Source organism: Bombus vancouverensis, chromosome 10, assembly GCF_051014615.1.
Source record: "Bombus vancouverensis nearcticus chromosome 10, iyBomVanc1_principal, whole genome shotgun sequence".
Taxonomy (NCBI): Eukaryota; Metazoa; Arthropoda; class Insecta; order Hymenoptera; family Apidae; genus Bombus; species Bombus vancouverensis.
In genome coordinates, this window is record NC_134920.1 from 896,106 (window position 1) to 968,194 (window position 72,089).

A 72,089-nucleotide genomic window follows, 5' to 3' on the forward strand; every position below is an offset into this window, starting at 1 on the left:
CAGTGCTAATGCAATGCACAACCATTTAAGCGTCGAAACAAGCAAAATATCTCGCAAATCGCGAAGATTTCGTCGATTTTGATGAAATATAGCCGTCATTTCCTTCCCGTTGGAGATATTTCGACGTTTAAGCGCTCGTTGAACTCCATTTCACAGTTCTAATGCAATGCACAACCATTTAAGCGTCGAAACAAGCAAAATATCTCGCAAATCGCGAAGATTTCGTCGATTTTGATGAAAAATATCCGTCATTTCCTTCCCGTTGGAGATATTTCGACGTTTAAGCGCTCGTTGAACTCCATTTCACAGTTCTAATGCAATGCACAACCATTTAAGCGTCGAAACAAGCAAAATATCTCGCAAATCGCGAAGATTTCGTCGATTTTGATGAAAAATAGCCGTCATTTCCTTCCCGTTGGAGATATTTCGACGTTTAGGCGCTCTTTGAACTCCATTTCACAGTGCTAATGCAATGCACAAACATTTAAGCGTCGAAACAAGCAAAATATCTCGCAAATCGCGAAGATTTCGTAGATTTTGATGAAAAATAGCCGTCATTTCCTTCCCGTTGGAGATATTTCGACGTTTAGGCGCTCTTTGAACTCCATTTCACAGTGCTAATGCAATGCACAACCATTTAAGCGTCGAAACAAGCAAAATATCTCGCAAATCGCGAAGATTTCGTCGATTTTGATGAAAAATAGCCGTCATTTCCTTCCCGTTGGAGATATTTCGACGTTTAGGCGCTCTTTGAAATCCATTTCACAGTGCTAATGCAATGCACAACCATTTAAGCGTCGAAACAAGCAAAATATCTCGCAAATCGCGAAGAATTCGTCGATTTTGATGAAAAATAGCCGTCATTTCCTTCCCGTTGGAGATATTTCGACGTTTAGGCGCTCTTTGAACTCCATTTCACAGTGCTAATGCAATGCACAACCATTTAAGCGTCGAAACAAGCAAAATATCTCGCAAATCGCGAAGATTTCGTCGATTTTGATTTAAAATAGCCGTCATTTCCTTCCCGTTGGAGATATTTCGACGTTTAAGCGCCCGTTGAACTCCATTTCACAGTGCTAATGCAATGCACAACGATTTAGGCGTCGAAACGAGCAAAATATCTCGCAAATCGCGAAGATTTCGTCGATTTTGATGAAAAATAGCCGTCATTTCCTTCCCGTTGGAGATAATTTGACGTTTAAGCGCTCGTTGAACTGCATTTCACAGTGCTAATGCAATGCACAACCATTTAAGCGTCGAAACGAGCAAAATATCTCGCAAATCGTGAAGATTTCGTCGATTTTGATGAAAAATATCCGTCATTTCCTTCCCGTTGGAGATATTTCGACGTTTAAGCGCTCGTTGAACTCCATTTCACAATGCTAATGCAATGCACAACCATTTAAGCGTCGAAACAAGCAAAATATCTCGCAAATCGCGAAGATTTCGTCGATTTTGATGAAAAATAGCCGTCATTTCCTTCCCGTTGGAGATATTTCGACGTTTAGGCGCTCTTTGAACTCCATTTCACAGTGCTAATGCAATGCACAACCATTTAAGCGTCGAAACAAGCAAAATATCTCGCAAATCGCGAAGATTTCGTCGATTTTGATGAAAAATAGCCGTCATTTCCTTCCCGTTGGAGATATTTCGACGTTTAAGCGCCCGTTGAACTCCATTTCACAGTGCTAATGCAATGCACAGCCATTTAACCGTCGAAACAAGCAAAATATCTCGCAAATCGCGAAGATTTCGTCGATTTTGATGAAAAATAGCCGTCATTTCCTTCCCGTTGGAGATATTTCGACGTTTAAGCGCTCGTTGAACTCCATTTCACAGTGCTAATGCAATGCACAACCATTTTAGCGTCGAAACAAGCAAAAAAACCTGCAAATCGTGAAGATTTCGTAGATTTTGATGAAAAATAGCCGTCATTTCCTTCTCGTTGGTGATATTTGGACGTTTAAGCGCTCTTTGAACTCCATTTCACAGTGCTAATGCAATGCACAACCATTTAAGCGTCGAAACATGCAAAATATCTTGCAAATCGTGAAGATTTCGTCGATATTGATGAAAAATATCCGTCATTTCCTTCCCGTTGGAGATATTTCGACGTTTAAGCGCTCGTTGAACAACATTTCACAGTGCTAATGCAATGTACAACCATTTAAGCGTCGAAACAAGCGAAATATCTCGCAAATCGCGAAGATTTCGTCGATTTTGATGAAAAATAGCCGTCATTTCCTTCCCGTTGGAGATATTTCGACGTTTAAGCGCTCGTTGAACTCCATTTCACAGTGCTAATGCAATGTACAACCATTTAAGCGTCGAAACAAGCAAAATGTCTCGCAAATCGCGAAGATTTCGTCGATTTTGACGAAGCATAGCCGTCATTTCCTTCCCGTTGGAGATACTTCGACGTTTAAGCGCTCGTTGAACTCCATTTCACAGTGCTAATGCAATGCACAACCATTTAAGCGTCGAAACAAGCAAAATATCTTGCAAATCGTGAAGATTTCGTCGATTTTGATGAAAGATAGCCGTCATTTCCTTCCCGTTGGAGATATTTCGACGTTTAAGCGCTCTTTGAACTCCATTTCACAGTGCTAATGCAATGCACAACCGTTTAGGCGTCGAAACAAGCAAAATATCTCGCAAATCGCGAAGATTTCGTCGATTTTGATGAAAAATAGCCGTCATTTCCTTCCCGTTGGAGATAATTTGACGTTTAAGCGCTCGTTGAACTGCATTTCACAGTGCTAATGCAATGCACAACCATTTAAGCGTCGAAACAAGCAAAATATCTCGCAAATCGCGAAGATTTCGTCGATTTTGATGAAAAATAGCCGTCATTTCCTTCCCGTTGGAGATATTTCGACGTTTAAGCGCCCGTTGAACTCCATTTCACAGTGCTAATGCAATGCACAGCCATTTAACCGTCGAAACAAGCAAAATATCTCGCAAATCGCGAAGATTTCGTCGATTTTGATGAAAAATAGCCGTCATTTCCTTCCCGTTGGAGATATTTCGACGTTTAAGCGCTCGTTGAACTCCATTTCACAGTGCTAATGCAATGCACAACCATTTTAGCCTCGAAACAAGCAAAAAAACCTGCAAATCGTGAAGATTTCGTAGATTTTGATGAAAAATAGCCGTCATTTCCTTCTCGTTGGAGATATTTGGACGTTTAAGCGCTCTTTGAACTCCATTTCACAGTGCTAATGCAATGCACAACCATTTAAGCGTCGAAACATGCAAAATATCTTGCAAATCGTGAAGATTTCGTCGATATTGATGAAAAATATCCGTCATTTCCTTCCCGTTGGAGATATTTCGACGTTTAAGCGCTCGTTGAACAACATTTCACAGTGCTAATGCAATGTACAACCATTTAAGCGTCGAAACAAGCGAAATATCTCGCAAATCGCGAAGATTTCGTCGATTTTGATGAAAAATAGCCGTCATTTCCTTCCCGTTGGAGATATTTCGACGTTTAGGCGCTCTTTGAACTCCATTTCACAGTGCTAATGCAATGCACAACCATTTAAGCGTCGAAACAAGCAAAATATCTCGCAAATCGCGAAGATTTCGTCGATTTTGATTTAAAATAGCCGTCATTTCCTTCCCGTTGGAGATATTTCGACGTTTAAGCGCCCGTTGAACTCCATTTCACAGTGCTAATGCAATGCACAACGATTTAGGCGTCGAAACGAGCAAAATATCTCGCAAATCGCGAAGATTTCGTCGATTTTGATGAAAAATAGCCGTCATTTCCTTCCCGTTGGAGATAATTTGACGTTTAAGCGCTCGTTGAACTGCATTTCACAGTGCTAATGCAATGCACAACCATTTAAGCGTCGAAACGAGCAAAATATCTCGCAAATCGTGAAGATTTCGTCGATTTTGATGAAAAATATCCGTCATTTCCTTCCCGTTGGAGATATTTCGACGTTTAAGCGCTCGTTGAACTCCATTTCACAATGCTAATGCAATGCACAACCATTTAAGCGTCGAAACAAGCAAAATATCTCGCAAATCGCGAAGATTTCGTCGATTTTGATGAAAAATAGCCGTCATTTCCTTCCCGTTGGAGATATTTCGAAGTTTTGGCGCTCTTTGAACTCCATTTCACAGTGCTAATGCAATGCACAACCATTTAAGCGCCGAAACATGCAAAATATCTCGCAAATCGCGAAGATTTCGTCGATTTTGATGAAAAATAGCCGTCATTTCCTTCCCGTTGGAGATATTTCGACGTTTAAGCGCTCTTTGAACTCCATTTCAGAGTGCTAATGCAATGCACAACCATTTAAGCGTCGAAACGAGCAAAATATCTCGCAAATCGCGAAGATTTCGTCGATTTTGATGAAAAATAGCCGTCATTTCTTTCCCGTTGGAGATATTTCGACGTTTAGGCGCTCTTTGAACTCCATTTCACAGTGCTAATGCAATGTACAACAATTTAAGCGTCGAAACAAGCAAAATATCTCGCAAATCGCGAAGATTTCGTCGATTTTGATGAAAAATAGCCGTCATTTCCTTCCCGTTGGAGATATTTCGACGTTTAAGCGCTCGTTGAACTCCATTTCACAGTTCTAATGCAATGCACAACCGTTTAAGCGTCGAAACAAGCAAAATATCTCGCAAATCGCGAAGATTTCGTCGATTTTGATGAAAAATAGCCGTCATTTCCTTCCCGTTGGAGATATTTCGACGTTTAAGCGCTCGTTGAACTCCATTTCACAGTTCTAATGCAATGCACAATCATTTAAGCGTCGAAACAAGCAAAATATCTCGCAAATCGCGAAGATTTCGTCGATTTTGATGAAATATAGCCGTCATTTCCTTCCCGTTGGAGATATTTCGATGTTTAAGCGCTCGTTGAAGTCCATTTCACAGTGCTAATGCAATGCACAACCATTTAAGCGTCGAAACGAGCAAAATATCTCGCAAATAGTGAAGATTTCGTCGATTTTGATGAAAAATATCCGTCATTTCCTTCCCGTTGGAGATATTTCGACGTTTAAGCACTCGTTGAACTCCATTTCACAGTGCTAATGCAATGCACAACCATTTAAGCGTCGAAACAAGCAAAATATCTCGCAAATCGCGAAGATTTCGTCGATTTTGATGAAAAATATCCGTCATTTCCTTCCCGTTGGAGATATTTCGATGTTTAAGCGCTCGTTGAACTCCATTTCACAGTGCTAATGCAATGCACAACCATTTTAGCGTCGAAACAAGCAAAATATCTTGCAAATCGTGAAGATTTCGTCGATTTTGATGAAAAATAGCCGTCATTTCCTTCTCGTTGGAGATATTTCGACGTTTAAGCGCTCTTTGAACTCCATTTCACAGTGCTAATGCAATACACAACCATTTAAGCGTCGAAACGAGCAAAGTATCTCGCAAATCGTGAAGATTTCGTCGATTTTGATGAAAAATATCCGTCATTTCCTTCCCGTTGGAGATATTTCGACGTTTAAGCGCTCGTTGAACTCCATTTCACAGTGCCAATGCAATGCACAACCGTTTAAGCGTCGAAACAAGCAAAATATCTCGCAAATCGCGAAGATTTCGTCGATTTTGATGAAAAATAGCCGTCATTTCCTTCCCGTTGGAGATATTTCGACGTTTAAGCGCTCGTTGAACTCCATTTCACAGTGCTAATGCAATGTACAACAATTTAAGCGTCGAAACAAGCAAAATATCTCGCAAATCGCGAAGATTTCGTCGATTTTGACGAAACATAGCCGTCATTTCCTTCCCGTTGGAGATACTTCGACGTTTAAGCGCTCGTTGAACTCCATTTCACAGTGCTAATGCAATGCACAACCATTTAAGCGTCGAAACAAGCAAAATATCTTGCAAATCGTGAAGATTTCGTCGATTTTGATGAAAAATAGCCGTCATTTCCTTCCCGTTGGAGATATTTCGACGTTTAAGCGCTCTTTGAACTCCATTTCACAGTGCTAATGCAATGCACAACCGTTTAGGCGTCGAAACAAGCAAAATATCTCGCAAATCGCGAAGATTTCGTCGATTTTGATGAAAATAGCCGTCATTTCCTTCCCGTTGGAGATATTTCGACGTTAAAGCGCTCGTTGAACTCCATTTCACAGTGCTAATGCAATGCACAACCATTTAAGCGTCGAAACAAGCAAAATATCTCGCAAATCGCGAAGATTTCGTCGATTTTGATGAAATATAGCCGTCATTTCCTTCCCGTTGGAGATATTTCGACGTTTAAGCGCTCGTTGAACTCCATTTCACAGTTCTAATGCAATGCACAACCATTTAAGCGTCGAAACAAGCAAAATATCTCGCAAATCGCGAAGATTTCGTCGATTTTGATGAAAAATATCCGTCATTTCCTTCCCGTTGGAGATATTTCGACGTTTAAGCGCTCGTTGAACTCCATTTCACAGTTCTAATGCAATGCACAACCATTTAAGCGTCGAAACAAGCAAAATATCTCGCAAATCGCGAAGATTTCGTCGATTTTGATGAAAAATAGCCGTCATTTCCTTCCCGTTGGAGATATTTCGACGTTTAGGCGCCCTTTGAACTCCATTTCACAGTGCTAATGCAATGCACAAACATTTAAGCGTCGAAACAAGCAAAATATCTCGCAAATCGCGAAGATTTCGTAGATTTTGATGAAAAATAGCCGTCATTTCCTTCCCGTTGGAGATATTTCGACGTTTAGGCGCTCTTTGAACTCCATTTCACAGTGCTAATGCAATGCACAACCATTTAAGCGTCGAAACAAGCAAAATATCTCGCAAATCGCGAAGATTTCGTCGATTTTGATGAAAAATAGCCGTCATTTCCTTCCCGTTGGAGATATTTCGACGTTTAGGCGCTCTTTGAACTCCATTTCACAGTGCTAATGCAATGCACAACCATTTAAGCGTCGAAACAAGCAAAATATCTCGCAAATCGCGAAGAATTCGTCGATTTTGATGTAAAATAGCCGTCATTTCCTTCCCGTTGGAGATATTTCGACGTTTAGGCGCTCTTTGAACTCCATTTCACAGTGCTAATGCAATGCACAACCATTTAAGCGTCGAAACAAGCAAAATATCTCGCAAATCGCGAAGATTTCGTCGATTTTGATTTAAAATAGCCGTCATTTCCTTCCCGTTGGAGATATTTCGACGTTTAAGCGCTCGTTGAACTCCATTTCACAGTGCTAATGCAATGCACAACCATTTAAGCGTCGAAACAAGCAAAATATCTCGCAAATCGCGAAGATTTCGTCGATTTTGATGAAATATAGCCGTCATTTCCTTCCCGTTGGAGATATTTCGACGTTTAAGCGCTCGTTGAACTCCATTTCACAGTTCTAATGCAATGCACAACCATTTAAGCGTCGAAACAAGCAAAATATCTCGCAAATCGCGAAGATTTCGTCGATTTTGATGAAAAATAGCCGTCATTTCCTTCCCGTTGGAGATATTTCGACGTTTAGGCGCTCTTTGAACTCCATTTCACAGTGCTAATGCAATGCACAAACATTTAAGCGTCGAAACAAGCAAAATATCTCGCAAATCGCGAAGATTTCGTAGATTTTGATGAAAAATAGCCGTCATTTCCTTCCCGTTGGAGATATTTCGACGTTTAGGCGCTCTTTGAACTCCATTTCACAGTGCTAATGCAATGCACAACCATTTAAGCGTCGAAACAAGCAAAATATCTCGCACATCGCGAAGATTTCGTCGATTTTGATGAAAAATAGCCGTCATTTCCTTCCCGTTGGAGATATTTCGACGTTTAGGCGCTCTTTGAACTCCATTTCACAGTGCTAATGCAATGCACAACCATTTAAGCGTCGAAACAAGCAAAATATCTCGCAAATCGCGAAGAATTCGTCGATTTTGATGAAAAATAGCCGTCATTTCCTTCCCGTTGGAGATATTTCGACGTTTAGGCGCTCTTTGAACTCCATTTCACAGTGCTAATGCAATGCACAACCATTTAAGCGTCGAAACAAGCAAAATATCTCGCAAATCGCGAAGATTTCGTCGATTTTGATTTAAAATAGCCGTCATTTCCTTCCCGTTGGAGATATTTCGACGTTTAAGCGCTCGTTGAACTCCATTTCACAGTGCTAATGCAATGCACAACCATTTAAGCGTCGAAACAAGCAAAATATCTCGCAAATCGCGAAGATTTCGTCGATTTTGATGAAATATAGCCGTCATTTCCTTCCCGTTGGAGATATTTCGACGTTTAAGCGCTCGTTGAACTCCATTTCACAGTTCTAATGCAATGCACAACCATTTAAGCGTCGAAACAAGCAAAATATCTCGCAAATCGCGAAGATTTCGTCGATTTTGATGAAAAATATCCGTCATTTCCTTCCCGTTGGAGATATTTCGACGTTTAAGCGCTCGTTGAACTCCATTTCACAGTTCTAATGCAATGCACAACCATTTAAGCGTCGAAACAAGCAAAATATCTCGCAAATCGCGAAGATTTCGTCGATTTTGATGAAAAATAGCCGTCATTTCCTTCCCGTTGGAGATATTTCGACGTTTAGGCGCTCTTTGAACTCCATTTCACAGTGCTAATGCAATGCACAAACATTTAAGCGTCGAAACAAGCAAAATATCTCGCAAATCGCGAAGATTTCGTAGATTTTGATGAAAAATAGCCGTCATTTCCTTCCCGTTGGAGATATTTCGACGTTTAGGCGCTCTTTGTACTCCATTTCACAGTGCTAATGCAATGCACAACCATTTAAGCGTCGAAACAAGCAAAATATCTCGCAAATCGCGAAGATTTCGTCGATTTTGATGAAAAATAGCCGTCATTTCCTTCCCGTTGGAGATATTTCGACGTTTAGGCGCTCTTTGAACTCCATTTCACAGTGCTAATGCAATGCACAACCATTTAAGCGTCGAAACAAGCAAAATATCTCGCAAATCGCGAAGAATTCGTCGATTTTGATGAAAAATAGCCGTCATTTCCTTCCCGTTGGAGATATTTCGACGTTTAGGCGCTCTTTGAACTCCATTTCACAGTGCTAATGCAATGCACAACCATTTAAGCGTCGAAACAAGCAAAATATCTCGCAAATCGCGAAGATTTCGTCGATTTTGATTTAAAATAGCCGTCATTTCCTTCCCGTTGGAGATATTTCGACGTTTAAGCGCCCGTTGAACTCCATTTCACAGTGCTAATGCAATGCACAACGATTTAGGCGTCGAAACGAGCAAAATATCTCGCAAATCGCGAAGATTTCGTCGATTTTGATGAAAAATAGCCGTCATTTCCATCCCGTTGGAGATAATTTGACGTTTAAGCGCTCGTTGAACTGCATTTCACAGTGCTAATGCAATGCACAACCATTTAAGCGTCGAAACGAGCAAAATATCTCGCAAATCGTGAAGATTTCGTCGATTTTGATGAAAAATATCCGTCATTTCCTTCCCGTTGGAGATACTTCGACGTTTAAGCGCTCGTTGAACTCCATTTCACAGTGCTAATGCAATGCACAACCATTTAAGCGTCGAAACAAGCAAAATATCTCGCAAATCGCGAAGATTTCGTCGATTTTGATGAAAAATAGCCGTCATTTCCTTCCCGTTGGAGATATTTCGACGTTTAGGCGCTCTTTGAACTCCATTTCACAGTGCTAATGCAATGCACAACCATTTAAGCGTCGAAACAAGCAAAATATCTCGCAAATCGCGAAGATTTCGTCGATTTTGATGAAAAATAGCCGTCATTTCCTTCCCGTTGGAGATATTTCGACGTTTAAGCGCCCGTTGAACTCCATTTCACAGTGCTAATGCAATGCACAGCCATTTAACCGTCGAAACAAGCAAAATATCTCGCAAATCGCGAAGATTTCGTCGATTTTGATGAAAAATAGCCGTCATTTCCTTCCCGTTGGAGATATTTCGACGTTTAAGCGCTCGTTGAACTCCATTTCACAGTGCTAATGCAATGCACAACCATTTTAGCGTCGAAACAAGCAAAAAAACCTGCAAATCGTGAAGATTTCGTAGATTTTGATGAAAAATAGCCGTCATTTCCTTCTCGTTGGAGATATTTGGACGTTTAAGCGCTCTCTGAACTCCATTTCACAGTGCTAATGCAATGCACAACCATTTAAGCGTCGAAACATGCAAAATATCTTGCAAATCGTGAAGATTTCGTCGATATTGATGAAAAATATCCGTCATTTCCTTCCCGTTGGAGATATTTCGACGTTTAAGCGCTCGTTGAACAACATTTCACAGTGCTAATGCAATGTACAAACATTTAAGCGTCGAAACAAGCGAAATATCTCGCAAATCGCGAAGATTTCGTCGATTTTGATGAAAAATAGCCGTCATTTCCTTCCCGTTGGAGATATTTCGACGTTTAAGCGCTCGTTGAACTCCATTTCACAGTGCTAATGCAATGTACAACCATTTAAGCGTCGAAACAAGCAAAATGTCTCGCAAATCGCGAAGATTTCGTCGATTTTGACGAAGCATAGCCGTCATTTCCTTCCCGTTGGAGATACTTCGACGTTTAAGCGCTCGTTGAACTCCATTTCACAGTGCTAATGCAATGCACAACCATTTAAGCGTCGAAACAAGCAAAATATCTCGCAAATCGCGAAGATTTCGTCGATTTTGATGAAAAATAGCCGTCATTTCCTTCCCGTTGGAGATATTTCGACGTTTAGGCGCTCTTTGAACTCCATTTCACAGTGCTAATGCAATGCACAACCATTTAAGCGTCGAAACAAGCAAAATATCTCGCAAATCGCGAAGATTTCGTCGATTTTGATGAAAAATAGCCGTCATTTCCTTCCCGTTGGAGATATTTCGACGTTTAAGCGCCCGTTGAACTCCATTTCACAGTGCTAATGCAATGCACAGCCATTTAACCGTCGAAACAAGCAAAATATCTCGCAAATCGCGAAGATTTCGTCGATTTTGATGAAAAATAGCCGTCATTTCCTTCCCGTTGGAGATATTTCGACGTTTAAGCGCTCGTTGAACTCCATTTCACAGTGCTAATGCAATGCACAACCATTTTAGCGTCGAAACAAGCAAAAAAACCTGCAAATCGTGAAGATTTCGTAGATTTTGATGAAAAATAGCCGTCATTTCCTTCTCGTTGGAGATATTTGGACGTTTAAGCGCTCTTTGAACTCCATTTCACAGTGCTAATGCAATGCACAACCATTTAAGCGTCGAAACATGCAAAATATCTTGCAAATCGTGAAGATTTCGTCGATATTGATGAAAAATATCCGTCATTTCCTTCCCGTTGGAGATATTTCGACGTTTAAGCGCTCGTTGAACAACATTTCACAGTGCTAATGCAATGTACAACCATTTAAGCGTCGAAACAAGCGAAATATCTCGCAAATCGCGAAGATTTCGTCGATTTTGATGAAAAATAGCCGTCATTTCCTTCCCGTTGGAGATATTTCGACGTTTAAGCGCTCGTTGAACTCCATTTCACAGTGCTAATGCAATGTACAACCATTTAAGCGTCGAAACAAGCAAAATGTCTCGCAAATCGCGAAGATTTCGTCAATTTTGACGAAGCATAGCCGTCATTTCCTTCCCGTTGGAGATACTTCGACGTTTAAGCGCTCGTTGAACTCCATTTCACAGTGCTAATGCAATGCACAACCATTTAAGCGTCGAAACAAGCAAAATATCTCGCAAATCGTGAAGATTTCGTCGATTTTGATGAAAGATAGCCGTCATTTCCTTCCCGTTGGAGATATTTCGACGTTTAAGCGCTCTTTGAACTCCATTTCACAGTGCTAATGCAATGCACAACCATTTAAGCGTCGAAACATGCAAAATATCTTGCAAATCGTGAAGATTTCGTCGATATTGATCAAAAATATCCGTCATTTCCTTCCCGTTGGAGATATTTCGACGTTTAAGCGCTCGTTGAACAACATTTCACAGCGCTAATGCAATGTACAACCATTTAAGCGTCGAAACAAGCGAAATATCTCGCAAATCGCGAAGATTTCGTCGATTTTGATGAAAAATAGCCGTCATTTCCTTCCCGTTGGAGATATTTCGACGTTTAAGCGCTCGTTGAACTCCATTTCACAGTGCTAATGCAATGCACAACCATTTAAGCGTCGAAACAAGCAAAATATCTCGCAAATCGCGAAGATTTCGTCGATTTTGATGGAAAATAGCCGTCATTTCCTTCCCGTTTTAGATATTTCGACGTTTAAGCGCTCGTTGAACTCCATTTCACAGTGCTAATGCAATGCACAACCATTTAAGCGTCGAAACGAGCAAAATATCTCGCACATCGTGAAGATTTCGTCGATTTTGATGAAAAATATCCGTCATATCCTTCCCGTTGTAGATATGTCGACGTTTAGGCGCTCTTTGAACTCCATTTCACAGTGCTAATGCAATGCACAACCATTTAAGCGTCGAAACAAGCAAAATATCTCGCAAATCGTGAAGATTTCGTCGATTTTGATGAAAGATAGCCGTCATTTCCTTCCCGTTGGAGATATTTCGACGTTTAAGCGCTCGTTGAACTCCATTTCACAGTGCTAATGCAATGTACAACCATTTAAGCGTCGAAACAAGCAAAATATCTCGCATATCGCGAGGATTTCGTCGATTTTGATGAAAAATAGCCGTCATTTCCTTCCCGTTGGAGATATTTCGACGTTTAGGCGCTCTTTGAACTCCATTTCACAGTGCTAATGCAATGCACAACCATTTAAGCGTCGAAACAAGCAAAATATATCGCAAATCGCGAAGATTTCGTCGATTTTGATGAAAAATAGCCGTCATTTCCTTCCCGTTGGAGATATTTCGACGTTTAGGCGCCCTGTGAACTCCATTTCACAGTGCTAATGCAATGCACAACCGTTTAAGCGTCGAAACAAGCAAAATATCTCGCAAATCGCGAAGATTTCGTCGATTTTGATGAAAGATAGCCGTCATTTCCTTCCCGTTGGAGATATTTCGACGTTTAAGCGCTCGTTGAACTCCATTTCACAGTGCTAATGCAATGTACAACCATTTCAGCGTCGAAACAAGCAAAATATCTCGCAAATCGCGAAGATTTCGTCGATTTTGATGAAAAATAGCCGTCATTTCCTTCCCGTTGGAGATATTTCGACGTTTAAGCGCTCGTTGAACTCCATTTCACAGTGCTAATGCAATGTACAACCATTTAAGCGTCGAAACAAGCAAAATATCTCGCAAATCGCGAAGATTTCGTCGATTTTGATGAAAAATAGCCGTCATTTCCTTCCCGTTGAAGATATTTCGACGTTTAGGCGCTCTTTGAACTCCATTTCACAGTGCTAATGCAATGCACTACCATTTAAGCGTCGAAACAAGCAAAATATCTCGCAAATCGCGAAGATTTCGTCGATTTTGATGAAAAATAGCCGTCATTTCCTTCCCGTTGGCGATATTTCGACGTTTAAGCGCTCGTTGAACTCCATTTCACAGTGCTAAAGCAATGCACAACCATTTCAGCGTCGAAACAAGCAAAATATCTCGCAAATCGCGAAGAATTCGTCGATTTTGATGAAAAATAGCCGTCATTTCCTTCTCGTTGGAGATATTTCGACGTTTAAGCGCTCGTTGAACTCCATTTCACAGTGCTAATGCAATGTACAACCATTTAAGCGTCGAAACAAGCAAAATATCTCGCAAATCGCGAAGATTTCGTCGATTTTGATGAAAAATAGCCGTCATTTCCTTCCCGTTGGAGATATTTCGACGTTTAGGCGCACTTTGAACTCCATTTCACAGTGCTAATGCAATGCACAACCGTTTAAGCGTCGAAACAAGCAAAATATCTCGCAAATCGCGAATATTTCGTCGATTTTGATGAAAGATAGCCGTCATTTCCTTCCCGTTGGAGATATTTCGACGTTTAAGCGCTCGTTGAACTCCATTTCACAGTGCTAGTGCAATGTACAACCATTTCAGCGTCGAAACAAGCAAAATATCTCGCAAATCGCGAAGATTTCGTCGATTTTGATGAAAAATAGCCGTCATTTCCTTCCCGTTGGAGATATTTCGACGTTTAAGCGCTCGTTGAACTCCATTTCACAGTGCTAATGCAATGTACAACCATTTAAGCGTCGAAACAAGCAAAATATCTCGCAAATCGCGAAGATTTCGTCGATTTTGATGAAAAATAGCCGTCATTTCCTTCCCGTTGAAGATATTTCGACGTTTAGGCGCTCTTTGAACTCCATTTCACAGTGCTAATGCAATGCACTACCATTTAAGCGTCGAAACAAGCAAAATATCTCGCAAATCGCGAAGATTTCGTCGATTTTGATGAAAAATAGCCGTCATTTCCTTCCCGTTGGCGATATTTCGACGTTTAAGCGCTCGTTGAACTCCATTTCACAGTGCTAAAGCAATGCACAACCATTTCAGCGTCGAAACAAGCAAAATATCTCGCAAATCGCGAAGAATTCGTCGATTTTGATGAAAAATAGCCGTCATTTCCTTCTCGTTGGAGATATTTCGACGTTTAAGCGCTCGTTGAACTCCATTTCACAGTGCTAATGCAATGTACAACCATTTAAGCGTCGAAACAAGCAAAATATCTCGCAAATCGCGAAGATTTCGTCGATTTTGATGAAAAATAGCCGTCATTTCCTTCCCGTTGGAGATATTTCGACGTTTAGGCGCACTTTGAACTCCATTTCACAGTGCTAATGCAATGCACAACCATTTAAGCGTCGAAACAAGCAAAATATCTCGCAAATCGCGAAGATTTCGTCGATTTTGATGAAATATAGCCGTCATTTCCTTCCCGTTGGAGATATTTCGACGTTTAAGCGCTCGTTGAACTCCATTTCACAGTGCTAATGCAATGCGCAACTATTTAAGCGTCGAAACGAGCAAAATATCTCGCACATCGTGAAGATTTCGTCGGTTTTGATGAAAAATATCCGTCATTTCCTTCCCGTTGTAGATATTTCGACCTTTAAGCGCTCGTTGAACTCCATTTCACAGTGCTAATGCAATGTACAACCATTTAACCGTCGAAACAAGCAAAATATCTCGCAAATCGCGAAGATTTCGTCGATTTTGACGAAACATAGCCGTCATTTCCTTCCCGTTGGAGATACTTCGACGTTTAAGCGCTCGTTGAACTCCATTTCACAGTGCTAATGCAATGCACAACCATTTAAGCGTCGAAACAAGCAAAATATCTCGCAAATCGCGAAGATTTCGTCGATTTTGATGAAAAATAGCCGTCATTTCCTTCCCGTTGGAGATATTTCGACGTTTAAGCGCTCGTTGAACTCCATTTCACAGTTCTAATGCAATGCACAACCATTTAAGTGTCGAAACAAGCAAAATATCTCGCAAATCGCGAAGATTTCGTCGATTTTGATGAAAAATAGCCGTCATTTCCTTCCCGTTGGAGATATTTCGACGTTTAAGCGCTTGTTGAACTCCATTTCACAGTGCTAATGCAATGCACAACCATTTAAGCGTCGAAACGAGCAAAATATCTCGCACATCGTGAAGATTTCGTCGATTTTGATGATAAATATCCGTCATTTCCTTCCCGTTGTAGATATTTCGACGTTTAGGCGCTCTTTGAACTCCATTTCACAGTGCTAATGCAATGCACAACCATTTAAGCGTCGAAACGAGCAAAATATCTCGCACATCGTGAAGATTTCGTCGATTCTGATGAAAAATATCCGTCATTTCCTTCCCGTTGTTGATATTTCGACGTTTAGGTGCTCTTTGAACTCCATTTCACAGTGCTAATGCAATGCACAACCATTTAAGCGCCGAAACAAGCAAAATATCTCGCAAATCGCGAAGATTTCGTCGATTTTGATGATATATAGCCGTCATTTCCTTCCCGTTGGAGATATTTCGACGTTTAAGCGCTCGTTGAACTCCATTTCACTGTGCTAATGCAATGCACAACCATTTAAGTGTCGAAACAAGCAAAATATCTCGCAAATCGCGAAGATTTCGTCGATTTTGATGATATATAGCCGTCATTTCCTTCCCGTTGGAGATATTTCGACGTTTAAGCGCTCTTTGAACTCCATTTCACAGTGCTAATGCAATGCACAACCATTTCAGCGTCGAAACAAGCAAAATATCTCGCAAATCGCGAAGATTTCGTCGATTTTGATGAAAAATAGCCGTCATTTCCTTCCCGTTGGAGATATTTCGACGTTTAAGCGCTCGTTGAACTCCATTTCACAGTGCTAATGCAATGTACAACCATTTAAGCGTCGAAACAAGCAAAATATCTCGCAAATCGCGAAGATTTCGTCGATTTTGATGATATATAGCCGTCATTTCCTTCCCGTTGGAGATATTTCGACGTTTAAGCGCTCTTTGAACTCCATTTCACAGTGCTAAAGCAATGCACAACCATTTCAGCGTCGAAACAAGCGAAATATCTCGCAAATCGCGAAGATTTCGTCGATTTTGATGAAAAATAGCCGTCATTTCCTTCCCGTTGGAGATATTTCGACGTTTAAGCGCTCGTTGAACTCCATTTCACAGTGCTAATGCAATGTACAACCATTTAAGCGTCGAAACAAGCAAAATATCTCGCAAATCGCGAAGATTTCGTCGATTTTGATGATATATAGCCGTCATTTCCTTCCCGTTGGAGATATTTCGACGTTTAAGCGCTCTTTGAACTCCATTTCACAGTGCTAAAGCAATGCACAACCATTTAAGCGTCGAAACGAGCAAAATATCTCGCACATCGTGAAGATTTCGTCGATTTTGATGATAAATATCCGTCATTTCCTTCCCGTTGGAGATATTTCGACGTTTAAGCGCTCGTTGAACTCCATTTCACAGTTCTAATGCAATGCACAACCATTTAAGTGTCGAAACAAGCAAAATATCTCGCAAATCGCGAAGATTTCGTCGATTTTGATGAAAAATAGCCGTCATTTCCTTCCCGTTGGAGATATTTCGACGTTTAAGCGCTCGTTGAACTCCATTTCACAGTGCTAATGCAATGCACAACCATTTAAGTGTCGAAACAAGCAAAATATCTCGCAAATCGCGAAGATTTCGTCGATTTTGATGAAAAATAGCCGTCATTTCCTTCCCGTTGGAGATATTTCGACGTTTAGGCGCACTTTGAACTCCATTTCACAGTGCTAATGCAATGCACAACAATTTAAGCGTCGAAACAAGCAAAATATCTCGCAAATCGCGAAGATTTCGTCGATTTTGATGAAAAATAGCCGTCATTTCCTTCCCGTTGGAGATATTTCGACGTTTAGGCGCTCGTTGAACTCCATTTCACAGTGCTAATGCAATGCACAACCATTTAAGCGTCGAAACAAGCAAAATATCTCGCAAATCGCGAAGATTTCGTCGATTTTGATGAAAAATAGCCGTCATTTCCTTCCCGTTGGAGATATTTCGACGTTTAAGCGCTCGTTGAACTCCATTTCACAGTGCTAATGCAATGCACAACCATTTAAGCGTCGAAACGAGCAAAATATCTCGCACATCGTGAAGATTTCGTCGATTTTGATGATAAATATCCGTCATTTCCTTCCCGTTGTAGATATTTCGACGTTTAGGCGCTCTTTGAACTCCATTTCACAGTGCTAATGCAATGCACAACCATTTAAGCGTCGAAACAAGCAAAATATCTCGCAAATCGCGAAGATTTCGTCGATTTTGATGATATATAGCCGTCATTTCCTTCCCGTTGGAGATATTTCGACGTTTAAGCGCTCGTTGAACTCCATTTCACAGTGCTAAAGCAATGAACAACCATTTCAGCGTCGAAACAAGCAAAATATCTCGCAAATCGCGAAGAATTCGTCGATTTTGATGAAAAATAGCCGTCATTTCCTTCTCGTTGGAGATATTTCGACGTTTAAGCGCTCGTTGAACTCCATTTCACAGTGCTAATGCAATGTACAACCATTTAAGCGTCGAAACAAGCAAAATATCTCGCAAATCGCGAAGATTTCGTCGATTTTGATGAAAAATAGCCGTCATTTCCTTCCCGTTGGAGATATTTCGACGTTTAGGCGCACTTTGAACTCCATTTCACAGTGCTAATGCAATGCACAACAATTTAAGCGTCGAAACAAGCAAAATATCTCGCAAATCGCGAAGATTTCGTCGATTTTGATGAAAAATAGCCGTCATTTCCTTCCCGTTGGAGATATTTCGACGTTTAGGCGCTCGTTGAACTCCATTTCACAGTGCTAATGCAATGCACAACCATTTAAGCGTCGAAACAAGCAAAATATCTCGCAAATCGCGAAGATTTCGTCGATTTTGATGAAAAATAGCCGTCATTTCCTTCCCGTTGGAGATATTTCGACGTTTAAGCGCTCGTTGAACTCCATTTCACAGTGCTAATGCAATGCACAACTATTTAAGCGTCGAAACGAGCAAAATATCTCGCACATCGTGAAGATTTCGTCGGTTTTGATGAAAAATATCCGTCATTTCCTTCCCGTTGTAGATATTTCGACCTTTAAGCGCTCGTTGAACTCCATTTCACAGTGCTAATGCAATGTACAACCATTTAACCGTCGAAACAAGCAAAATATCTCGCAAATCGCGAAGATTTCGTCGATTTTGACGAAACATAGCCGTCATTTCCTTCCCGTTGGAGATACTTCGACGTTTAAGCGCTCGTTGAACTCCATTTCACAGTGCTAATGCAATGCACAACCATTTAAGCGTCGAAACAAGCAAAATATCTCGCAAATCGCGAAGATTTCGTCGATTTTGATGAAAAATAGCCGTCATTTCCTTCCCGTTGGAGATATTTCGACGTTTAAGCGCTCGTTGAACTCCATTTCACAGTTCTAATGCAATGCACAACCATTTAAGTGTCGAAACAAGCAAAATATCTCGCAAATCGCGAAGATTTCGTCGATTTTGATGAAAAATAGCCGTCATTTCCTTCCCGTTGGAGATATTTCGACGTTTAAGCGCTCGTTGAACTCCATTTCACAGTGCTAATGCAATGCACAACCATTTAAGCGTCGAAACGAGCAAAATATCTCGCACATCGTGAAGATTTCGTCGATTTTGATGATAAATATCCGTCATTTCCTTCCCGTTGTAGATATTTCGACGTTTAGGCGCTCTTTGAACTCCATTTCACAGTGCTAATGCAATGCACAACCATTTAAGCGTCGAAACGAGCAAAATATCTCGCACATCGTGAAGATTTCGTCGATTCTGATGAAAAATATCCGTCATTTCCTTCCCGTTGTTGATATTTCGACGTTTAGGTGCTCTTTGAACTCCATTTCACAGTGCTAATGCAATGCACAACCATTTAAGCGCCGAAACAAGCAAAATATCTCGCAAATCGCGAAGATTTCGTCGATTTTGATGATATATAGCCGTCATTTCCTTCCCGTTGGAGATATTTCGACGTTTAAGCGCTCGTTGAACTCCATTTCACTGTGCTAATGCAATGCACAACCATTTAAGTGTCGAAACAAGCAAAATATCTCGCAAATCGCGAAGATTTCGTCGATTTTGATGATATATAGCCGTCATTTCCTTCCCGTTGGAGATATTTCGACGTTTAAGCGCTCTTTGAACTCCATTTCACAGTGCTAATGCAATGCACAACCATTTCAGCGTCGAAACAAGCAAAATATCTCGCAAATCGCGAAGATTTCGTCGATTTTGATGAAAAATAGCCGTCATTTCCTTCCCGTTGGAGATATTTCGACGTTTAGGCGCTCTTTGAACTCCATTTCACAGTGCTAATGCAATGCACAACCATTTCAGCGTCGAAACAAGCAAAATATCTCGCAAATCGCGAAGATTTCGTCGATTTTGATGAAAAATAGCCGTCATTTCCTTCCCGTTGGAGATATTTCGACGTTTAAGCGCTCGTTGAACTCCATTTCACAGTGCTAATGCAATGTACAACCATTTAAGCGTCGAAACAAGCAAAATATCTCGCAAATCGCGAAGATTTCGTCGATTTTGATGAAAGATAGCCGTCATTTCCTTCCCGTTGGAGATATTTCGACGTTTAAGCGCTCTTTGAACTCCATTTCACAGTGCTAATGCAATGCACAACCATTTAAGCGTCGAAACAAGCAAAATATCTCGCAAATCGCGAAGATTTCGTCGATTTTGATGAAAAATAGCCGTCATTTCCTTCCCGTTGGAGATATTTCGACGTTTAGGCGCTCGTTGAACTCCATTTCACAGTGCTAATGCAATGCACAACCATTTAAGCGTCGAAACAAGCAAAATATCTCGCAAATTGCGAAGATTTCGTCGATTTTGATGAAAAATAGCCGTCATTTCCTTCCCGTTGGAGATATTTCGACGTTTAAGCGCTCCTTGAACTCCATTTCACAGTGCTAATGCAATGCACAACTATTTAAGCGTCGAAACGAGCAAAATATCTCGCACATCGTGAAGATTTCGTCGATTTTGATGAAAAATAGCCGTCATTTCCTTCCCGTTGGAGATATTTCGACCTTTAGGCGCTCGTTGAAATCCATTTCACAGTGCTAATGCAATGCACAACCATTTAAGCGTCGAAACAAGCAAAATATCTCGCAAATCGCGAAGATTTTGTCGATTTTGATGATATATAGCCGTCATTTCCTTCCCGTTGGAGATATTTCGACGTTTAAGCGCTCTTTGAACTCCATTTCACAGTGCTAAAGCAATGCACAACCATTTCAGCGTCGAAACAAGCAAAATATCTCGCAAATCGCGAAGATTTCGTCGATTTTGATGAAAAATAGCCGTCATTTCCTTCCCGTTGGAGATATTTCGACGTTTAAGCGCTCGTTGACCTCCATTTCACAGTGCTAATGCAATGTACAACCATTTAAGCGTCGAAACAAGCAAAATATCTCGCAAATCGCGAAGATTTCGTCGATTTTGATGATATATAGCCGTCATTTCCTTCCCGTTGGAGATATTTCGACGTTTAAGCGCTCTCTGAACTCCATTTCACAGTGCTAAAGCAATGCACAACCATTTCAGCGTCGAAACAAGCAAAATATCTCGCAAATCGCGAAGATTTCGTCGATTTTGATGAAAAATAGCCGTCATTTCCTTCCCGTTGGAGATATTTCGACGTTTAAGCGCTCGTTGAACTCCATTTCACAGTGCTAATGCAATGTACAACCATTTAAGCGTCGAAACAAGCAAAATATCTCGCAAATCGCGAAGATTTCGTCGATTTTGATGATATATAGCCGTCATTTCCTTACCGTTGGAGATATTTCGACGTTTAAGCGCTCTTTGAACTCCATTTCACAGTGCTAAAGCAATGCACAACCATTTCAGCGTCGAAACAAGCAAAATATCTCGCAAATCGCGAAGATTTCGTCGATTTTGATGAAAAATAGCCGTCATTTCCTTCCCGTTGGAGATATTTCGACGTTTAAGCGCTCGTTGAACTCCATTTCACAGTGCTAATGCAATGCACAACCATTTAAGCGTCGAAACAAGCAAAATATCTCGCAAATCGCGAAGATTTCGTCGATTTTGATGATATATAGCCGTCATTTCCTTCCCGTTGGAGATATTTCGACGTTTAAGCGCTCTTTGAACTCCATTTCACAGTGCTAAAGCAATGCACAACCATTTCAGCGTCGAAACAAGCAAAATATCTCGCAAATCGCGAAGATTTCGTCGATTTTGATGAAAAATATCCGTCATTTCCTTCCCGTTGTTGATATTTCGACGTTTAATCGCTCTTTGAACTCCATTTCACAGTGCTAATGCAATGCACAACCGTTTAAGCGTCGAAACAAGCAAAATATCTCGCAAATCGCGAAGATTTCGTCGATTTTGATGAAAAATAGCCGTCATTTCCTTCCCGTTGGAGATATTTCGACGTTTAAGCGTTCGTTGAACTCCATTTCACAGTGCTAATGCAATGTACAACCATTTAAGCGTCGAAACAAGCAAAATATCTCGCAAATCGCAAAGATTTCGTCGATTTTGATGAAAAATAGCCGTCATTTCCTTCCCGTTGGAGATATTTCGACGTTTAGGCGCTCTTTGAACTCCATTTCACAGTGCTAATGCAATGCACAACCATTTCAGCGTCGAAACAAGCAAAATATCTCGCAAATCGCGAAGATTTCGTCGATTTTGATGAAAAATAGCCGTCATTTCCTTCCCGTTGGAGATATTTCGACGTTTAAGCGCTCGTTGAACTCCATTTCACAGTGCTAATGCAATGTACAACCATTTAAGCGTCGAAACAAGCAAAATATCTCGCAAATCGCGAAGATTTCTTCGATTTTGATGATATATAGCCGTCATTTCCTTCCCGTTGGAGATATTTCGACGTTTAAGCGCTCTCTGAACTCCATTTCACAGTGCTAAAGCAATGCACAACCATTTCAGCGTCAAAACAAGCAAAATATCTCGCAAATCGCGAAGATTTCGTCGATTTTGATGAAAAATAGCCGTCATTTCCTTCCCGTTGGAGATATTTCGAAGTTTAAGCGCTCTTTGAACTCCATTTCACAGTGCTAAAGCAATGCACAACCATTTCAGCGTCGAAACAAGCAAAATATCTCGCAAATCGCGAAGATTTCGTCGATTTTGATGAAAAATAGCCGTCATTTCCTTCCCGTTGGAGATATTTCGACGTTTAAGCGCTCTTTGAACTCCATTTCACAGTGCTAAAGCAATGCACAACCATTTCAGCGTCGAAACGAGCAAAATATCTCGCAAATCGCGAAGATTTCGTCGATTTTGATGAAAAATAGCCGTCATTTCCTTCCCGTTGGAGATAATTTGACGTTTAAGCGCTCGTTGAACTCCATTTCACAGTGCTAATGCAATGTACAACCATTTAAGCGTCGAAACAAGCAAAATATCTCGCAAATCGTGAAGATTTCGTCGATTTTGATGAAAAATAGCCGTCATTTCCTTCCCGTTGGAGATATTTCGACGTTTAAGCGCTCGTTGAACTCCATTTCACAATGCTAATGCAATGCACAACCATTTAAGCGTCGAAACAAGCAAAATATCTCGCAAATCGCGAAGATTTCGTCGATTTTGACGAAAAATAGCCGTCATTTCCTTCCCGTTGGAGATATTTCGACGTTTAGGCGCTCTTTGAACTCCATTTCACAGTGCTAATGCAATGCACAACCATTTAAGCGTCGAAACAAGCAAAATATCTCGCAAATCGCGATGATTTCGTCGATTTTGATGAAAAATAGCCGTCATTTCCTTCCCGTTGGAGATATTTCGTCGTTTAAGCGCCCGTTGAACTCCATTTCACAGTGCTAATGCAATGCACAACCATTTAGGTGTCGAAACGAGCAAAATATCTCGCAAATCGCGAAGATTTCGTCGATTTTGACGAAAAATAGCCGTCATTTCCTTCCCGTTGGAGATATTTCGACGTTTAGGCGCTCTTTGAACTCCATTTCACAGTGCTAATGCAATGCACAACCATTTAAGCGTCGAAACAAGCAAAATATCTCGCAAATCGCGAAGATTTCGTCGATTTTGATGAAAAATAGCCGTCATTTCCTTCCCGTTGGAGATATTTCGTCGTTTAAGCGCCCGTTGAACTCCATTTCACAGTGCTAATGCAATGCACAACCATTTAGGTGTCGAAACGAGCAAAATATCTCGCAAATCGCGAAGATTTCGTCGATTTTGATGAAAAATAGCCGTCATTTCCTTCCCGTTGGAGATATTTCGACGTTTAAGCGCTCGTTGAACTCCATTTCACAGTGCTAATGCAATGTACAACAATTTAAGCGTCGAAACAAGCAAAATATCTCGCAAATCGCGATGATTTCGTCGATTTTGATGAAAAATAGCCGTCATTTCCTTCCCGTTGGAGATATTTCGACGTTTAGGCGCTCTTTGAACTCCATTTCACAGTGCTAATGCAATGCACAACAATTTAAGCGTCGAAACAAGCAAAATATCTCGCAAATCGCGAAGATTTCGTCGATTTTGATGAAAAATAGCCGTCATTTCCTTCCCGTTGCAGATATTTCGACGTTTAGGCGCTCTTTGAACTCCATTTCACAGTGCTAATGCAATGCACAACCATTTAAGCGTCGAAACAAGCAAAATATCTCGCAAATCGCGAAGATTTCGTCGATTTTGATGAAAAATAGCCGTCATTTACTTCCCGTTGACGATATTTCGACGTTTAAGCGCTCGTTGAACTCCATTTCACAGTGCTAATGCAATGCACAACTATTTAAGCGTCGAAACGAGCAAAATATCTCGCACATCGTGAAGATTTCGTCGATTTTGATGAAAAATAGCCGTCATTTCCTTCCCGTTGGAGATATTTCGACGTTTAGGCGCTCGTTGAACTCCATTTCACAGTGCTAATGCAATGCACAACCATTTAAGCGTCGAAACAAGCAAAATATCTCGCAAATCGCGAAGATTTCGTCGATTTTGATGATATATAGCCGTCATTTCCTTCCCGTTGGAGATATTTCGACGTTTAAGCGCTCTCTGAACTCCATTTCACAGTGCTAAAGCAATGCACAACCATTTCAGCGTCGAAACAAGCAAAATATCTCGCAAATCGCGAAGATTTCGTCGATTTTGACGAAAAATAGCCGTCATTTCCTTCCCGTTGGAGATATTTCGACGTTTAAGCGCTCGTTGAACTCCATTTCACAGTGCTAATGCAATGTACAACCATTTAAGCGTCGAAACAAGCAAAATATCTCGCAAATCGCGAAGATTTCGTCGATTTTGATGATATATAGCCGTCATTTCCTTACCGTTGGAGATATTTCGACGTTTAAGCGCTCTTTGAACTCCATTTCACAGTGCTAAAGCAATGCACAACCATTTCAGCGTCGAAACAAGCAAAATATCTCGCAAATCGCGAAGATTTCGTCGATTTTGATGAAAAATAGCCGTCATTTCCTTCCCGTTGGAGATATTTCGACGTTTAAGCGCTCGCTGAACTCCATTTCACAGTGCTAATGCAATGTACAACCATTTAAGCGTCGAAACAAGCAAAATATCTCGCAAATCGCGAAGATTTCGTCGATTTTGATGAAAAATAGCCGTCATTTCCTTCCCGTTGGAGATATTTCGACGTTTAGGCTCTCCTTGAACTCCATTTCACAGTGCTAATGCAATGCACAACCATTTAAGCGTCGAAACAAGCAAAATATCTCGCAAATCGCGAAGATTTCGTCGATTTTGATGATATATAGCCGTCATTTCCTTACCGTTGGAGATATTTCGACGTTTAAGCGCTCTTTGAACTCCATTTCACAGTGCTAAAGCAATGCACAACCATTTCAGCGTCGAAACAAGCAAAATATCTCGCAAATCGCGAAGATTTCGTCGATTTTGATGAAAAATAGCCGTCATTTCCTTCCCGTTGGAGATATTTCGACGTTTAAGCGCTCGTTGAACTCCATTTCACAGTGCTAATGCAATGCACAACCATTTAAGCGTCGAAACAAGCAAAATATCTCGCAAATCGCGAAGATTTCGTCGATTTTGATGATATATAGCCGTCATTTCCTTCCCGTTGGAGATATTTCGACGTTTAAGCGCTCTTTGAACTCCAATTCACAGTGCTAAAGCAATGCACAACCATTTCAGCGTCGAAACAAGCAAAATATCTCGCAAATCGCGAAGATTTCGTCGATTTTGATGAAAAATAGCCGTCATTTCCTTCCCGTTGGAGATATTTCGACGTTTAAGCGCTCCTTGAACTCCATTTCACAGTGCTAATGCAATGTACAACCATTTAAGCGTCGAAACAAGCAAAATATCTCGCAAATCGCGAAGATTTCGTCGATTTTGATGAAAAATATCCGTCATTTCCTTCCCGTTGTTGATATTTCGACGTTCAATCGCTCTTTGAACTCCATTTCACAGTGCTAATGCAATGCACAACCGTTTAAGCGTCGAAACAAGCAAAATATCTCGCAAATCGCGAAGATTTCGTCGATTTTGATGAAAAATAGCCGTCATTTCCTTCCCGTTGGAGATATTTCGACGTTTAAGCGCTCGTTGAACTCCATTTCACAGTGCTAATGCAATGTACAACCATTTAAGCGTCGAAACAAGCAAAATATCTCGCAAATCGCGAAGATTTCGTCGATTTTGATGAAAAATAGCCGTCATTTCCTTCCCGTTGGAGATATTTCGACGTTTAGGCGCTCTTTGAACTCCATTTCACAGTACTAATGCAATGCACAACCATTTCAGCGTCGAAACAAGCAAAATATCTCGCAAATCGCGAAGATTTCGTCGATTTTGATGAAAAATAGCCGTCATTTCCTTCCCGTTGTAGATATTTCGACGTTTAAGCGCTCGTTGAACTCCATTTCACAGTGCTAATGCAATGTACAACCATTTAAGCGTCGAAACAAGCAAAATATCTCGCAAATCGCGAAGATTTCGTGGATTTTGATGATATATAGCCGTCATTTCCTTCCCGTTGGAGATATTTCGACGTTTAAGCGCTCTCTGAACTCCATTTCACAGTGCTAAAGCAATGCACAACCATTTCAGCGTCGAAACAAGCAAAATATCTCGCAAATCGCGAAGATTTCGTCGATTTTGATGAAAAATAGCCGTCATTTCCTTCCCGTTGGAGATATTTCGACGTTTAAGCGCTCGTTGAACTCCATTTCACAGTGCTAATGCAATGTACAACCATTTAAGCGTCGAAACAAGCAAAATATCTCGCAAATCGCGAAGATTTCGTCGATTTTGATGAAAAATAGCCGTCATTTCCTTCCCGTTGGAGATATTTCGACGTTTAAGCGCTCGTTGAACTCCATTTCACAGTGTTAATGCAATGTACAACCATTTCAGCGTCGAAACAAGCAAAATATCTCGCAAATCGCGAAGATTTCGTCGATTTTGATGAAAAATAGCCGTCATTTCCTTCCCGTTGGAGATATTTCGACGTTTAGGCGCTCTTTGAACTCCATTTCACAGTGCTAATGCAATGCACAACCATTTAAGCGTCGAAACAAGCAAAATATCTCGCAAATCGCGAAGTTTTCGTCGATTTTGATGGAAAATAGCCGTCATTTCCTTCCCGTTGGAGATATTTCGACGTTTAAGCGCCCGTTGAACTCCATTTCACAGTGCTAATGCAATGCACAACGATTTAGGCGTCGAAACGAGCAAAATATCTCGCAAATCGCGAAGATTTCGTCGATTTTGATGAAAAATAGCCGTCATTTCCTTCCCGTTGGAGATATTTCGACGTTTAGGCGCTCTTTGAACTCCATTTCACAGTGCTAATGCAATGCACAACCATTTCAGCGTCGAAACAAGCAAAATATCTCGCAAATCGCGAAGATTTCGTCGATTTTGATGATATATAGCCGTCATTTCCTTCCCGTTGGAGATATTTCGACGTTTAAGCGCTCTCTGAACTCCATTTCACAGTGCTAAAGCAATGCACAACCATTTCAGCGTCGAAACAAGCAAAATATCTCGCAAATCGCGAAGATTTCGTCGATTTTGATGAAAAATAGCCGTCATTTCCTTCCCGTTGGAGATATTTCGACGTTTAAGCGCCCGTTGAACTCCATTTCACAGTGCTAATGCAATGCACAACGATTTAGGCGTCGAAACGAGCAAAATATCTCGCAAATCGCGAAGATTTCGTCGATTTTGATGAAAAATAGCCGTCATTTCCTTCCCGTTGGAGATAATTTGACGTTTAAGCGCTCGTTGAACTCCATTTCACAGTGCTAATGCAATGCACAACCATTTAAGCGTCGAAACGAGCAAAATATCTCGCAAATCGCGAAGATTTCGTCGATTTTGATGATATATAGCCGTCATTCCCTTCCCGTTGGAGATATTTCGACGTTTAAGCGCTCTTTGAACTCCATTTCACAGTGCTAAAGCAATGCACAACCATTTCAGCGTCGAAACAAGCAAAATATCTCGCAAATCGAGAAGATTTCGTCGATTTTGATGAAAAATAGCCGTCATTTCCTTCCCGTTGGAGATATTTCGACGTTTAAGCGCTCGTTGAACTCCATTTCACAGTGCTAATGCAATGTACAACCATTTAAGCGTCGAAACAAGCAAAATATCTCGCAAATCGCGAAGATTTCGTCGATTTTGATGAAAAATAGCCGTCATTTCCTTCCCGTTGGAGATATTTCGACGTTTAGGCGCTCTTTGAACTCCATTTCACAGTGCTAATGCAATGCACAACCATTTAAGCGTCGAAACAAGCAAAATATCTCGCAAATCGCGAAGATTTCGTCGATTTTGATGAAAAATAGCCGTCATTTCCTTCCCGTTGGAGATATTTCGACGTTTAGGCGCTCGTTGAACTCCATTTCACAGTGATAATGCAATGCACAACCATTTAAGCGTCGAAACAAGCAAAATATCTCGCAAATCGCGAAGATTTCGTCGATTTTGATGAAAAATAGCCGTCATTTCCTTCCCGTTGGAGATATTTCGACGTTTAAGCGCTCGTTGAACTCCATTTCACAGTGCTAATGCAATGCACAACTATTTAAGCGTCGAAACGAGCAAAATATCTCGCACATCGTGAAGATTTCGTCGATTTTGATGAAAAATATCCGTCATTTCCTTCCCGTTGTAGATATTTCGACGTTTAAGCGCACGTTGAACTCCATTTCACAGTGCTAATGCAATGTACAACCATTTAACCGTCGAAACAAGCAAAATATCTCGCAAATCGCGAAGATTTCGTCGATTTTGACGAAACATAGCCGTCATTTCCTTCCCGTTGGAGATACTTCGACGTTTAAGCGCTCGTTGAACTCCATTTCACAGTGCTAATGCAATGCACAACCATTTAAGCGCCGAAACAAGCAAAATATCTCGCAAATCGCGAAGATTTCGTCGATTTTGATGATATATAGCCGTCATTTCCTTCCCGTTGGAGATATTTCGACGTTTAAGCGCTCGTTGAACTCCATTTCACTGTGCTAATGCAATGCACAACCATTTAAGCGTCGAAACAAGCAAAATATCTCGCAAATCGCGAAGATTTCGTCGATTTTGATGATATATAGCCGTCATTTCCTTCCCGTTGGAGATATTTCGACGTTTAAGCGCTCTTTGAACTCCATTTCACAGTGCTAAAGCAATGCACAACCATTTCAGCGTCGAAACAAGCAAAATATCTCGCAAATCGCGAAGATTTCGTCGATTTTGATGAAAAATAGCCGTCATTTCCTTCCCGTTGGAGATATTTCGACGTTTAAGCGCTCGTTGAACTCCATTTCACAGTGCTAATGCAATGCACAACTATTTAAGCGTCGAAACGAGCAAAATATCTCGCACATCGTGAAGATTTCGTCGATTTTGATGAAAAATATCCGTCATTTCCTTCCCGTTGTAGATGTTTCGACGTTTAAGCGCACGTTGAACTCCATTTCACAGTGCTAATGCAATGTACAACCATTTAACCGTCGAAACAAGCAAAATATCTCGCAAATCGCGAAGATTTCGTCGATTTTGACGAAACATAGCCGTCATTTCCTTCCCGTTGGAGATACTTCGACGTTTAAGCGCTCGTTGAACTCCATTTCACAGTGCTAATGCAATGCACAACCATTTAAGCGTCGAAACAAGCAAAATATCTCGCAAATCGCGAAGATTTCGTCGATTTTGATGATATATAGCCGTCATTTCCTTCCCGTTGGAGATATTTCGAAGTTTAAGCGCTCGTTGAACTCCATTTCACTGTGCTAATGCAATGCACAACCATTTAAGCGTCGAAACAAGCAAAATATCTCGCAAATCGCGAAGATTTCGTCGATTTTGATGATATATAGCCGTCATTTCCTTCCCGTTGGAGATATTTCGACGTTTAAGCGCTCTTTGAACTCCATTTCACAGTGCTAAAGCAATGCACAACCATTTCAGCGTCGAAACAAGCAAAATATCTCGCAAATCGCGAAGATTTCGTCGATTTTGATGAAAAATAGCCGTCATTTCCTTCCCGTTGGAGATATTTCGACGTTTAAGCGCTCGTTGAACTCCATTTCACAGTGCTAAAGCAATGCACAACCATTTCAGCGTCGAAACAAGCAAAATATCTCGCAAATCGCGAAGATTTCGTCGATTTTGATGAAAAATAGCCGTCATTTCCTTCCCGTTGGAGATATTTCGACGTTTAAGCGCTCGTTGAACTCCATTTCACAGTGCTAATGCAATGCACAACTATTTAAGCGTCGAAACGAGCAAAATATCTCGCACATCGTGAAGATTTCGTCGATTTTGATGAAAAATATCCGTCATTTCCTTCCCGTTGTAAATATTTCGACGTTTAAGCGCACGTTGAACTCCATTTCACAGTGCTAATGCAATGTACAACCATTTAACCGTCGAAACAAGCAAAATATCTCGCAAATCGCGAAGATTTCGTCGATTTTGACGAAACATAGCCGTCATTTCCTTCCCGTTGGAGATACTTCGACGTTTAAGCGCTCGTTGAACTCCATTTCACAGTGCTAATGCAATGCACAACCATTTAAGCGTCGAAACAAGCAAAATATCTCGCAAATCGCGAAGATTTCGTCGATTTTGATGATATATAGCCGTCATTTCCTTCCCGTTGGAGATATTTCGACGTTTAAGCGCTCGTTGAACTCCATTTCACTGCGCTAATGCAATGCACAACCATTTAAGCGTCGAAACAAGCAAAATATCTCGCAAATCGCGAAGATTTCGTCGATTTTGATGATATATAGCCGTCATTTCCTTCCCGTTGGAGATATTTCGACGTTTAAGCGCTCTTTGAACTCCATTTCACAGTGCTAAAGCAATGCACAACCATTTCAGCGTCGAAACAAGCAAAATATCTCGCAAATCGCGAAGATTTCGTCGATTTTGATGAAAAATAGCCGTCATTTCCTTCCCGTTGGAGATATTTCGACGTTTAAGCGCTCGTTGAACTCCATTTCACAGTGCTAATGCAATGTACAACCATTTAAGCGTCGAAACAAGCAAAATATCTCGCAAATCGCGAAGATTTCGTCGATTTTGATGAAAAATAGCCGTCATTTCCTTCCCGTTGGAGATATTTCGACGTTTAGGCGCTCTTTGAACTCCATTTTACAGTGCTAATGCAATGCACAACCATTTCAGCGTCGAAACAAGCAAAATATCTCGCAAATCGCGAAGATTTCGTCGATTTTGATGAAAAATAGCCGTCATTTCCTTCCCGTTGGAGATATTTCGACGTTTAAGCGCTCGTTGAACTCCATTTCACAGTGCTAATGCAATGTACAACCATTTAAGCGTCGAAACAAGCAAAATATCTCGCAAATCGCGAAGATTTCGTCGATTTTGATGAAAAATATCCGTCATTTCCTTCCCGTTGGAGATATTTCGAAGTTTTGGCGCTCTTTGAACTCCATTTCACAGTGCTAATGCAATGCACAACCATTTAAGCGCCGAAACATGCAAAATATCTCGCAAATCGCGAAGATTTCGTCGATTTTGATGAAAAATAGCCGTCATTTCCTTCCCGTTGGAGATATTTCGACGTTTAGGCGCTCTTTGAACTCCATTTCACAGTGCTAATGCAATGCACAACCATTTAAGCGTCGAAACAAGCAAAATATCTCGCAAATCGCGAAGATTTCGTCGATTTTGATGATATATAGCCGTCATTTCCTTCCCGTTGGAGATATTTCGATGTTTAAGCGCCCTTTGAACTCCATTTCACAGTGCTAAAGCAATGCACAACCATTTCAGCGTCGAAACAAGCAAAATATCTCGCAAATCGCGCAGATTTCGTCGATTTTGATGAAAAATAGCCGTCATTTCCTTCCCGTTGGAGATATTTCGACGTTTAAGCGCTCGTTGAACTCCATTTCACAGTGCTAATGCAATGTACAACCATTTAAGCGTCGAAACAAGCAAAATATCTCGCAAATCGCGAAGATTTCATCGATTTTGATGAAAAATAGCCGTCATTTCCTTCCCGTTGGAGATATTTCGATGTTTAAGCGCTCGTTGAACTCCATTTCACAGTGCTAATGCAATGCACAACCATTTAAGCGTCGAAACGAGCAAAATATCTCGCAAATCGTGAAGATTTCGTCGATTTTGATGAAAAATATCCGTCATTTCCTTCCCGTTGGAGATATTTCGACGTTTAAGCGCTCTTTGAACTCCATTTCACAGTGCTAAAGCAATGCACAACCATTTCAGCGTCGAAACAAGCAAAATATCTCGCAAATCGCGAAGATTTCGTCGATTTTGATGAAAAATAGCCGTCATTTCCTTCCCGTTGGAGATATTTCGACGTTTAAGCGCTCGTTGAACTCCATTTCACAGTGCTAAAGCAATGCACAACCATTTCAGCGTCGAAACAAGCAAAATATCTCGCAAATCGCGAAGATTTCGTCGATTTTGATGAAAAATAGCCGTCATTTCCTTCCCGTTGGAGATATTTCGACGTTTAAGCGCTCGTTGAACTCCATTTCACAGTGCTAATGCAATGCACAACTATTTAAGCGTCGAAACGAGCAAAATATCTCGCACATCGTGAAGATTTCGTCGATTTTGATGAAAAATATCCGTCATTTCCTTCCCGTTGTAGATATTTCGACGTTTAAGCGCACGTTGAACTCCATTTCACAGTGCTAATGCAATGTACAACCATTTAACCGTCGAAACAAGCAAAATATCTCGCAAATCGCGAAGATTTCGTCGATTTTGACGAAACATAGCCGTCATTTCCTTCCCGTTGGAGATACTTCGACGTTTAAGCGCTCGTTGAACTCCATTTCACAGTGCTAATGCAATGCACAACCATTTAAGCGTCGAAACAAGCAAAATATCTCGCAAATCGCGAAGATTTCGTCGATTTTGATGATATATAGCCGTCATTTCCTTCCCGTTGGAGATATTTCGACGTTTAAGCGCTCGTTGAACTCCATTTCACAGTGCTAAAGCAATGCACAACCATTTCAGCGTCGAAACAAGCAAAATATCTCGCAAATCGCGAAGATTTCGTCGATTTTGATGAAAAATAGCCGTCATTTCCTTCCCGTTGGAGATATTTCGACGTTTAAGCGCTCGTTGAACTCCATTTCACAGTGCTAATGCAATGTACAACCATTTAAGCGTCGAAACAAGCAAAATATCTCGCAAATCGCGAAGATTTCGTCGATTTTGATGAAAAATAGCCGTCATTTCCTTCCCGTTGGAGATATTTCGACGTTTAGGCGCTCTTTGAACTCCATTTCACAGTGCTAATGCAATGCACAACCATTTCAGCGTCGAAACAAGCAAAATATCTCGCAAATCGCGAAGATTTCGTCGATTTTGATGAAAAATAGCCGTCATTTCCTTCCCGTTGGAGATATTTCGACGTTTAAGCGCTCGTTGAACTCCATTTCACAGTGCTAATGCAATGTACAACCATTTAAGCGTCGAAACAAGCAAAATATCTCGCAAATCGCGAAGATTTCGTCGATTTTGATGAAAAATATCCGTCATTTCCTTCCCGTTGGAGATATTTCGAAGTTTTGGCGCTCTTTGAACTCCATTTCACAGTGCTAATGCAATGCACGACCATTTAAGCGCCGAAACATGCAAAATATGTCGCAAATCGCGAAGATTTCGTCGATTTTGATGAAAAATAGCCGTCATTTCCTTCCCGTTGGAGATATTTCGACGTTTAGGCGCTCTTTGAACTCCATTTCACAGTGCTAATGCAATGTACAACAATTTAAGCGTCGAAACAAGCAAAATATCTCGCAAGTCGCGAAGATTTCGTCGATTTTGATGAAAAATAGCCGTCATTTCCTTCCCGTTGGAGATATTTCGACGCTTAGGCGCTCTTTGAACTCCATTTCACAGTGCTAATGCAATGCACAAACATTTAAGCGTCGAAACAAGCAAAGTATCTCGCAAATCGCGAAGATTTCGTCGATTTTGATGAAAAATAGCCGTCATTTCCTTCCCGTTGGAGATATTTCGACGTTTAAGCGCCCGTTGAACTCCATTTCACAGTGCTAATGCAATGCACAACGATTTAGGCGTCGAAACGAGCAAAATATCTCGCAAATCGCGAAGATTTCGTCGATTTTGATGAAAAATAGCCGTCATTTCCTTCCCGTTGGAGATATTTCGACGTTTAGGCGCTCTTTGAACTCCATTTCACAGTGCTAATGCAATGCACAACCATTTAAGCGTCGAAACAAGCAAAATATCTCGCAAATCGCGAAGATTTCGTCGATTTTGATGAAAAATAGCCGTCATTTCCTTCCCGTTGGAGATATTTCGACGTTTAGGCGCTCTTTGAACTCCATTTCACAGTGTTAATGCAATGCACAACCATTTAAGCGTCGAAACAAGCAAAATATCTCGCAAATCGCGAAGATTTCGTCGATTTTGATGGAAAATAGCCGTCATTTCCTTCCCGTGGGAGATATTTCGACGTTTAAGCGCCCGTTGAACTCCATTTCACAGTGCTAATGCAATGCACAACGATTTAGGCGTCGAAACGAGCAAAATATCTCGCAAATCGCGAAGATTTCGTCGATTTTGATGAAAAATAGCCGTCATTTCCTTCCCGTTGGAGATAATTTGACGTTTAAGCGCTCGTTGAACTCCATTTCACAGTGCTAATGCAATGCACAACCATTTAAGCGTCGAAACGAGCAAAATATCTCGCAAATCGTGAAGATTTCGTCGATTTTGATGAAAAACATCCGTCATTTCCTTCCCGTTGGAGATATTTCGACGTTTAAGCGCTCGTTGAAGTCCATTTCACAATGCTAATGCAATGCACAACCATTTAAGCGTCGAAACAAGCAAAATATCTCGCAAATCGCGAAGATTTCGTCGATTTTGATGAAAAATAGCCGTCATTTCCTTCCCGTTGGAGATATTTCGACGTTTAGGCGCTCTTTGAACTCCATTTCACAGTGCTAATGCAATGCACAACCATTTAAGCGTCGGAACAAGCAAAATATCTCGCAAATCGCGAAGATTTCGTCGATTTTGATGAAAAATAGCCGTCATTTCCTTCCCGTTGGAGATATTTCGACGTTTAAGCGCCCGTTGAACTCCATTTCACAGTGCTAATGCAATGCACAATCATTTAGGTGTCGAAACGAGCAAAATATCTCGCAAATCGCGAAGATTTCGTCGATTTTGATGAAAAATAGCCGTCATTTCCTTCCTGTTGGAGATAATTTGACGTTTAAGCGCTCGTTGAACTCCATTTCACAGTGCTAATGCAATGCACAACCATTTAAGCGTCGAAACGAGCAAAATATCTCGCAAATCGTGAAGATTTCGTCGATTTTGATGAAAAATATCCGTCATTTCCTTCCCGTTGGAGATATTTCGACGTTTAAGCGCTCGTTGAACTCCATTTCACAGTGCTAATGCAATGCACAACCATTTTAGCGTCGAAACAAGCAAAATATCTTGCAAATCGTGAAGATTTCGTCGATTTTGATGAAAAATAGCCGTCATTTCCTTCTCGTTGGAGATATTTCGACGTTTAAGCGCTCTTTGAACTCCATTTCACAGTGCTAATGCAATGCACAACCTTTTAAGCGTCGAAACAAGCAAAATATCTTGCAAATCGTGAAGATTTCGTCGATATTGATGAAAAATATCCGTCATTTCCTTCCCGTTGGAGATATTTCGACGTTTAAGCGCTCGTTGAACTCCATTTTACAGTGCTAATGCAATGTACAACAATTTAAGCGTCGAAACAAGCAAAATATCTCGCAAATCGCGAAGATTTCGTCGATTTTGATGAAAAATAGCCGTCATTTCCTTCCCGTTGGAGATATTTCGACGTTTAAGCGCTCGTTGAACTCCATTTCACAGTGCTAATGCAATGCACAACCATTTATGCGTCGAAACGAGCAAAATATCTCACACATCGTGAAGATTTCGTCGATTTTGATGAAAAATATCCGTCATATCCTTCCCGTTGTAGATATTTCGACGTTTAGGCGCTCTTTGAACTCCATTTCACGGTGCTAATGCAATGCACAACCATTTAAGCGTCGAAACAAGCAAAATATCTCGCAAATCGTGAAGATTTCGTCGATTTTGATGAAAGATAGCCGTCATTTCCTTCCCGTTGGAGATATTTCGACGTTTAGGCGCTCTTTGAACTCCATTTCACAGTGCTAATGCAATGCACAACCATTTCAGCGTCGAAACAAGCAAAATATCTCGCAAATCGCGAAGATTTCGTCGATTTTGATGAAAAATAGCCGTCATTTCCTTCCCGTTGGAGATATTTCGACGTTTAAGCGCTCGTTGAACTCCATTTCACAGTGCTAATGCAATGTACAACAATTTAGGCGTCGAAACAAGCAAAATATCTCGCAAATCGCGAAGATTTCGTCGATTTTGATGAAAAATAGCCGTCATTTCCTTCCCGTTGGAGATATTTCGACGTTTAGGCGCTCTTTGAACTCCATTTCACAGTGCTAATGCAATGCACAACAATTTTAGCGTCGAAACAAGCAAAATATCTCGCAAATCGCGAAGATTTCGTCGATTTTGATGAAAAATAGCCGTCATTTCCTTCCCGTTGGAGATACTTCGACGTTTAAGCGCTCGTTGAACACCATTTTACAGTGCTAATGCAATGTACAACAATTTAAGCGTCGAAACAAGCAAAATATCTCGCAAATCGCGAAGATTTCGTCGATTTTGATGAAAAATAGCCGTCATTTCCTTCCCGTTGGAGATATTTCGACGTTTAAGCGCTCGTTGAACTCCATTTCACAGTGCTAATGCAATGCACAACCATTTATGCGTCGAAACGAGCAAAATATCTCACACATCGTGAAGATTTCGTCGATTTTGATGAAAAATATCCGTCATATCCTTCCCGTTGTAGATATTTCGACGTTTAGGCGCTCTTTGAACTCCATTTCACAGTGCTAATGCAATGCACAACCATTTAAGCGTCGAAACAAGCAAAATATCTCGCAAATCGCGAAGATTTCGTCGATTTTGATGAAAGATAGCAGTCATTTCCTTCCCGTTGGAGATATTTCGACGTTTAGGCGCTCTTTGAACTCCATTTCACAGTGCTAATGCAATGCACAACCATTTAAGCGTCGAAACAAGCAAAATATCTCGCAAATCGTGAAGATTTCGTCGATTTTGATGAAAAATAGCCGTCATTTCCTTCCCGTTGGATATATTTCGACGTTTAGGCGCTCTTTGAACTCCATTTCACAGTGCTAATGCAATGCACAACCATTTAAGCGTCGAAACAAGCAAAATATCTCGCAAATCGCGAAGATTTCGTCGATTTTGATGAAAAATAGCCGTCATTTCCTTCCCGTTGGAGATATTTCGACGTTTAGGCGCTCTTTGAACTCCATTTCACAGTGCTAATGCAATGCACACCTATTTAAGCGTCGAAACAAGCAAAATATCTCGCAAATCGCGAAGATTTCGTCGAATTTGATGAAAAATAGCCGTCATTTCCTTCCCGTTGGAGATATTTCGACGTTTAGGGGCTCTTTGAACTCCATTTCACAGTGCTAATGCAATGCACAACCATTTAAGCGTCCAAACAAGCAAAATATCTCGCAAATCGCGAAGATTTCGTCGATTTTGATGAAAAATAGCCGTCATTTCCTTCCCGTTGGAGATATTTCGACGTTTAGGCGCTCGTTGAACTCCATTTCACAGTGCTAATGCAATGTACAACAATTTAAGCGTCGAAACAAGCAAAATATCTCGCAAATCGCGAAGATTTCGTCGATTTTGATGAAAAATAGCCGTCATTTCCTTCCCGTTGGAGATATTTCGACGTTTAGGCGCTCTTTGAACTCCATTTCACAGTGCTAATGTAATGCACAAACATTTAAGCGTCGAAACAAGCAAAATATCTCGCAAATTGCGAAGATTTCGTCGATTTTGATGAAAAATAGCCGTCATTTCCTTTCCGTTGGAGATATTTCGACGTTTAGGCGCTCGTTGAACTCCATTTCACAGTGCTAATGCAATGTACAACAATTTAAGCGTCGAAACAAGCAAAATATCTCGCAAATCGCGATGAATTCGTCGATTTTGATGAAAAATAGCCGTCATTTCCTTCCCGTTGGAGATATTTCGACGTTTAGGGGCTCTTTGAACTCCATTTCACAGTGCTAATGCAATGCACAACCATTTAAGCGTCGAAACAAGCAAAATATCTCGCAAATCGCGAAGATTTCGTCGATTTTGATGAAAAATAGCCGTCATTTCCTTCCCGTTGGAGATATTTCGACGTTTAGGCGCTCGTTGAACTCCATTTCACAGTGCTAATGCAATGTACAACAATTTAAGCGTCGAAACAAGCAAAATATCTCGCAAATCGCGAAGATTTCGTCGATTTTGATGAAAAATAGCCGTCATTTCCTTCCCGTTGGAGATATTTCGACGTTTAGGCGCTCTTTGAACTCCATTTCACAGTGCTAATGCAATGCACAAACATTTAAGCGTCGAAACAAGCAAAATATCTCGCAAATCGCGAAGATTTCGTCGATTTTGATGAAAAATAGCCGTCATTTCCTTCCCGTTGGAGATATTTCGACGTTTAGGCGCTCGTTGAACTCCATTTCACAGTGCTAATGCAATGTACAACAATTTAAGCGTCGAAACAAGCAAAATATCTCGCAAATCGCGATGATTTCGTCGATTTTGATGAAAAATAGCCGTCATTTCCTTCCCGTTGGAGATATTTCGACGTTTAGGCTCTCTTTGAACTCCATTTCACAGTGCTAATGCAATGCACAACCATTTAAGCGTCGAAACAAGCAAAATATCTCGCAAATCGCGAAGATTTCGTCGATTTTGATGAAAAATAGCCGTCATTTCCTTCCCGTTGCAGATATTTCGACGTTTAGGCGCTCTTTGAACTCCATTTCACAGTGCTAATGCAATGCACAACCATTTAAGCGTCGAAACAAGCAAAGTATCTCGCAAATCGCGAAGATTTCGTCGATTTTGATGATATATAGCCGTCATTTCCTTCCCGTTGGAGATATTTCGACGTTTAAGCGCTCTTTGAACTCCATTTCACAGTGCTAAAGCAATGCACAACCATTTCAGCGTCGAAACAAGCAACATATCTCGCAAATCGCGAAGATTTCGTCGATTTTGATGAAAAATAGCCGTCATTTCCTTCCCGTTGAAGATATTTCGACGTTTAGGCGCTCTTTGAACTCCATTTCACAGTGCTAATGCAATGCACAACGATTTAGGCGTCGAAACGAGCAAAATATCTCGCAAATCGCGAAGATTTCGTCGAATTTGATGAAAAATAGCCGTCATTTCCTTCCCGTTGGAGATAATTTGACGTTTAAGCGTTCGTTGAACTCCATTTCACAGTGCTAATGCAATGCACAACCATTTAAGCGTCGAAACGAGCAAAATATCTCGCAAATCGTGAAGATTTCGTCGATTTTGATGAAAAATATCCGTCATTTCCTTCCCGTTGGAGATATTTCGACGTTTAAGCGCTCGTTGAACTCCATTTCACAATGCTAATGCAATGCACAACCATTTAAGCGTCGAAACAAGCAAAATATCTCGCAAATCGCGAAGATTTCGTCGATTTTGACGAAAAATAGCCGTCATTTCCTTCCCGTTGGAGATATTTCAACGTTTAGGCGCTCTTTGAACTCCATTTCACAGTGCTAATGCAATGCACAACCATTTAAGCGTCGAAACAAGCAAAATATCTCGCAAATCGCGAAGATTTCGTCGATTTTGATGAAAAATAGCCGTCATTTCCTTCCCGTTGGAGATATTTCGTCGTTTAAGCGCCCGTTGAACTCCATTTCACAGTGCTAATGCAATGCACAACCATTTAGGTGTCGAAACGAGCAAAATATCTCGCAAATCGCGAAGATTTCGTCGATTTTGATGAAAAATAGCCGTCATTTCCTTCCCGTTGGAGATAATATGACGTTTAAGGGCTCGTTGAACTCCATTTCACAGTGCTAATGCAATGCACAACCATTTAAGCGTCGAAACGAGCAAAATATCTCGCAAATCGTGAAGATTTCGTCGATTTTGATGAAAAATATCCGTCATTTCCTTCCCGTTGGAGATATTTCGACGTTTAAGCGCTCGTTGAACTCCATTTCACAGTGCTAATGCAATGCACAACCATTTTAGCGTCGAAACAAGCAAAATATCTTGCAAATCGTGAAGATTTCGTCGATTTTGATGAAAAATAGCCGTCATTTCCTTCTCGTTGGAGATATTTCGACGTTTAAGCGCTCTTTGAACTCCATTTCACAGTGCTAATTCAATGCACAACCATTTAAGCGTCGAAACAAGCAAAATATCTTGCAAATCGTGAAGATTTCGTCGATATTGATGAAAAATATCCGTCATTTCCTTCCCGTTGGAGATATTTCGACGTGTAAGCGCTCGTTGAACAACATTTCACAGTGCTAATGCAATGTACAACCATTTAAGCGTCGAAACAAGCAAAATATCTCGCAAATCGCGAAGATTTCGTCGATTTTGATGAAAAATAGCCGTCATTTTCTTCCCGTTGGAGATATTTCGACGTTTAGGCGCTCTTTGAACTCCATTTCACAGTGCTAATGCAATGCACAACCATTTAAGCGTCGAAACAAGAAAATATCTCGCAAATCGCGAAGATTTCGTCGATTTTGATGAAAAATAGCCGTCATTTCCTTCCCGTTGGAGATATTTCGACGTTTAAGCGCTCGTTGAACTCCATTTCACAGTGCTAATGCAATGCACAACCATTTAAGCGTCGAAACGAGCAAAATATCTCGCACATCGTGAAGATTTCGTCGATTTTGATGAAAAATATCCGTCATATCCTTCCCGTTGTAGATATTTCGACGTTTAGGCGCTCTTTGAACTCCATTTCACAGTGCTAATGCAATGCACAACCATTTAAGCGTCGAAACAAGCAAAATATCTCGCAAATCGTGAAGATTTCGTCGATTTTGATGAAAGATAGCCGTCATTTCCTTCCCGTTGGAGATATTTCGACGTTTAGGCGCTCTTTGAACTCCATTTCACAGTGCTAATGCAACGCACAACCATTTCAGCGTCGAAACAAGCAAAATATCTCGCAAATCGCGAAGATTTCGTAATTTTGATGAAAAATAGCCGTCATTTCCTTCCCGTTGGAGATATTTCGACGCTTAAGCGCTCGTTGAACTCCATTTCACAGTGCTAATGCAATGTACAACAATTTAAGCGTCGAAACAAGCAAAATATCTCGCAAATCGCGAAGATTTCGTCGATTTTGATGAAAAATAGCCGTCATTTCCATCCCGTTGGAGATATTTCGACGTTTAGGCGCTCTTTGAACTCCATTTCACAGTGCTAATGCAATGCACAACCATTTAGGTGTCGAAACGAGCAAAATATCTCGCAAATCGCGAAGATTTCGTCGATTTTGATGAAAAATAGCCGTCATTTCCTTCCCGTTGGAGATAATTTGACGTTTAAGGGCTCGTTGAACTCCATTTCACAGTGCTAATGCAATGCACTACCATTTAAGCGTCGAAACGAGCAAAATATCTCGCAAATCGTGAAGATTTCGTCGATTTTGATGAAAAATATCCGTCATTACCTTCCCGTTGGAGATATTTCGACGTTTAAGCGCTCGTTGAACTCCATTTCACAGTGCTAATGCAATGTACAACAATTTAAGCGTCGAAACAAGCAAAATATCTCGCAAATCGCGATGATTTCGTCGATTTTGATGAAAAATAGCCGTCATTTCCTTCCCGTTGGAGATATTTCGACGTTTAGGCGCTCTTTGAACTCCATTTCACAGTGCTAATGCAATGCACAACCATTCAAGCGTCGAAACAAGCAAAATATCTCGCAAATCGCGAAGATTTCGTCGATTTTGATGAAAAATAGCCGTCATTTCCTTCCCGTTGGAGATATTTCGACGTTTAGGCGCTCTTTGAACTCCATTTCACAGTGCTAATGCAATGCACAACCATTTAAGCGTCGAAACAAGCAAAATATCTCGCAAATCGCGAAGATTTCGTCGATTTTGATGAAAAATAGCCGTCATTTCCTTCCCGTTGAAGATATTTCGACGTTTAGGCGCTCTTTGAATTCCATTTCACAGTGCTAATGCAATGCACAACGATTTAGGCGTCGAAACGAGCAAAATATCTCGCAAATCGCGAAGATTTCGTCGATTTTGATGAAAAATAGCCGTCATTTCCTTCCCGTTGGAGATAATTTGACGTTTAAGCGCTCGTTGAACTCCATTTCACAGTGCTAATGCAATGCACAACCATTTAAGCGTCGAAACGAGCAAAATGTCTCGCAAATCGTGAAGATTGCGTCGATTTTGATGAAAAATATCCGTCATTTCCTTCCCGTTGGAGATATTTCGACGTTTAAGCGCTCGTTGAACTCCATTTCACAATGCTAATGCAATGCACAACCATTTAAGCGTCGAAACAAGCAAAATATCTCGCAAATCGCGGAGATTTCGTCGATTTTGACGAAAAATAGCCGTCACTTTCTTCCCGTTGGAGATATTTCGACGTTTAGGCGCTCTTTGAACTCCATTTCACAGTGCTAATGCAATGCACAACCATTTAAGCGTCGAAACAAGCAAAATATCTCGCAAATAGCGAAGATTTCGTCGATTTTGATGAAAAATAGCCGTCATTTCCTTCCCGTTGCAGATATTTCGACGTTTAAGCGCCCGTTGAACTCCATTTCACAGTGCTAATGCAATGCACAACCATTTAGGTGTCGAAACGAGCAAAATATCTCGCAAATCGCGAAGATTTCGTCGATTTTGATGAAAAATAGCCGTCATTTCCTTCCCGTTGGAGATAATTTGACGTTTAAGGGCTCGTTGAACTCCATTTCACAGTGCTAATGCAATGCACAACCATTTAAGCGTCGAAACGAGCAAAATATCTCGCAAGTCGTGAAGATTTCGTCGATTTTGATGAAAAATATCCGTCATTTCCTTCCCGTTGGAGATATTTCGTCGTTTAAGCGCCCGTTGAACTCCATTTCACAGTGCTAATGCAATGCACAACCATTTAGGTGTCGAAACGAGCAAAATATCTCGCAAATCGCGAAGATTTCGTCGATTTTGATGAAAAATAGCCGTCATTTCCTTCCCGTTGGAGATAATATGACGTTTAAGGGCTCGTTGAACTCCATTTCACAGTGCTAATGCAATGCACAACCATTTAAGCGTCGAAACGAGCAAAATATCTCGCAAATCGTGAATATTTCGTCGATTTTGATGAAAAATATCCGTCATTTCCTTCCCGTTGGAGATATTTCGACGTTTAAGCGCTCGTTGAACTCCATTTCACAATGCTAATGCAATGCACAACCATTTAAGCGTCGAAACAAGCAAAATATCTTGCAAATCGTGAAGATTTCGTCGATTTTGATGAAAAATAGCCGTCATTTCCTTCTCGCTGGAGATATTTCGACGTTTAAGCGCTCTTTGAACTCCATTTCACAGTGCTAATGCAATGCACAACCATTTAAGCGTCGAAACAAGCAAAATATCTTGCAAATCGTGAAGATTTCGTCGATATTGATGAAAAATATCCGTCATTTCCTTCCCGTTGGAGATATTTCGACGTTTAAGCGCTCGTTGAACAACATTTCACAGTGCTAATGCAATGTACAACCATTTAAGCGTCGAAACAAGCAAAATATCTCGCAAATCGCGAAGATTTCGTCGATTTTGATGAAAAATAGCCGTCATTTTCTTTCCGTTGGAGATATTTCGACGTTTAGGCGCTCTTTGAACTCCATTTCACAGTGCTAATGCAATGCACAACCATTTAAGCGTCGAAACAAGCAAAATATCTCGCAAATCGCGAAGATTTCGTCGATTTTGATGAAAAATAGCCGTCATTTCCTTCCCGTTGGAGATATTTCGACGTTTAAGCGCTCGTTGAACTCCATTTCACAGTGCTAATGCAATGCACAACCATTTAAGCGTCGAAACAAGCAAAATATCTCGCAAATCGTGAAGATTTCGTCGATTTTGATGAAAGATAGCCGTCATTTCCTTCCCGTTGGAGATATTTCGACGTTTAGGCGCTCTTTGAACTCCATTTCACAGTGCTAATGCAATGCACAACCATTTCAGCGTCGAAACAAGCAAAATATCTCGCAAATCGCGAAGATTTCGTCGATTTTGATGAAAAATAGCCGTCATTTCCTTCCCGTTGGAGATATTTCGACGTTTAAGCGCTCGTTGAACTCCATTTCACAGTGCTAATGCAATGTACAACAATTTAAGCGTCGAAACAAGCAAAATATCTCGCAAATCGCGAAGATTTCGTCGATTTTGATGAAAAATAGCCGTCATTTCCTTCCCGTTGGAGATATTTCGACGTTTAGGCGCTCTTTGAACTCCATTTCACAGTGCTAATGCAATGCACAACCATTTAGGTGTCGAAACGAGCAAAATATCTCGCAAATCGCGAAGATTTCGTCGATTTTGATGAAAAATAGCCGTCATTTCCTTCCCGTTGGAGATAATTTGACGTTTAAGGGCTCGTTGCACTCCATTTCACAGTGCTAATGCAATGCACAACCATTTAAGCGTCGAAACGAGCAAAATATCTAGCAAATCGTGAAGATTTCGTCGATTTTGATGAAAAATATCCGTCATTACCTTCCCGTTGGAGATATTTCGACGTTTAAGCGCTCGTTGAACTCCATTTCACAGTGCTAATGCAATGTACAACAATTTAAGCGTCGAAACAAGCAAAATATCTCGCAAATCGCGAAGATTTCGTCGATTTTGATGAAAAATAGCCGTCATTTCCTTCCCGTTGGAGATATTTCGACGTTTAGGCGCTCTTTGAACTCCATTTCACAGTGCTAATGCAATGCACAACCATTTAGGTGTCGAAACGAGCAAAATATCTCGCAAATCGCGAAGATTTCGTCGATTTTGATGAAAAATAGCCGTCATTTCCTTCCCGTTGGAGATAATTTGACGTTTAAGGGCTCGTTGCACTCCATTTCACAGTGCTAATGCAATGCACAACCATTTAAGCGTCGAAACGAGCAAAATATCTAGCAAATCGTGAAGATTTCGTCGATTTTGATGAAAAATATCCGTCATTACCTTCCCGTTGGAGATATTTCGACGTTTAAGCGCTCGTTGAACTCCATTTCACAGTGCTAATGCAATGTACAACAATTTAAGCGTCGAAACAAGCAAAATATCTCGCAAATCGCGAAGATTTCGTCGATTTTGATGAAAAATAGCCGTCATTTCCTTCCCGTTGGAGATAATTTGACGTTTAAGGGCTCGTTGAACTCCATTTCACAGTGCTAATGCAATGCACAACCATTTAAGCGTCGAGACGAGCAAAATATCTCGCAAGTCGTGAAGATTTCGTCGATTTTGATGAAAAATATCCGTCATTTCCTTCCCGTTGGAGATATTTCGTCGTTTAAGCGCCCGTTGAACTCCATTTCACAGTGCTAATGCAATGCACAACCATTTAGGTGTCGAAACGAGCAAAATATCTCGCAAATCGCGAAGATTTCGTCGATTTTGATGAAAAATAGCCGTCATTTCCTTCCCGTTGGAGATAATATGACGTTTAAGGGCTCGTTGAACTCCATTTCACAGTGCTAATGCAATGCACAACCATTTAAGCGTCGAAACGAGCAAAATATCTCGCAAATCGTGAAGATTTCGTCGATTTTGATGAAAAATATCCGTCATTTCCTTCCCGTTGGAGATATTTCGACGTTTAAGCGCTCGTTGAACTCCATTTCACAATGCTAATGCAATGCACTACCATTTAAGCGTCGAAACAAGCAAAATATCTTGCAAATCGTGAAGATTTCGTCGATATTGATGAAAAATATCCGTCATTTCCTTCCCGTTGGAGATATTTCGACGTTTAAGCGCTCGTTGAACAACATTTCACAGTGCTAATGCAATGCACAACCATTTAAGCGTCGAAACGAGCAAAATATCTCGCAAATCGTGAAGATTTCGTCGATTTTGATGAAAAATATCCGTCATTTCCTTCCCGTTGGAGATATTTCGACGTTTAAGCGCTCGTTGAACTCCATTTCACAATGCTAATGCAATGCACAACCATTTAAGCGTCGAAACAAGCAAAATATCTTGCAAATCGTGAAGATTTCGTCGATTTTGATGAAAAATAGCCGTCATTTCCTTCTCGTTGGAGATATTTCGACGTTTAAGCGCTCGTTGAACTCCATTTCACAGTGCTAATGCAATGTACAACAATTTAAGCGTCGAAACAAGCAAAATATCTCGCAAATCGCGAAGATTTCGTCGATTTTGATGAAAAATAGCCGTCATTTCCTTCCCGTTGGAGATATTTCGACGTTTAGGCGCTCTTTGAACTCCATTTCACAGTGCTAATGCAATGCACAACCATTTAGGTGTCGAAACGAGCAAAATATCTCGCAAATCGCGAAGATTTCGTCGCTTTTGATGATAAATAGCCGTCATTTCCTTCCCGTTGGAGATAATTTGACGTTTAAGGGCTCGTTGAACTCCATTTCACAGTGCTAATGCAATGCACAACAATTTAAGCGTCGAAACAAGCAAAATATCTCGCAAATCGCGATGATTTCGTCGATTTTGATGAAAAATAGCCGTCATTTCCTTCCCGTTGGAGATATTTCGACGTTTAGGCGCTCTTTGAACTCCATTTCACAGGGCTAATGCAATGCACAACCATTTAAGCGTCGAAACAAGCAAAATATCTCGCAAATCGCGAAAATTTCGTCGATTTTGATGAAAAATAGCCGTCATTTCCTTCCCGTTGGAGATATTTCGACGTTTAGGCGCTCTTTGAACTCCATTTCACAGTGCTAATGCAATGCACAACCGTTTAAGCGTCGAAACAAGCAAAATATCTCGCAAATCGCGAAGATTTCGTCGATTTTGATGAAAAATAGCCGTCATTTCCTTCCCGTTGAAGATATTTCGACGTTTAGGCGCTCTTTGAACTCCATTTCACAGTGCTAATGCAATGCACAACGATTTAGGCGTCGAAACGAGCAAAATATCTCGCAAATCGCGAAGATTTCGTCGATTTTGATGAAAAATAGCCGTCATTTCCTTCCCGTTGGAGATAATTTGACGTTTAAGCGCTCGTTGAACTCCATTTCACAGTGCTAATGCAATGCACAACCATTTAGGCGTCGAAACGAGCAAAATATCTCGCAAATCGCGAAGATTTCGTCGATTTTGATGAAAAATAGCCGTCATTTTCTTTCCGTTGGAGATATTTCGACGTTTAGGCGCTCTTTGAACTCCATTTCACAGTGCTAATGCAATGCACAACCATTTAAGCGTCGAAACAAGCAAAATATCTCGCAAATCGCGAAGATTTCGTCGATTTTGATGAAAAATAGCCGTCATTTCCTTCCCGTTGGAGATATTTCGACGTTTAAGCGCTCGTTGAACTCCATTTCACAGTGCTAATGCAATGTACAACAATTTAAGCGTCGAAACAAGCAAAATATCTCGCAAATCGCGAAGATTTCGTCGATTTTGATGAAAAATAGCCGTCATTTCCTTCCCGTTGGAGATATTTCGAGGTTTAGGCGCTCTTTGAACTCCATTTCACAGTGCTAATGCAATGCACAACCATTTAGGTGTCGAAACGAGCAAAATATCTCGCAAATCGCGAAGATTTCGTCGCTTTTGATGAAAAATAGCCGTCATTTCCTTCCCGTTGGAGATAATTTGACGTTTAAGGGCTCGTTGAACTCCATTTCACAGTGTTAATGCAATGCACAACAATTTAAGCGTCGAAACAAGCAAAATATCTCGCAAATCGCGATGATTTCGTCGATTTTGATGAAAAATAGCCGTCATTTCCTTCCCGTTGGAGATATTTCGACGTTTAGGCGCTCTTTGAACTCCATTTCACAGGGCTAATGCAATGCACAACCATTTAAGCGTCGAAACAAGCAAAATATCTCGCAAATCGCGAAAATTTCGTCGATTTTGATGAAAAATAGCCGTCATTTCCTTCCCGTTGGAGATATTTCGACGTTTAGGCGCCCTTTGAACTCCATTTCACAGTGCTAATGCAATGCACAACCATTTAAGCGTCGAAACAAGCAAAATATCTCGCAAATCGCGAAGATTTCGTCGATTTTGATGAAAAATAGCCGTCATTTCCTTCCCGTTGAAGATATTTCGACGTTTAGGCGCTCTTTGAACTCCATTTCACAGTGCTAATGCAATGCACAACGATTTAGGCGTCGAAACGAGCAAAATATCTCGCAAATCGCGAAGATTTCGTCGATTTTGATGAAAAATAGCCGTCATTTCCTTCCCGTTGGAGATAATTTGACGTTTAAGCGCTCGTTGAACTCCATTTCACAGTGCTAATGCAATGCACAACCATTTAAGCGTCGAAACGAGCAAAATATCTCGCAAATCGTGAAGATTTCGTCGATTTTGATGAAAAATATCCGTCATTTCCTTCCCGTTGGAGATATTTCGACGTTTAAGCGCTCGTTGAACTCCATTTCACAATGCTAATGCAATGCACAACCATTTAAGCGTCGAAACAAGCAAAATATCTCGCAAATCGCGAAGATTTCGTCGATTTTGATGAAAAATAGCCGTCATTTCCTTCCCGTTGGAGATAATTTGACGTTTAAGGGCTCGTTGAACTCCATTTCACAGTGCTAATGCAATGCGCAACCATTTAAGCGTCGAAACGAGCAAAATATCTCGCACATCGTGAAGATTTCGTCGATTTTGATGAAAAATATCCGTCATATCCTTCCCGTTGTTGATATTTCGACGTTTAGGCGCTCTTTGAACTCCATTTCACAGTGCTAATGCAATGCACAACCATTTAAGCGTCGAAACAAGCAAAATATCTCGCAAATCGTGAAGATTTCGTCGATTTTGATGAAAGATAGCCGTCATTTCCTTCCCGTTGGAGATATTTCGACGTTTAAGCGCTCGTTGAACTCCATTTCATAGTGCTAATGCAATGCACTACCATTTAAGCGTCGAAACGAGCAAAATATCTCGCAAATCGCGAAGATTTCGTCGATTTTGATGAAAAATAGCCGTCATTTTCTTCCCGTTGGAGATATTTCGACGTTTAGGCGCTCTTTGAACTCCATTTCACAGTGCTAATGCAATGCACAACCATTTAAGCGTCGAAACAAGCAAAATATCTCGCAAATCGCGAAGATTTCGTCGATTTTGATGAAAAATAGCCGTCATTTCCTTCCCGTTGGAGATATTTCGACGTTTAAGCGCTCGTTGAACTCCATTTCACAGTGCTAATGCAATGCACAACAATTTAAGCGTCGAAACGAGCAAAATATCTCGCACATCGTGAAGATTTCGTCGATTTTGATGAAAAATATCCGTCATATCCTTCCCGTTGTAGATATTTCGACGTTTAGGCGCTCTTTGAACTCCATTTCACAGTGCTAATGCAATGCACAACCATTTAAGCGTCGAAACAAGCAAAATATCTCGCAAATCGTGAAGATTTCGTCGATTTTGATGAAAGATAGCCGTCATTTCCTTCCCGTTGGAGATATTTCGACGTTTAGGCGCTCTTTGAACTCCATTTCACAGTGCTAATGCAATGCACAACCATTTCAGCGTCGAAACAAGCAAAATATCTCGCAAATCGCGAAGATTTCGTCGATTTTGATGAAAAATAGCCGTCATTTCCTTCCCGTTGGAGATATTTCGACGTTTAAGCGCTCGTTGAACTCCATTTCACAGTGCTAATGCAATGTACAACAATTTAAGCGTCGAAACAAGCAAAATATCTCGCAAATCGCGAAGATTTCGTCGATTTTGATGAATAATAGCCGTCATTTCCTTCCCGTTGGAGATATTTCGACGTTTAGGCGCTCTTTGAACTCCATTTCACAGTGCTAATGCAATGCACAACCATTTAAGCGTCGAAACAAGCAAAATATCTCGCAAATCGCGAAGGTTTCGTCGATTTTGATGAAAAATAGCCGTCATTTCCTTCCCGTTGGAGATATTTCGACGTTTAAGCGCTCGTTGAACTCCATTTCACAGTGCTAATGCAATGCACAACCATTTAAGCGTCGAAACGAGCAAAATATCTCGCACATCGTGAAGATTTCGTCGATTTTGATGAAAAATATCCGTCATATCCTTCCCGTTGTAGATATTTCGACGTTTAGGCGCTCTTTGAACTCCATTTCACAGTGCTAATGCAATGCACAACCATTTAAGCGTCGAAACAAGCAAAATATCTCGCAAATCGTGAAGATTTCGTCGATTTTGATGAAAGATAGCCGTCATTTCCTTCCCGTTGGAGATATTTCGACGTTTAGGCGCTCTTTGAACTCCATTTCACAGTGCTAATGCAATGCACAACCATTTCAGCGTCGAAACAAGCAAAATATCTCGCAAATCGCGAAGATTTCGTCGATTTTGATGAAAAATAGCCGTCATTTCCTTCCCGTTGGAGATATTTCGACGTTTAAGCGCCCGTTGAACTCCATTTCACAGTGCTAATGCAATGCACAACCATTTAGGTGTCGAAACGAGCAAAATATCTCGCAAATCGCGAAGATTTCGTCGATTTTGATGAATAATAGCCGTCATTTCCTTCCCGTTGGAGATATTTCGACATTTAGGCGCTCTTTGAACTCCATTTCACAGTGCTAATGCAATGCACAACCATTTAAGCGTCGAAACAAGCAAAATATCTCGCAAATCGTGAAGATTTCGTCGATTTTGATGAAAAATATCCGTCATTTCCTTCCCGTTGGAGATATTTCGACGTTTAAGCGCTCGTTGAACTCCATTTCACAGTGCTAATGCAATGCACAACCATTTTAGCGTCGAAACGAGCAAAATATCTTGCAAATCGTGAAGATTTCGTCGATTTTGATGAAAAATAGCCGTCATTTCCTTCCCGTTGGAGATATTTCGACGTTTAAGCGCTCGTTGAACTCCATTTCACAATGCTAATGCAATGCACAACCATTTAAGCGTCGAAACAAGCAAAATATCTCGCAAATCGCGAAGATTTCGTCGATTTTGATGAAAAATAGCCGTCATTTCCTTCCCGTTGGAGATATTTCGACGTTTAAGCGCCCGTTGAACTCCTTTTCACAGTGCTAATGCAATGCACAACCATTTAGGTGTCGAAACGAGCAAAATATCTCGCAAATCGCGAAGATTTCGTCGATTTTGATGAAAAATAGCCGTCATTTCCTTCCCGTTGGAGATAATTTGACGTTTATGCGCTCGTTGAACTCCATTTCACAATGCTAATGCAATGCACAACCATTTAAGCGTCGAAACAAGCAAAATATCTTGCAAATCGTGAAGATTTCGTCGATTTTGATGAAAAATAGCCGTCATTTCCTTCTCGTTGGAGATATTTCGACGTTTAAGCGCTCTTTGAACTCCATTTCACAGTGCTAATGCAATGTACAACCATTTAAGCGTCGAAACAAGCAAAATATCTCGCAAATCGCGAAGATTTCGTCGATTTTGATGAAAAATAGCCGTCTTTTTCTTCCCGTTGGAGATATTTCGACGTTTAGGCGCTCTTTGAACTCCATTTCACAGTGCTAATGCAATGCACTACCGTTTAAGCGTCAAAATAAGTAAAATAGCTGGCAAATCGCGAAGATTTCGTCGATTTTAGTGAAATCTAGCCGTCATTTCCTTCCCGTTGGAGATATTTCGACGTTTAATCACTCGTTGAGCTCCATTTCACAGTGCTAATGCAATGCACTACCATTTAAGCGTCAAAACAAGTAAAATAGCTGTCAAATCGCGAAGATTTCGTCGATTTTAGTGAAATCTAGCCGTCATTTCCTTCCCGTTGGAGATATTTCGACGTTTAATCACTCGTTGAGCTCCATTTCTCAGTGCTAATGCAATGCACTACCGTTTAAGCGTCAAAACAAGTAAAATAGCTGGCAAATCGCGAAGATTTCGTCGATTTTAGTGAAATCTAGCCGTCATTTCCTTCCCGTTGGAGATATTTCGACGTTTAATCACTCTTTGAGCTCCATTTCTCAGTGCTAATGCAATGCACTACCGCTTAAGCGTCGAAACAAGCAAAATAGCTGGCAAATCGCGAAGATTTCGTCGATTTTAGTGAAATCTAGCCGTCATTTCCTTCCCGTTGGAGATATTTCGACGTTTAAGCACTCGCTGAGCTCCATTTCACAGTGCTAATGTAATGCACTACATTTTAAGCGTCGAAACAATCAAAATAGCTCGCAAATCGCGAAGATTTCATCGATTTTAGAGAAATCTAGCCGTCATTTCCTTTGCGTTGGAGATATTTCGACGTTTAATCACTCGTTGAGCTCCATTTCACAGTGCTAATGCAATGCACTACCGTTTAAGCGTCAAAACAAGTAAAATAGCTGGCAAATCGCGAAGATTTCGTCGATTTTAGTGAAATCTAGCCGTCATTTCCTTCCCGTTGGAGATATTTCGACGTTTAAGCACTCGTTGAACTCCATTTCACAGTGCAATGCAATGCACTACCGTTTAAGCGCCGGAATAAGGAAAATAGCTCGCAAATCGCGATGAGTTCGTCGATTTTAGTGAAATCTAGCCGTCATTTCCTTCCCGTTGGAGATATTTCGACGTTTAAGCGCTCGCTGAGCACCATTTCACAGTGCTAATGTAATGCACTACCGTTTAAGCGTCGAAACAATCAAAATAGCTCGCATATCGCGAAGATTTCATCGATTTTAGTGAAATCTAGCCGTCATTTCCTTCCCGTTGGAGATATTTCGACGTTCAAGCACTCGTTGAACTCCATTTCACAGTGCTAATGCAATGCACTACCGTTTAAGCGTCAAAATAAGTAAAATAGCTGGCAAATCGCGAAGATTTCGTCGATTTTAGTGAAATCTAGCCGTCATTTCCTTCCCGTTGGAGATATTTCGACGTTTAATCACTCGTTGAGCTCCATTTCACAGTGCTAATGCAATGCACTACCGTTTAAGCGTCAAAACAAGTAAAATAGCTGTCAAATCGCGAAGATTTCGTCGATTTTAGTGAAATCTAGCCGTCATTTCCTTCCCGTTGGAGATATTTCGACGTTTAATCACTCGTTGAGCTCCATTTCTCAGTGCTAATGCAATGCACTACCGTTTAAGCGTCAAAACAAGTAAAATAGCTGGCAAATCGCGAAGATTTCGTCGATTTTAGTGAAATCTAGCCGTCATTTCCTTCCCGTTGGAGATATTTCGACGTTTAATCACTCGTTGAGCTCCATTTCTCAGTGCTAATGCAATGCACTACCTTTTAAGCATCGAAACAAGCAAAATAGCTCGCAAATCGCGAAGATTTCGTCGATTTTGATGAAATCTAGCCGTCATTTCCTTCCCGTTGGAGATATTTCGACGTTTAAGCGCTCGTTGAGCTCCATTTCACAGTGCTAATGCAATGCACTACCGTTTAAGCGTCAAAACAAGTAAAATAGCTGTCAAATCGCGAAGATTTCGTCGATTTTAGTGAAATCTAGCCGTCATTTCCTTCCCGTTGGAGATATTTCGACGTTTAATCACTCGTTGAGCTCCATTTCTCAGTGCTAATGCAATGCACTACCGTTTAAGCGTCAAAACAAGTAAAATAGCTGGCAAATCGCGAAGATTTCGTCGATTTTAGTGAAATCTAGCCGTCATTTCCTTCCCGTTGGAGATATTTCGACGTTTAATCACTCGTTGAGCTCCATTTCTCAGTGCTAATGCAATGCACTACCGTTTAAGCATCGAAACAAGCAAAATAGCTCGCAAATCGCGAAGATTTCGTCGATTTTGATGAAATCTAGCCGTCATTTCCTTCCCTTTGGAGATATTTCGACGTTTAAGCACTCGTTGAACTCCATTTCACAGTGCTAATGCAATGCACTACCGCTTAAGCGTCGAAACAAGCAAAATAGCTGGCAAATCGCGAAGATTTCGTCGATTTTAGTGAAATCTAGCCGTCATTTCCTTCCCGTTGGAGATATTTCGACGTTTAAGCACTCGCTGAGCTCCATTTCACAGTGCTAATGTAATGCACTACATTTTAAGCGTCGAAACAATCAAAATAGCTCGCAAATCGCGAAGATTTCATCGATTTTAGAGAAATCTAGCCGTCATTTCCTTTGCGTTGGAGATATTTCGACGTTTAATCACTCGTTGAGCTCCATTTCACAGTGCTAATGCAATGCACTACCGTTTAAGCGTCAAAACAAGTAAAATAGCTGGCAAATCGCGAAGATTTCGTCGATTTTAGTGAAATCTAGCCGTCATTTCCTTCCCGTTGGAGATATTTCGACGTTTAATCACTCGTTGAGCTCCATTTCACAGTGCTAATGCAATGCACTACCGTTTAAGCGTCAAAACAAGTAAAATAGCTGTCAAATCGCGAAGATTTCGTCGATTTTAGTGAAATCTAGCCGTCATTTCCTTCCCGTTGGAGATATTTCGACGTTTAATCACTCGTTGAGCTCCATTTCTCAGTGCTAATGCAATGCACTACCGTTTAAGCGTCAAAACAAGTAAAATAGCTGGCAAATCGCGAAGATTTCGTCGATTTTAGTGAAATCTAGCCGTCATTTCCTTCCCGTTGGAGATATTTCGACGTTTAATCACTCGTTGAGCTCCATTTCTCAGTGCTAATGCAATGCACTACCTTTTAAGCATCGAAACAAGCAAAATAGCTCGCAAATCGCGAAGATTTCGTCGATTTTGATGAAATCTAGCCGTCATTTCCTTCCCGTTGGAGATATTTCGACGTTTAAGCGCTCGTTGAGCTCCATTTCACAGTGCTAATGCAATGCACTACCGTTTAAGCGTCAAAACAAGTAAAATAGCTGTCAAATCGCGAAGATTTCGTCGATTTTAGTGAAATCTAGCCGTCATTTCCTTCCCGTTGGAGATATTTCGACGTTTAATCACTCGTTGAGCTCCATTTCTCAGTGCTAATGCAATGCACTACCGTTTAAGCGTCAAAACAAGTAAAATAGCTGGCAAATCGCGAAGATTTCGTCGATTTTAGTGAAATCTAGCCGTCATTTCCTTCCCGTTGGAGATATTTCGACGTTTAATCACTCGTTGAGCTCCATTTCTCAGTGCTAATGCAATGCACTACCGTTTAAGCATCGAAACAAGCAAAATAGCTCGCAAATCGCGAAGATTTCGTCGATTTTGATGAAATCTAGCCGTCATTTCCTTCCCTTTGGAGATATTTCGACGTTTAAGCACTCGTTGAACTCCATTTCACAGTGCTAATGCAATGCACTACCGCTTAAGCGTCGAAACAAGCAAAATAGCTGGCAAATCGCGAAGATTTCGTCGATTTTAGTGAAATCTAGCCGTCATTTCCTTCCCGTTGGAGATATTTCGACGTTTAAGCACTCGCTGAGCTCCATTTCACAGTGCTAATGTAATGCACTACATTTTAAGCGTCGAAACAATCAAAATAGCTCGCAAATCGCGAAGATTTCATCGATTTTAGAGAAATCTAGCCGTCATTTCCTTTGCGTTGGAGATATTTCGACGTTTAATCACTCGTTGAGCTCCATTTCACAGTGCTAATGCAATGCACTACCGTTTAAGCGTCCAAACAAGTAAAATTGCTGGCAAATCGCGAAGATTTCGTCGATTTTAGTGAAATCTAGCCGTCATTTCCTTCCCGTTGGAGATATTTCGACGTTTAAGCACTCGTTGAACTCCATTTCACAGTGCAATGCAATGCACTACCGTTTAAGCGCCGGAATAAGCAAAATAGCTCGCAAATCGTGATGATTTCTTCGATTTTAGTGAAATCTAGCCGTCATTTCCTTCCCGTTGGAGATATTTCGACGTTTAAGCGCTCGCTGAGCACCATTTCACAGTGCTAATGTAATGCACTACCGTTTAAGCGTCGAAAGAATCAAAATAGCTCGCATATCGCGAAGATTTCGTCGATTTTAGTGAAATCTAGCCGTCATTTCCTTCCCGTTGGAGATATTTCGACGTTTAATCACTCGTTGAGCTCCATTTCTCAGTGCTAATGCAATGCACTACCGCTTAAGCGTCGAAACAAGCAAAATAGCTGGCAAATCGCGAAGATTTCGTCGATTTTAGTGAAATCTAGCCGTCATTTCCTTCCCGTTGGAGATATTTCGACGTTTAAGCACTCCTTGAACTCCATTTCACAGTGCTAATGCAATGCACTACCGCTTAAGCGTCGAAACAAGCAAAATAGCTGGCAAATCGCGAAGATTTCGTCGATTTTAGTGAAATCTAGCCGTCATTTCCTTCCCGTTGGAGATATTTCGACGTTTAAGCACTCGCTGAGCTCCATTTCACAGTGCTAATGTAATGCACTACATTTTAAGCGTCGAAACAATCAAAATAGCTCGCAAATCGCGAAGATTTCATCGATTTTAGAGAAATCTAGCCGTCATTTCCTTTGCGTTGGAGATATTTCGACGTTCAATCACTCGTTGAGCTCCATTTCACAGTGCTAATGCAATGCACTACCGTTTAAGCGTCAAAACAAGTAAAATAGCTGGCAAATCGCGAAGATTTCGTCGATTTTAGTGAAATCTAGCCGTCATTTCCTTCCCGTTGGAGATATTTCGACGTTTAAGCACTCATTGAACTCTATTTCACAGTGCAATGCAATGCACTACCGTTTAAGCGCCGGAATAAGCAAAATAGCTCGCAAATCGCGATGATTTCTTCGATTTTAGTGAAATCTAGCCGTCATTTCCTTCCCGTTGGAGATATTTCGACGTTTAAGCGCTCGCTGAGCACCATTTCACAGTGCTAATGTAATGCACTACCGTTTAAGCGTCGAAACAATCAAAATAGCTCGCATATCGCGAAGATTTCATCGATTTTAGTGAAATCTAGCCGTCATTTCCTTCCCGTTGGAGATATTTCGACGTTCAAGCACTCGTTGAACTCCATTTCACAGTGCTAATGCAATGCACTACCGTTTAAGCGTCAAAATAAGTAAAATAGCTGGCAAATCGCGAAGAGTTCGTCGATTTTAGTGAAATCTAGCCGTCATTTCCTTCCCGTTGGAGATATTTCGACGTTTAATCACTCGTTGAGCTCCATTTCACAGTGCTAATGCAATGCACTACCGTTTAAGCGTCAAAACAAGTAAAATAGCTGGCAAATCGCGAAGATTTCGTCGATTTTAGTGAAATCTAGCCGTCATTTCCTTCCCGTTGGAGATATTTCGACGTTTAATCACTCGTTGAGCTCCATTTCTCAGTGCTAATGCAATGCACTACCGCTTAAGCGTCGAAACAAGCAAAATAGCTGGCAAATCGCGAAGATTTCGTCGATTTTAGTGAAATCTAGCCGTCATTTCCTTCCCGTTGGAGATATTTCGACGTTTAAGCACTCGCTGAGCTCCATTTCACAGTGCTAATGTAATGCACTACATTTTAAGCGTCGAAACAATCAAAATAGCTCGCAAACCGCGAAGATTTCATCGATTTTAGAGAAATCTAGCCGTCATTTCCTTTGCGTTGGAGATATATCGACGTTTAATCACTCGTTGAGCTCCATTTCACAGTGCTAATGCAATGCACTACCGTTTAAGCGTCAAAACAAGTAAAATAGCTGGCAAATCGCGAAGATTTCGTCGATTTTAGTGAAATCTAGCCGTCATTTCCTTCCCGTTGGAGATATTTCGACGTTTAAGCACTCGTTGAACTCCATTTCACAGTGCAATGCAATGCACTACCGTTTAAGCGCCGGAATAAGCAAAATAGCTCGCAAATCGCGATGAGTTCGTCGATTTTAGTGAAATCTAGCCGTCATTTCCTTCCCGTTGGAGATATTTCGACGTTTAAGCGCTCGCTGAGCACCATTTCACAGTGCTAATGTAATGCACTACCGTTTAAGCGTCGAAACAATCAAAATAGCTCGCATATCGCGAAGATTTCATCGATTTTAGTGAAATCTAGCCGTCATTTCCTTCCCGTTGGAGATATTTCGACGTTCAAGCGCTCGTTGAACTCCATTTCACAGTGCTAATGCAATGCACTACCGCTTAAGCGTCGAAACAAGCAAAATAGCTGGCAAATCGCGAAGATTTCGTCGATTTTAGTGAAATCTAGCCGTCATTTCCTTCCCGTTGGAGATATTTCGACGTTTAATCACTCGTTGAGCTCCATTTCTCAGTGCTAATGCAATGCACTACCGCTTAAGCGTCGAAACAAGCAAAATAGCTGGCAAATCGCGAAGATTTCGTCGATTTTAGTGAAATCTAGCCGTCATTTCCTTCCCGTTGGAGATATTTCGACGTTTAAGCACTCGCTGAGCTCCATTTCACAGTGCTAATGTAATGCACTACATTTTAAGCGTCGAAACAATCAAAATAGCTCGCAAATCGCGAAGATTTCATCGATTTTAGAGAAATCTAGCCGTCATTTCCTTTGCATTGGAGATATTTCGACGTTTAATCACTCGTTGAGCTCCATTTCACAGTGCTAATGCAATGCACTACCGTTTAAGCGTCAAAACAAGTAAAATAGCTGGCAAATCGCGAAGATTTCGTCGATTTTAGTGAAATCTAGCCGTCATTTCCTTCCCGTTGGAGATATTTCGACGTTTAAGCACTCGTTGAATTCCATTTCACAGTGCAATGCAATGCACTACCGTTTAAGCGCCGGAATAAGCAAAATAGCTCGCAAATCGTGATGATTTCTTCGATTTTAGTGAAATCTAGCCGTCATTTCCTTCCCGTTGGAGATATTTCGACGTTTAAGCGCTCGCTGAGCACCATTTCACAGTGCTAATGTAATGCACTACCGTTTAAGCGTCGAAACAATCAAAATAGCTCGCATATCGCGAAGATTTCATCGATTTTAGTGAAATCTAGCCGTCATTTCCTTCCCGTTGGAGATATTTCGACGTTCAAGCACTCGTTGAACTCCATTTCACAGTGCTAATGCAATGCACTACCGTTTAAGCGTCAAAATAAGTAAAATAGCTGGCAAATCGCGAAGATTTCGTCGATTTTAGTGAAATCTAGCCGTCATTTCCTTCCCGTTGGAGATATTTCGACGTTTAATCACTCGTTGAGCTCCATTTCACAGTGCTAATGCAATGCACTACCGTTTAAGCGTCAAAACAAGTAAAATAGCTGGCAAATCGCGAAGATTTCGTCGATTTTAGTGAAATCTAGCCGTCATTTCCTTCCCGTTGGAGATATTTCGACGTTTAATCACTCGTTGAGCTCCATTTCTCAGTGCTAATGCAATGCACTACCGCTTAAGCGTCGAAACAAGCAAAATAGCTGGCAAATCGCGAAGATTTCGTCGATTTTAGTGAAATCTAGCCGTCATTTCCTTCCCGTTGGAGATATTTCGACGTTTAAGCACTCGCTGAGCTCCATTTCACAGTGCTAATGTAATGCACTACATTTTAAGCGTCGAAACAATCAAAATAGCTCGCATATCGCGAAGATTTCATCGATTTTAGTGAAATCTAGCCGTCATTTCCTTCCCGTTGGAGATATTTCGACGTTCAAGCGCTCGTTGAACTCCATTTCACAGTGCTAATGCAATGCACTACCGCTTAAGCGTCGAAACAAGCAAAATAACTGGCAAATCGCGAAGATTTCGTCGATTTTAGTGAAATCTAGCCGTCATTTCCTTCCCGTTGGAGATATTTCGACGTTTAATCACTCGTTGAGCTCCATTTCACAGTGCTAATGCAACGCACTACCGTTTAAGCGTCAAAACAAGTAAAATAGCTGGCAAATCGCGAAGATTTCGTCGATTTTAGTGAAATCTAGCCGTCATTTCCTTCCCGTTGGAGATATTTCGACGTTTAATCACTCGTTGAGCTCCATTTCTCAGTGCTAATGCAATGCACTACCGCTTAAGCGTCGAAACAAGCAAAATAGCTGGCAAATCGCGAAGATTTCGTCGATTTTAGTGAAATCTAGCCGTCATTTCCTTCCCGTTGGAGATATTTCGACGTTTAAGCACTCGCTGAGCTCCATTTCACAGTGCTAATGTAATGCACTACATTTTAAGCGTCGAAACAAGCAAAATAACTGGCAAATCGCGAAGATTTCGTCGATTTTAGTGAAATCTAGCCGTCATTTCCTTCCCGTTGGAGATATTTCGACGTTTAAGCACTCGTTGAACTCCATTTCACAGTGCTAATGCAATGCACTACCGCTTAAGCGTCGAAACAAGCAAAATAGCTGGCAAATCGCGAAGATTTCGTCGATTTTAGTGAAATCTAGCCGTCATTTCCTTCCCGTTGGAGATATTTCGACGTTTAAGCACTCGCTGAGCTCCATTTCACAGTGCTAATGTAATGCACTACATTTTAAGCGTCGAAACAATCAAAATAGCTCGCAAATCGCGAAGATTTCATCGATTTTAGAGAAATCTAGCCGTCATTTCCTTTGCGTTGGAGATATTTCGACGTTTAATCACTCGTTGAGCTCCATTTCACAGTGCTAATGCAATGCACTACCGTTTAAGCGTCAAAACAAGTAAAATAGCTGGCAAATCGCGAAGATTTCGTCGATTTTAGTGAAATCTAGCCGTCATTTCCTTCCCGTTGGAGATATTTCGACGTTTAAGCACTCGTTGAACTCCATTTCACAGTGCAATGCAATGCACTACCGTTTAAGCGCCGGAATAAGCAAAATAGCTCGCAAATCGTGATGATTTCTTCGATTTTAGTGAAATCTAGCCGTCATTTCCTTCCCGTTGGAGATATTTCGACGTTTAAGCGCTCGCTGAGCACCATTTCACAGTGCTAATGTAATGCACTACCGTTTAAGCGTCGAAACAATCAAAATAGCTCGCATATCGCGAAGATTTCATCGATTTTAGTGAAATCTAGCCGTCATTTCCTTCCCGTTGGAGATATTTCGACGTTCAAGCACTCGTTGAACTCCATTTCACAGTGCTAATGCAATGCACTACCGTTTAAGCGTCAAAATAAGTAAAATAGCTGGCAAATCGCGAAGATTTCGTCGATTTTAGTGAAATCTAGCCGTCATTTCCTTCCCGTTGGAGATATTTCGACGTTTAAGCACTCGCTGAGCTCCATTTCACAGTGCTAATGTAATGCACTACATTTTAAGCGTCGAAACAATCAAAATAGCTCGCATATCGCGAAGATTTCATCGATTTTAGAGAAATCTAGCCTTCATTTCCTTTGCGTTGGAGATATTTCGACGTTTAATCACTCGTTGAGCTCCATTTCACAGTGCTAATGCAATGCACTACCGTTTAAGCGTCAAAACAAGTAAAATAGCTGGCAAATCGCGAAGATTTCGTCGATTTTAGTGAAATCTAGCCGTCATTTCCTTCCCGTTGGAGATATTTCGACGTTTAAGCACTCGTTGAACTCCATTTCACAGTGCAATGGAATGCACTACCGTTTAAGCGCCGGAATAAGCAAAATAGCTCGCAAATCGCGATGAGTTCGTCGATTTTAGTGAAATCTAGCCGTCATTTCCTTCCCGTTGGAGATATTTCGACGTTTAAGCGCTCGCTGAGCACCATTTCACAGTGCTAATGTAATGCACTACCGTTTAAGCGTCGAAACAATCAAAATAGCTCGCATATCGCGAAGATTTCATCGATTTTAGTGAAATCTAGCCGTCATTTCCTTCCCGTTGGAGATATTTCGACGTTCAAGCGCTCGTTGAACTCCATTTCACAGTGCTAATGCAATGCACTACCGCTTAAGCGTCGAAACAAGCAAAATAGCTGGCAAATCGCGAAGATTTCGTCGATTTTAGTGAAATCTAGCCGTCATTTCCTTCCCGTTGGAGATATTTCGACGTTTAAGCACTCGTTGAACTCCATTTCACAGTGCTAATGCAATGCACTACCGCTTAAGCGTCGAAACAAGCAAAATAGCTGGCAAATCGCGAAGATTTCGTCGATTTTAGTGAAATCTAGCCGTCATTTCCTTCCCGTTGGAGATATTTCGACGTTTAAGCACTCGCTGAGCTCCATTTCACAGTGCTAATGTAATGCACTACATTTTAAGCGTCGAAACAATCAAAATAGCTCGCAAATCGCGAAGATTTCATCGATTTTAGAGAAATCTAGCCGTCATTTCCTTTGCGTTGGAGATATTTCGACGTTTAATCACTCGTTGAGCTCCATTTCTCAGTGCTAATGCAATGCACTACCGCTTAAGCGTCGAAACAAGCAAAATAGCTGGCAAATCGCGAAGATTTCGTCGATTTTAGTGAAATCTAGCCGTCATTTCCTTCCCGTTGGAGATATTTCGACGTTTAAGCACTCGTTGAACTCCATTTCACAGTGCTAATGCAATGCACTACCGTTTAAGCGTCGAAACAATCAAAATAGCTCGCATATCGCGAAGATTTCATCGATTTTAGTGAAATCTAGCCGTCATTTCCTTCCCGTTGGAGATATTTCGACGTTCAAGCGCTCGTTGAACTCCATTTCACAGTGCTAATGCAATGCACTACCGCTTAAGCGTCGAAACAAGCAAAATAGCTGGCAAATCGCGAAGATTTCGTCGATTTTAGTGAAATCTAGCCGTCATTTCCTTCCCGTTGGAGATATTTCGACGTTTAAGCACTCGTTGAACTCCATTTCACAGTGCAATGCAATGCACTACCGTTTAAGCGCCGGAATAAGCAAAATAGCTCGCAAATCGCGATGAGTTCGTCGATTTTAGTGAAATCTAGCCGTCATTTCCTTCCCGTTGGAGATATTTCGACGTTTAAGCGCTCGCTGAGCACCATTTCACAGTGCTAATGTAATGCACTACCGTTTAAGCGTCGAAACAATCAAAATAGCTCGCATATCGCGAAGATTTCATCGATTTTAGTGAAATCTACCCGTCATTTCCTTCCCGTTGGAGATATTTCGACGTTCAAGCGCTCGTTGAACTCCATTTCACAGTGCTAATGCAATGCACTACCGCTTAAGCGTCGAAACAAGCAAAATAGCTGGCAAATCGCGAAGATTTCGTCGATTTTAGTGAAATCTAGCCGTCATTTCCTTCCCGTTGGAGATATTTCGACGTTTAAGCACTCGTTGAACTCCATTTCACAGTGCTAATGCAATGCACTACCGCTTAAGCGTCGAAACAAGCAAAATAGCTGGCAAATCGCGAAGATTTCGTCGATTTTAGTGAAATCTAGCCGTCATTTCCTTCCCGTTGGAGATATTTCGACGTTTAAGCACTCGCTGAGCTCCATTTCACAGTGCTAATGTAATGCACTACATTTTAAGCGTCGAAACAATCAAAATAGCTCGCAAATCGCGAAGATTTCATCGATTTTAGAGAAATCTAGCCGTCATTTCCTTTGCGTTGGAGATATTTCGACGTTTAATCACTCGTTGAGCTCCATTTCACAGTGCTAATGCAATGCACTACCGTTTAAGCGTCAAAACAAGTAAAATAGCTGGCAAATTGCGAAGATTTCGTCGATTTTAGTGAAATCTAGCCGTCATTTCCTTCCCGTTGGAGATATTTCGACGTTTAAGCACTCGTTGAACTCCATTTCACAGTGCAATGCAATGCACTACCGTTTAAGCGCCGGAATAAGCAAAATAGCTCGCAAATCGTGATGATTTCTTCGATTTTAGTGAAATCTAGCCGTCATTTCCTTCCCGTTGGAGATATTTCGACGTTTAAGCGCTCGCTGAGCACCATTTCACAGTGCTAATGTAATGCACTACCGTTTAAGCGTCGAAACAATCAAAATAGCTCGCATATCGCGAAGATTTCATCGATTTTAGTGAAATCTAGCCGTCATTTCCTTCCCGTTGGAGATATTTCGACGTTCAAGCACTCGTTGAACTCCATTTCACAGTGCTAATGCCATGCACTACCGTTTAAGCGTCAAAATAAGTAAAATAGCTGGCAAATCGCGAAGATTTCGTCGATTTTAGTGAAATCTAGCCGTCATTTCCTTCCCGTTGGAGATATTTCGACGTTTAATCACTCGTTGAGCTCCATTTCACAGTGCTAATGCAATGCACTACCGTTTAAGCGTCGAAACAAGCAAAATAGCTGGCAAATCGCGAAGATTTCGTCGATTTTAGTGAAATCTAGCCGTCATTTCCTTCCCGTTGGAGATATTTCGACGTTTAATCACTCGTTGAGCTCCATTTCTCAGTGCTAATGCAATGCACTACCGCTTAAGCGTCGAAACAAGCAAAATAGCTGGCAAATCGCGAAGATTTCGTCGATTTTAGTGAAATCTAGCCGTCATTTCCTTCCCGTTGGAGATATTTCGACGTTTAAGCACTCGCTGAGCTCCATTTCACAGTGCTAATGTAATGCACTACATTTTAAGCGTCGAAACAATCAAAATAGCTCGCATATCGCGAAGATTTCATCGATTTTAGTGAAATCTAGCCGTCATTTCCTTCCCGTTGGAGATATTTCGACGTTCAAGCACTCGTTGAACTCCATTTCACAGTGCTAATGCCATGCACTACCGTTTAAGCGTCAAAATAAGTAAAATAGCTGGCAAATCGCGAAGATTTCGTCGATTTTAGTGAAATCTAGCCGTCATTTCCTTCCCGTTGGAGATATTTCGACGTTTAATCACTCGTTGAGCTCCATTTCACAGTGCTAATGCAATGCACTACCGTTTAAGCGTCAAAACAAGTAAAATAGCTGGCAAATCGCGAAGATTTCGTCGATTTTAGTGAAATCTAGCCGTCATTTCCTTCCCGTTGGAGATATTTCGACGTTTAATCACTCGTTGAGCTCCATTTCTCAGTGCTAATGCAATGCACTACCGCTTAAGCGTCGAAACAAGCAAAATAGCTGGCAAATCGCGAAGATTTCGTCGATTTTAGTGAAATCTAGCCGTCATTTCCTTCCCGTTGGAGATATTTCGACGTTTAAGCACTCGCTGAGCTCCATTTCACAGTGCTAATGTAATGCACTACATTTTAAGCGTCGAAACAATCAAAATAGCTCGCATATCGCGAAGATTTCATCGATTTTAGTGAAATCTAGCCGTCATTTCCTTCCCGTTGGAGATATTTCGACGTTCAAGCGCTCGTTGAACTCCATTTCACAGTGCTAATGCAATGCACTACCGCTTAAGCGTCGAAACAAGCAAAATAGCTGGCAAATCGCGAAGATTTCGTCGATTTTAGTGAAATCTAGCCGTCATTTCCTTCCCGTTGGAGATATTTCGACGTTTAAGCACTCGTTGAACTCCATTTCACAGTGCTAATGCAATGCACTACCGCTTAAGCGTCGAAACAAGCAAAATAGCTGGCAAATCGCGAAGATTTCGTCGATTTTAGTGAAATCTAGCCGTCATTTCCTTCCCGTTGGAGATATTTCGACGTTTAATCACTCGTTGAGCTCCATTTCTCAGTGCTAATGCAATGCACTACCGCTTAAGCGTCGAAACAAGCAAAATAGCTGGCAAATCGCGAAGATTTCGTCGATTTTAGTGAAATCTAGCCGTCATTTCCTTCCCGTTGGAGATATTTCGACGTTTAAGCACTCGCTGAGCTCCATTTCACAGTGCTAATGTAATGCACTACATTTTAAGCGTCGAAACAATCAAAATAGCTCGCATATCGCGAAGATTTCATCGATTTTAGTGAAATCTAGCCGTCATTTCCTTCCCGTTGGAGATATTTCGACGTTCAAGCGCTCGTTGAACTCCATTTCACAGTGCTAATGCAATGCACTACCGCTTAAGCGTCGAAACAAGCAAAATAGCTGGCAAATCGCGAAGATTTCGTCGATTTTAGTGAAATCTAGCCGTCATTTCCTTCCCGTTGGAGATATTTCGACGTTTAAGCACTCGTTGAACTCCATTTCACAGTGCTAATGCAATGCACTACCGCTTAAGCGTCGAAACAAGCAAAATAGCTGGCAAATCGCGAAGATTTCGTCGATTTTAGTGAAATCTAGCCGTCATTTCCTTCCCGTTGGAGATATTTCGACGTTTAATCACTCGTTGAGCTCCATTTCTCAGTGCTAATGCAATGCACTACCGCTTAAGCGTCGAAACAAGCAAAATAGCTGGCAAATCGCGAAGATTTCGTCGATTTTAGTGAAATCTAGCCGTCATTTCCTTCCCGTTGGAGATATTTCGACGTTTAAGCACTCGTTGAACTCCATTTCACAGTGCAATGCAATGCACTACCGTTTAAGCGCCGGAATAAGCAAAATAGCTCGCAAATCGTGATGATTTCTTCGATTTTAGTGAAATCTAGCCGTCATTTCCTTCCCGTTGGAGATATTTCGACGTTTAAGCGCCCGCTTAGCACCATTTCACAGTGCTAATGTAATGCACTACCGTTTAAGCGTCGAAACAATCAAAATAGCTCGCATATCGCGAAGATTTCATCGATTTTAGTGAAATCTAGCCGTCATTTCCTTCCCGTTGGAGATATTTCGACGTTCAAGCACTCGTTGAACTCCATTTCACAGTGCTAATGCAATGCACTACCGTTTAAGCGTCAAAATAAGTAAAATAGCTGGCAAATCGCGAAGATTTCGTCGATTTTAGTGAAATCTAGCCGTCATTTCCTTCCCGTTGGAGATATTTCGACGTTTAATCACTCGTTGAGCTCCATTTCACAGTGCTAATGCAATGCACTACCGTTTAAGCGTCAAAACAAATAAAATAGCTGGCAAATCGCGAAGATTTCGTCGATTTTAGTGAAATCTAGCCGTCATTTCCTTCCCGTTGGAGATATTTCGACGTTTAAGCACTCGTTGAACTCCATTTCACAGTGCAATGCAATGCACTACCGTTTAAGCGCCGGAATAAGCAAAATAGCTCGCAAATCGTGATGATTTCTTCGATTTTAGTGAAATCTAGCCGTCATTTCCTTCCCGTTGGAGATATTTCGACGTTTAAGCGCCCGCTTAGCACCATTTCACAGTGCTAATGTAATGCACTACCGTTTAAGCGTCGAAACAATCAAAATAGCTCGCATATCGCGAAGATTTCATCGATTTTAGTGAAATCTAGCCGTCATTTCCTTCCCGTTGGAGATATTTCGACGTTCAAGCACTCGTTGAACTCCATTTCACAGTGCTAATGCAATGCACTACCGTTTAAGCGTCAAAATAAGTAAAATAGCTGGCAAATCGCGAAGATTTCGTCGATTTTAGTGAAATCTAGCCGTCATTTCCTTCCCGTTGGAGATATTTCGACGTTTAATCACTCGTTGAGCTCCATTTCACAGTGCTAATGCAATGCACTACCGTTTAAGCGTCAAAACAAGTAAAATAGCTGGCAAATCGCGAAGATTTCGTCGATTTTAGTGAAATCTAGCCGTCATTTCCTTCCCGTTGGAGATATTTCGACGTTTAATCACTCGTTGAGCTCCATTTCTCAGTGCTAATGCAATGCACTACCGCTTAAGCGTCGAAACAAGCAAAATAGCTGGCAAATCGCGAAGATTTCGTCGATTTTAGTGAAATCTAGCCGTCATTTCCTTCCCGTTGGAGATATTTCGACGTTTAAGCACTCGCTGAGCTCCATTTCACAGTGCTAATGTAATGCACTACATTTTAAGCGTCGAAACAATCAAAATAGCTCGCATATCGCGAAGATTTCATCGATTTTAGTGAAATCTAGCCGTCATTTCCTTCCCGTTGGAGATATTTCGACGTTCAAGCACTCGTTGAACTCCATTTCACAGTGCTAATGCCATGCACTACCGTTTAAGCGTCAAAATAAGTAAAATAGCTGGCAAATCGCGAAGATTTCGTCGATTTTAGTGAAATCTAGCCGTCATTTCCTTCCCGTTGGAGATATTTCGACGTTTAATCACTCGTTGAGCTCCATTTCACAGTGCTAATGCAATGCACTACCGTTTAAGCGTCAAAACAAGTAAAATAGCTGGCAAATCGCGAAGATTTCGTCGATTTTAGTGAAATCTAGCCGTCATTTCCTTCCCGTTGGAGATATTTCGACGTTTAATCACTCGTTGAGCTCCATTTCTCAGTGCTAATGCAATGCACTACCGCTTAAGCGTCGAAACAAGCAAAATAGCTGGCAAATCGCGAAGATTTCGTCGATTTTAGTGAAATCTAGCCGTCATTTCCTTCCCGTTGGAGATATTTCGACGTTTAAGCACTCGCTGAGCTCCATTTCACAGTGCTAATGTAATGCACTACATTTTAAGCGTCGAAACAATCAAAATAGCTCGCATATCGCGAAGATTTCATCGATTTTAGTGAAATCTAGCCGTCATTTCCTTCCCGTTGGAGATATTTCGACGTTCAAGCGCTCGTTGAACTCCATTTCACAGTGCTAATGCAATGCACTACCGCTTAAGCGTCGAAACAAGCAAAATAGCTGGCAAATCGCGAAGATTTCGTCGATTTTAGTGAAATCTAGCCGTCATTTCCTTCCCGTTGGAGATATTTCGACGTTTAAGCACTCGTTGAACTCCATTTCACAGTGCTAATGCAATGCACTACCGCTTAAGCGTCGAAACAAGCAAAATAGCTGGCAAATCGCGAAGATTTCGTCGATTTTAGTGAAATCTAGCCGTCATTTCCTTCCCGTTGGAGATATTTCGACGTTTAAGCACTCGCTGCGCTCCATTTCACAGTGCTAATGTAATGCACTACATTTTAAGCGTCGAAACAATCAAAATAGCTCGCAAATCGCGAAGATTTCATCGATTTTAGAGAAATCTAGCCGTCATTTCCTTTGCGTTGGAGATATTTCGACGTTTAATCACTCGTTGAGCTCCATTTCACAGTGCTAATGCAATGCACTACCGTTTAAGCGTCAAAACAAATAAAATAGCTGGCAAATCGCGAAGATTTCGTCGATTTTAGTGAAATCTAGCCGTCATTTCCTTCCCGTTGGAGATATTTCGACGTTTAAGCACTCGTTGAACTCCATTTCACAGTGCAATGCAATGCACTACCGTTTAAGCGCCGGAATAAGCAAAATAGCTCGCAAATCGTGATGATTTCTTCGATTTTAGTGAAATCTAGCCGTCATTTCCTTCCCGTTGGAGATATTTCGACGTTTAAGCGCTCGCTTAGCACCATTTCACAGTGCTAATGTAATGCACTACCGTTTAAGCGTCGAAACAATCAAAATAGCTCGCATATCGCGAAGATTTCATCGATTTTAGTGAAATCTAGCCGTCATTTCCTTCCCGTTGGAGATATTTCGACGTTCAAGCACTCGTTGAACTCCATTTCACAGTGCTAATGCAATGCACTACCGTTTAAGCGTCAAAATAAGTAAAATAGCTGGCAAATCGCGAAGATTTCGTCGATTTTAGTGAAATCTAGCCGTCATTTCCTTCCCGTTGGAGATATTTCGACGTTTAATCACTCGTTGAGCTCCATTTCACAGTGCTAATGCAATGCACTACCGTTTAAGCGTCAAAACAAGTAAAATAGCTGGCAAATCGCGAAGATTTCGTCGATTTTAGTGAAATCTAGCCGTCATTTCCTTCCCGTTGGAGATATTTCGACGTTTAATCACTCGTTGAGCTCCATTTCTCAGTGCTAATGCAATGCACTACCGCTTAAGCGTCGAAACAAGCAAAATAGCTGGCAAATCGCGAAGATTTCGTCGATTTTAGTGAAATCTAGCCGTCATTTCCTTCCCGTTGGAGATATTTCGACGTTTAAGCACTCGCTGAGCTCCATTTCACAGTGCTAATGTAATGCACTACATTTTAAGCGTCGAAACAATCAAAATAGCTCGCATATCGCGAAGATTTCATCGATTTCAGTGAAATCTAGCCGTCATTTCCTTCCCGTTGGAGATATTTCGACGTTCAAGCGCTCGTTGAACTCCATTTCACAGTGCTAATGCAATGCACTACCGCTTAAGCGTCGAAACAAGCAAAATAGCTGGCAAATCGCGAAGATTTCGTCGATTTTAGTGAAATCTAGCCGTCATTTCCTTCCCGTTGGAGATATTTCGACGTTTAAGCACTCGCTGAGCTCCATTTCACAGTGCTAATGTAATGCACTACATTTTAAGCGTCGAAACAATCAAAATAGCTCGCAAATCGCGAAGATTTCATCGATTTTAGAGAAATCTAGCCGTCATTTCCTTTGCGTTGGAGATATTTCGACGTTTAATCACTCGTTGAGCTCCATTTCACAGTGCTAATGCAATGCACTACCGTTTAAGCGTCAAAACAAGTAAAATAGCTGGCAAATCGCGAAGATTTCGTCGATTTTAGTGAAATCTAGCCGTCATTTCCTTCCCGTTGGAGATATTTCGACGTTTAAGCACTCGTTGAACTCCATTTCACAGTGCAATGCAATGCACTACCGTTTAAGCGCCGGAATAAGCAAAATAGCTCGCAAATCGCGATGAGTTCGTCGATTTTAGTGAAATCTAGCCGTCATTTCCTTCCCGTTGGAGATATTTCGACGTTTAAGCGCTCGCTGAGCACCATTTCACAGTGCTAATGTAATGCACTACCGTTTAAGCGTCGAAACAATCAAAATAGCTCGCATATCGCGAAGATTTCATCGATTTTAGTGAAATCTAGCCGTCATTTCCTTCCCGTTGGAGATATTTCGACGTTCAAGCGCTCGTTGAACTCCATTTCACAGTGCTAATGCAATGCACTACCGTTTAAGCGTCAAAATAAGTAAAATAGCTGGCAAATCGCGAAGATTTCGTCGATTTTAGTGAAATCTAGCCGTCATTTCCTTCCCGTTGGAGATATTTCGACGTTTAATCACTCGTTGAGCTCCATTTCACAGTGCTAATGCAATGCACTACCGTTTAAGCGTCAAAACAAGTAAAATAGCTGTCAAATCGCGAAGATTTCGTCGATTTTAGTGAAATCTAGCCGTCATTTCCTTCCCGTTGGAGATATTTCGACGTTTAATCACTCGTTGAGCTCCATTTCTCAGTGCTAATGCAATGCACTACCGTTTAAGCGTCAAAACAAGTAAAATAGCTGGCAAATCGCGAAGATTTCGTCGATTTTAGTGAAATCTAGCCGTCATTTCCTTCCCGTTGGAGATATTTCGACGTTTAATCACTCGTTGAGCTCCATTTCTCAGTGCTAATGCAATGCACTACCTTTTAAGCATCGAAACAAGCAAAATAGCTCGCAAATCGCGAAGATTTCATCGATTTTGATGAAATCTAGCCGTCATTTCCTTCCCGTTGGAGATATTTCGACGTTTAAGCGCTCGTTGAGCTCCATTTCACAGTGCTAGTGCAATGCACTACCGTTTAAGCGTCGAAACAAGCAAAATAGCTCGCAAATCGCGTTGATTTCGTCGATTTTAGTGAAATCTAGCCGTCATTTCCTTCCCGTTGGAGATATTTCGACGTTTAAGCACTCGTTGAACTCCATTTCACAGTGCTAATGCAATGCACTACCTTTTAAGCGTCGAAACAAGCAAAATAGCTGGCAAATCGCGAAGATTTCGTCGATTTTAGTGAAATCTAGCCGTCATTTCCTTCCCGTTGGAGATATTTCGACGTTTAAGCGCTCGCTGAGCTCCATTTCACAGTGCTAATGTAATGCACTACCGTTTAAGCGTCGAAACAATCAAAATAGCTCGCAAATCGCGAAGATTTCATCGATTTTAGTGAAATCTAGCCGTCATTTCCTTCCCGTTGGAGATATTTCGACGTTTAAGCACTCGTTGAACTCCATTTCATAGTGCTAATGCAATGCACTACCGTTTAAGCGTCAAAACAAGTAAAATAGCTGGCAAATCGCGAAGATTTCGTCGATTTTAGTGAAATCTAGCCGTCATTTCCTTCGCGTTGGAGATATTTCGACGTTTAATCACTCGTTGAGCTCCATTTCACAGTGCAATGCAATGCACTACCGTTTAAGCGCCGGAATAAGCAAAATAACTCGCAAATCGCGATGATTTCGTCGATTTTAGTGAAATCTAGCCGTCATTTCCTTCCCGTTGGAGATATTTCGACGTTTAAGCGCTCGCTGAGCTCCATTTCACAGTGCTAATGCAATGCACTACCTTTTAAGCGTCGAAACAAGCAAAATAGCTGGCAAATCGCGAAGATTTCGTCGATTTTAGTGAAATCTAGCCGTCATTTCCTTCCCGTTGGAGATATTTCGACGTTTAAGCACTCGTTGAACTCCATTTCACAGTGCTAATGCAATGCACTACCGTTTAAGCGTCAAAACAAGT